Source organism: Phoenix dactylifera, unplaced genomic scaffold (genome assembly GCF_009389715.1).
Source record: "Phoenix dactylifera cultivar Barhee BC4 unplaced genomic scaffold, palm_55x_up_171113_PBpolish2nd_filt_p 000007F, whole genome shotgun sequence".
NCBI lineage: Eukaryota > Viridiplantae > Streptophyta > Magnoliopsida > Arecales > Arecaceae > Phoenix > Phoenix dactylifera.
Genome location: NW_024067666.1, coordinates 1591741 through 1663829, shown reverse-complemented (window position 1 = coordinate 1663829; position 72089 = coordinate 1591741). Strand labels below are relative to the sequence as shown.

General features: G+C 37.5%; 6 protein-coding genes and 1 long non-coding RNA gene across 9 annotated transcripts; 3 read left to right on the top strand and 4 right to left on the bottom strand.

Annotated features, from left to right (window-relative positions):
* The first annotated feature begins 1271 nt into the window (after window positions 1-1271).
* On the top strand, window positions 1272-10717 carry LOC103712287. 3 transcript variants are annotated; one of them, XR_003386648.2, is made up of 5 exons: window positions 1272-1985; window positions 3704-3891; window positions 6621-7305; window positions 10232-10302; window positions 10434-10717. XR_003386648.2 is itself a non-coding variant. In XM_008798767.4 (4 exons), exons 1-4 carry the CDS (start codon window positions 1319-1321, stop codon window positions 7278-7280), a joined length of 1437 nt encoding a protein of 478 aa, XP_008796989.2. In that variant the 5' UTR covers window positions 1272-1318; the 3' UTR covers window positions 7281-7467. The 3 variants fall into 3 exon arrangements, 2 of the variants coding, with proteins under 2 accessions (XP_008796989.2, XP_008796988.2); XM_008798767.4 differs by lacking the exons at window positions 10232-10302; window positions 10434-10717 and having other exon boundaries at window positions 6621-6827; window positions 6906-7467; XM_008798766.4 differs by lacking the exons at window positions 10232-10302; window positions 10434-10717 and having other exon boundaries at window positions 6621-7467.
* A 1100-nt stretch (window positions 10718-11817) lies between these two features.
* LOC103712286 (glycine-rich protein 2-like) lies at window positions 11818-12678 on the bottom strand. Its single transcript, XM_008798765.4, has one exon. The coding sequence runs from the start codon at window positions 12454-12456 to the stop codon at window positions 12001-12003; it is 456 nt and encodes a 151-aa protein (XP_008796987.1). The 5' UTR covers window positions 12457-12678; the 3' UTR covers window positions 11818-12000.
* A 14309-nt stretch (window positions 12679-26987) lies between these two features.
* Window positions 26988-27505, bottom strand: LOC113463054. Its single transcript, XR_003386647.2, has 2 exons — window positions 27374-27505; window positions 26988-27290 (listed from the first exon to the last, which is right to left on the bottom strand). It is a non-coding gene; the product is annotated as an uncharacterized LOC113463054 (long non-coding RNA).
* Window positions 27506-27574: 69 nt separating this feature from the next.
* LOC103712285 (protein PHLOEM PROTEIN 2-LIKE A10-like) lies at window positions 27575-29435 on the top strand. Its single transcript, XM_039115721.1, has one exon. It carries the CDS (start codon window positions 27832-27834, stop codon window positions 29041-29043), a length of 1212 nt encoding a protein of 403 aa, XP_038971649.1. The 5' UTR covers window positions 27575-27831; the 3' UTR covers window positions 29044-29435.
* A 2076-nt stretch (window positions 29436-31511) lies between these two features.
* On the bottom strand, window positions 31512-37790 carry LOC103712284 (thymocyte nuclear protein 1). Its single transcript, XM_008798762.3, has 2 exons — window positions 37146-37790; window positions 31512-35306 (listed from the first exon to the last, which is right to left on the bottom strand). Exon 1 carries the CDS (start codon window positions 37611-37613, stop codon window positions 37152-37154), a length of 462 nt encoding a protein of 153 aa, XP_008796984.1. The 5' UTR covers window positions 37614-37790; the 3' UTR covers window positions 31512-35306; window positions 37146-37151.
* Window positions 37791-46449: 8659 nt separating this feature from the next.
* LOC103712283 (phytosulfokines-like) lies at window positions 46450-47351 on the bottom strand. Its single transcript, XM_008798761.3, has 2 exons — window positions 47048-47351; window positions 46450-46882 (listed from the first exon to the last, which is right to left on the bottom strand). The coding sequence occupies exons 1-2, from the start codon at window positions 47150-47152 to the stop codon at window positions 46757-46759; spliced, it is 231 nt and encodes a 76-aa protein (XP_008796983.1). The 5' UTR covers window positions 47153-47351; the 3' UTR covers window positions 46450-46756.
* Window positions 47352-68072: 20721 nt separating this feature from the next.
* Window positions 68073-68693, top strand: LOC108511488. The gene has a single exon (XM_017844076.3). It carries the CDS (start codon window positions 68146-68148, stop codon window positions 68527-68529), a length of 384 nt encoding a protein of 127 aa, XP_017699565.2. The 5' UTR covers window positions 68073-68145; the 3' UTR covers window positions 68530-68693.
* Window positions 68694-72089: the final 3396 nt, after the last annotated feature.

Below are 72089 nucleotides of genomic sequence, written 5' to 3'. Positions count from 1 at the left end.
CATTTGCGGAACAACACAAGACATCCCAGGCCTTTATGGTGGAATAGGTAGGGATGGCAATCAGATTGCAACATATATAGATCGGGTTGGATACGAGTCAGATCAAAATTTCGTCAACCCGAACCTAACTTATTTATTAAATAAATTAAAAATTCAAATCTTAACCTAACCAATTTATTAAATGGATAATCCGACCCAACTCGCATAAATCCATTTATTAAATAGCGCAAGTTATGTTAAATAGGTTAAACATGTAAAATGGATTTTAAACAGACTAAATAGATTTCAACGGGTCGAACAAGTTAAGCAAGTCATATTAAACATGACAAAAACAGATTAGGTTTTACATGGATTAAACAGGTCTTAAATGAGTTAAATGGGTCGAAGATTTAAACTTGAACCCAATCTATTTAATAAATAAGTTAAGACATGTTGACTCATTCATGATCCAAATCTATTTATGTAAAACCTGAACTTGCTTAAAGTGGATTGCTTACGAATCGGATCATAAATTGTTACCTGAGAAACAGATCGAGAGGCTTGTTTCTATTATCATGAGACAACTTTATACATCACAATATGCTCCAACATATCCTACCATGAATCCGATAGATCATAGATCTATAGTAGGAAGCATCAGGATATTCAAAAAAATTGGTCTTAAAAAATTTGTGGTCTATTAGAAAGACAAGACCGATCATTATCATAGAGAGTCCTGAGACCTTAAGACTGAAACAGTGAAAAGACTACATTGCCGGTAAATATAGGACTAAAAGATTAGATCGAAGATGTAATCATTAATGTTTCGGTCAATGGTAGGCCGAGACTCGAGCCCAGGCTAAGCTTCAACCAAAAAGAGGACCGGATGCAGCCCTGCAGAGTAATCCTTTGCAGGACTGCGTGACCATGTTTTGGACCTGCAACGAATTAGTTAAGGCTCATTTTCTGATACGAAGTCCCATTGATCAGAAGGTCGTGATTTACCGCAGACATAATCGATAAGGAATTTATGATTACCATATCGTTGGTCCGAGCACTAATCCATCGCCGGAGGAACAACACCGTCTTCTACACGGCCGCACGAAAGTTCCAACTCGAGACGATCATAACGTAATCCCGGGGCTGGCGCTGCGATTGACGGCATACCGAGGCAAGTGAACAAACTGGACGGCAGAGATTCTTCCGCATATAAATTTCTATCCATGCCTGCACATATACATCAGGGTCGGCATCCACCGGACCCGCGGTATAAATAACCGCCCACGCTCCCCCATGGAGGTTTCGCCTCTTCGGTATCGAATTGAAAAAGAAAGAGGGAATGTCATGGCTGGCGAGGTCTCTGGTGAGGTCGCTGAGCGCCAATCATGGCGATGGCGACGGCGACGACGAGGAGCGGAGAAAGGAGAAGACCGAATCGCCGTCTAAAGAAGCGGAATCCGACGAGGACCGCCCCATGGAGCCCGGAACCCCGACGAGGGGCGTCAAGGAGGACCTCTCCGAGCTCACCAAAACCCTAACCCGCCAATTCTGGGGCGTCGCCTCCTTCCTCGCCCCGCCGCCGGAGTCCCAGAACCCCGACACTCCGAGTCCCCCTGAAACGGATTTCTCCGCCTCTGATCGCGGCTGGAGGTCCGATTCCTCCGATCCGGCGGCATCCCTGTACGCCGATGAGGCGGCGGCGGCGGCAGAGTCGCCGAGGATCGCCGGAATCCGGAGCGATTTCGCGGAGATCGGTGGGAAGTTCAAGAGCGGGATCTCGATGCTGTCGAATACCATGGCGGTGTCGGAGATCTCCAAGATTGCGTCTACTTTTCTGCCGTTTGGGGCTGAAGAGGAAGAGGAGGACGAGGAGGAGGAGGAAGAGAATTTTGAGGCTGGAACGGTGGGGGTTACCAAGGAGGTCTTGGCGTTTGCGAGGAATATCTCGATGCATCCAGAGACATGGTTGGATTTCCCATTGTTCCATGAAGACGAAGATTCCGACGGTATGCCTTCCTCCCGGCTTTTTCTTTAGAGATTGGAAGGTCTTGATCCTTTTTTTTTAATTTGGTGTTCATTCTTCTTTTTAATTTGAGTTAATTATGTGGCATTTATTCACATTGGCGTGAATCTTGTTAATCCGAATCTTTATTCGGACTCAGATTCCGATGCTATGTTTTGCCCAACTTATATTTTGAAATTGGGAATAATCCAATTTTGATTTTTTTAAGTCCTCTATCAGGACCTTGTGCATATTTAAAATGGGACCTCTATGAGGTTGTTGCCATAGTATTACTTATCTTGATCGCCTATTTCTGTGCTCCGTAATATTTCTTTTTTCCCATTACGGATGTTTAGCTTAGTATTACGAGATTTGACATTAGATAGGTAGGAATCTTAAAAGACCCATCCCTGTTGTTGTCAGTTAGATAAGCATATCTCAGTCAAAGTTAATGTTTCTCTGAAGGGAACTGGCAAATATATGCAAAGTCAAGACTTTTTAATAGCATGGGTGGCTGATCGTATGTCTATATGATTGGTACTGGAACACAAATGAAAATTACAATGTATGATTTTTGGCTGGCTTTGGTCAATAAAGGTTTTGGGCATGAAGTAAGGGCTGGTTTGTAATTATCTTTTGCTGGAAGGGGGTGTATTTGCCTTAAGACTCTTTTAATTTCGCTATAAATACGTGATTGTCCCTCCACGGTTTCATGCAACAATGAAATCAATTTTCTTGTGCGAGTTTCCCTCGTGTGATGCAAAGCAGCTGCGAGGCTCTCCGGTGTAATTATGGGGTCTTAATCTTACTTTGCTCCTCTCCTACTTCTCTATCCCATTTATTTGATGTTTAAGCTGTTTTCACCTCCTTTGCTAGAAAAGCTCGAAACCCTAACCATGAATCTATCAAAAGCCTACAGCTAGGCAATCCACAAACTTTTGTCTATTCCTCTACCCTCTCCTACTGCCTCAGTCCCAAAACCGAGACCCATTAATCCATCTAAAAGCCATCCAAACACTAGAGCTAGGGGCTGTTGATAGTCCTTATAGCTACAGCCATGTTTAAGGATTTATCTATTCTTTGGTTTGCAACTCTTTGATTGCCAAAAACTTCCTATAGTCCTGATAGAGGAACATCTTGGTACTGCACTGCTGATTGGATTCAGATAGATTCTTAAGACTTCGAGGTGACCATCTGTTGACAGATAAACATTGTTCTTGCATTGATTTTCTATCAGAAAATAAGTGTTAATTTACTTAAATATTCTAAATCTGGTTTCAACTTTACATTTCTAAGTCATCATTTTAGCAATAGATTGCATCGCCTACTAGAATCTTTAAGTTGAAAGTTTTAAACATCATTTGCTTTCAGATTTTGCTTAATATTTGTGTATATCTTTCATTTTTGCTTAATATTTGTGTATATCTTTCATTTTTGCTTAATATTTGTGTATATGGTCATCTTAGACAGCATATAAAGTTTAGCACTTTAGATTGTTCTATGTCGTTAGCTCATGTGATTCATGATGAAAACCTAGTTAGCTGCAACTTTTTAGCAACTTTAGTATTGTTTAATAAATTTGAAAAGTATTATTGTGCTGTTATTTTTTTCTAAAAATCAGTTTATGGGGAGAGAGTTATTGATCAGCCATGTGCATGATTTGGCTTATGTTGGCTTCCTGGCAAGAGTTTTCTTACATGCAGTGCTTTATTCTTCTTCTAGATTTTGAAATGTCAAATGCTCAACACGAGCATGCATTGGCCATTGAACGCCTTGCACCCAGATTAGCAGCTCTGAGGATTGAACTTTGCCCGAGTCATATGAGTGAAGGGTGCTTTTGGAAAATCTATTTTGTACTTCTGCATTCTAGACTCAATAAGCTTGATGCTGAACTTTTGTCAACACCTCAGGTAGGTCACCCAGTCTGTTACTGTTTTGTTCATTTATCATGACTCTTTTTTTTTGTAATTACTTCTCACCTTAGTGTTTTCACAAAATTTGCACTCCGGTTTCTATACATATATGATTAAGCGATCACAATATTTGTTTTCTTAGTTTTGAGAATGACCTTAGAAGCATTTGTTGAATTATTTTGTTGACTAATAGCGTTTGCATATCATAGCTTATTTTATTCATTCATGCACAGTGATTGTGTTGAATACTAGGTTACAGAAAGCAAAATGAATATAAACAACATGCCTTATCCTCTCTATTGTGATTGTCTATATTGAAATTGTTTCTGCATCTGTAATCATCTGCGAGGATTAACTCTTTCATTATTGTGCTGATCTTGGCTAGGCATACTATGTTGGATGTCAGTTAGATAGGTTACAACACAGAAATATCTGCAAGATTGCAGAAAGATATGCAGCTACTAGGCCATGCCAAAAAACTGTGTTTTTCTTTTGTATCTCATTTGCATTTTTTTTCTAAAAAACAATAGAAGATAAACATTGGCTAGAATCTAGGTTTTCTAGCTTTAGAATCAAACTCAATGTATACTGGCTAGAATCTAGGTTTTCTAGCTTCTCCTAAAAGTGTTTTTTTTTTTTGACTTTTTCTTCTTATGACAACACTTTTGGATGGCGTTAACAAACACGCATTTTTTTTGGGGAGTACCTTTTTGCTTTAAAAGTTACAAAAGCGTTTTTTAAAGCAATACCAAATATGCCCTACTAATTAGGGGTGCTTTTGAAGGAACTAGTTGTGCATGTAGGAGGTGCTTTGAGTTAGCTGTCAAACCGGAATCTATAGAGTGTGGACATAGGATGTCACAACAATGAGAAAGGCTGACATTTTATTCAACAAAACAAAATTTAACATGTATCTAACCACTGCATATAGAATCATAATGTTGGTTTTTTCCTCTAAGAGCATCAAGTGACCTATCTCCATAACTCTCCTTTTCTGTTACATTAGGAACAAGTCCTACTACGATGGTGGCTCATGTTTCCCTCCTTCCCTCTTTTCACCAATATAGCTTCTTCTTATTTTTGCAATATAGTTGTAAGATCATTGTATCATTTTTTTGATGATGATGATTAAGGTTGGCAATTTACTATTTATTACATGCTTGAACCCATTTTGGAATTAGTTGATGATTTTCTACTTGAACCAATTTGAACCATTTTGGATTTAGATTGGGTCATAAATTTTTTTTTGTGAGAGGAGGGTTTGAATCGATATTTTCGGATACAAATTTTATGTTGAATGGATTCAGCTTAGTACCTTGACCCATTTCAGCATTTGCTATAAGGTTTTGATCTTGTAGCAAGTGAGATCATCCCAACAACCATGCTTGCATGGTTGGCCAAGTTGGTCAATATTAGGTGTGCTATCTAGTCAGGTCAGGTCAGGTTGGGTCTCCTTTTTGTAATACGAGACTGATACTTGTTGGGGTTTCTGATCTAAATCTTGTTCCATATTTGGTTCATTGAAGGATTGGGCTGGGTTTGGTGATGAAGATCCATCGAGTCTTTAGGTCGGGTTTGGAAATGTTTAACCAATGCCTTACCCAGTGTATATTGAGCTTGGACATTTGTGGATCGGGTCCAGGTTCTTGTTGCATACGAAAAAAATATATCTTGAAAAATTACTTGAGTTAAAATTATCCATGTTTGAGAAGCTTAAGAGCGAAACATCTAATTACATGCTCCAAAAATTAAATCAGGAGCAATAAGCATTGATAGTTAATCATATAACATTAAGTCTGATGCAGAAACTCTAGTTGATAGGTGGACAAGTCCATGAGTACTTCAACACCACAAGGGTCCCTACCACTTCCAATATGAGATTATTCCTCGACACCCCTTGTCACCCGTAGAGCTTGAGGGTCGGAACCCGAAGCAAGGGGCGACATGTGGATCAAAGTGAGGGCAAGGCATCTGAAGGTAAGAGGGAATTTGGACTCTGATACCATAAGAAAGTCCAACAACTTTAAGCTAGTAGGCAGATGGGCCTGTGAGTATATAGGTACCACTAGAGTCCTTAACCTGTCCAATGTGAGACTATTCCTCACCAACCTCTCTCACGTGAGCCTAAGGGATGGAACCTGGAGCGGAGCTCAACTCATGGATTAAAGTGAGGGCACGGAGGCATTGGAAGGTACAAGGGATTGTAGGCTCTAATAGCATGATAAAGTCCAAACCAAAATCTTAAGCTAGTAGGTAAATGGGTCCATGAGTATACAGGCACCACTAGAGTCCTTCACTTAACCAATATGGGACTGTTTCTCAATGGCCCCTCTCATGTGTCGATCCCGAGGGGCGAAACCTCGAGTGGTGGTCAACAATTGGATTAAAATGAGTGTATGGAAATATCAATGAGCAAGAGGGATCATGGATTCGGATGCTATGATAAAGTCTGACCCAGAAACTCAAGTTGACAGGTGGGCATGCCCTTGAGTAATTAAACACCACAAGGGTCCCTACCACTTCTGGGATGAGATTTTTCCTCAACAATAACAGTGGTTGATTTAAAATTTAAAAAATACTTAATTTAGAGTCAAGTACAAACTCCCAAACAGGTTGTAGCATGTGATTTTTATGTTGAGTACAGAACTTGGGTTTATCATGCTAACTTGAGCAGCTATTGTGCATAGATAGTGTTAACAAGTTTCAAGGTCTTTGTTTTTGTACAGATTGTAGAAGCCAGAGCAATGTTGTTACAGGATCTACAGAATCGAACCAAGCCTGGATCCGAGAGGCCTGGAAGAGGGACACTCTATAGGAAAGAGGATGCCACTTCAGTTCCAATTGAACACGAAGTCGTGGTGCCATCAAGAACGGCATATGGAACTGGACCATCCAAAACACCCTCATTTGGAGAACCCACTTCTGATCCCCTGGTAGATGTTGAAACTGAAAAGCATCCAGTCCATTTAACTGAGGTAAAAATTATTGACAAATCTGTCATCGACGAACAGCCACCTCTGCAAAGTAAGATCAAGGATTTTCCTAGCGAGACATCTAAAGTCTCCATCGTGGAGGATGAAGAGGATGGTGATGACTGGCTGGAAGAGGATACTGGTGAAATGGGTAGCACAGGAGGTGCTGCTATCCCATTAGGACATGAGGAAGATGTATCATTCAGCGATCTCGAGGATGATGATGATGATGATCGAGGCACACTTTCAAGCTCCAAAAGCCTTGATGCAAATGATTCTCAAACTAAAGACTCTAGAGGCTGGGTTCAGCTTAATAAAGGTTCTGGGGGCTCATCAAAGAGCGGTGACTCCACAAGCCCAGAATCCAAGGAATCCAATGATTGGTTAAATGTTGAACATTTTGATGTGGAATGATGGGCTTTAAAGTATATGTTCTGAGGTATGGGCTTCTTTGGCTTTTAAATCCCTATGTTCTGTTTAGTTTTCTGTGGCATGCTGTTATTATCGATGATGATCTTTAGATTCTGTACATAAAGACCTTTATGGGGCACTGTGCATCTTTCTGCTGCAATTTGCAATATATTTTTCAGTATCTCTTGTGCTTCTTTTGTGATATTGGGTGACCTCATATTCAGTTCCAATTAAATGTAGGCTGATATTGATAAAGCCAGAATGTTCCCTTCCAAGTTAATTTTGCCGCCCTCAGGGAAATTGGTGAGCTGATGACCCCCTTTGGAGGAGGGAGGCAATAAAGCACCAATTTTCAGGTCTAACCCTTTTTATGTATGACAAATTACCAACAGTACCCTGTGATTTTGATCCAAACATGACTATGCCTGGATGGGGGTACAAGTTAAACATGCATATAAATGCAAGCCATATTCCATGCATGCAGAAAAATATTTGCTCGTTATGCAGACTGCCACTTGATTGCGCATGCGAATATGTCATGCTAATGCAACTTTAAGCTGTTTCCATCCACAGACCTGTAGGTATAGGATTCTTTTACAATTAGTTCATTGAAACATAACGGAATGGTGGAGTTTTGAAATGATCATTGTTCCTTTTTTTTTTCCCCTTATCATACAAAAACTATAGATTGGATTAATCATGCCTCTACAGTGTATAATTCTCGTTCTTCTTAGCCTGTTTCATTTAGCCGTTCCCTATTTCGAACTGTCTCCATGTTGATATTAACGCCTCAACTTTAATTTTTTCTTTCTTAAACATGTTCCTGCAAATAGAAATAAGATCTGATTTTACTGTGTATTGATTTCCATATTCAGTTTCACTCTAAATGTACTTAACTGGAATAATAGTTGAAAAAAAAATTGAAGGAAAAACTTAGCAAGGCGCATTGCTTTTATTTATTTATATATTTATTTCGAGAACTAGGGTGGTAATAATTTATTCTTCTTCTGGTATAGTAATGCAGTGGGGATTATTACACAAACCAATTTCATATAGTTCATCTGAGAAGATTAGGACCGTCCCTATTACAGAGGAAGAACCAAAGGGTAGTAGTTATACATGAAAGTTGCTGAATGACTTGGTCTATCCCTATTCCATAAAGGCGTACTATAAACAAGCTAATAATGCTTGGAGAAAAGCCAGGTAAGTCTGAACCGCCAAAAAAGGATGCGAGCGATGTGGTTGCGAGCCACGGTCCTCACCAATTGTTTGATGCCTTCTTCTAGCATCAGCATTGTGGAACTGAGAAGGAGCTGGCGGAGCCGACTCCCAGACAAGAGCCAAAATGGTTTGCCACATATAAGAGGCAGAGTTACTTTTAAAGATAATCTTATAAATTCCCACTCCTGTAAACGAAACCTTTTTGATCAATCCAAAAGAATCTTTTAAATTTTGGGGTCCTCTAACCTGAGGAGAGAAAAAACAATGCGTTGGATTTCTCTTTTCTGTTTTACCTAGTTGATCATGTAATTGGAAAGACCTTATATACATTAGGCCTATGGAAAGTCCATCCCTAGCCCAAAAAATCCTTTTAAGAGTTCAGGTATGGCATTATCTGATGAACTAACTTTTTTAGAGGAGGGGATATTGCAGGGAGAAAAATCCATTTTATTTTAATATTTGCAAAAATGAGCTTTTTTTTCTTTTTGAGTCAAAAGTGATCCATCTTTGATGTAGACTGAATTCTTTCGCATTTCAAGACTGAGACAGCTGCTCGGACACCCTCCCAAGCTCCATTGAGGTCGCTGCAGTGAGCCTTGAAACCAGCCATAACGAATCTTCCTTCATATTCCCTGATGATAAAAACCAGAACCCCCTTTGTATATATTATTCCATGACACATCAAAGTTGATCTCGATAAATCCGAGGGGAGGGAGGGAGCAACCATGGAACAAGGAAAGGAGCCTTCGAAATGGAGCTCTGAGAGCTGCAAGTGTCCCAGTGCCTCTCAGACTGCCAGTAATTGTAGATGTCATATAAAACTGGCATGCTAATTTAAAAGCTCGATCAACAATAACAGCCGCAGTCACAGTAACTTGCTAAAAAACTCCAATTGAGTGAGAAACAATTACTTTCCACACTTTTGAGGACCTCCTTGAGCAACCATGGAACTCATACTTCGAACAAACCAAAGAAGCCCTTAAGGAGTCTGGATTGAGAATGAGCTTTGCCGCTCTAACCTTGTTAGGAGAGCACTTCGTTTTTGCCTAAGGTCATAAAGACCCAAGAAACCAGATGGATAGCTACCTTTCTTGCCGATGTCATGGGACCAGAGAAAAGATTTAAGAAGCTTTTGAATGTTATAGATGATCTTCACAGGAATGACACAGCTCGTCATCAAATATATAGGCACAGAGGAAAGAACCGATTGCAAGTTGCAATAGAACTACACTTCCAGCCTGAGAAAGCAACCTCCACTTCCAACCATCTAACTTGCTATTGATCTTTCCCACTGAGGATCTTTAAGTCTCCTACCAGAAACAGAGGCTCCAAGATACGTGACAGTACCAATCTTTGCATTAACTTGTAGAATAATGCAAATCCTGTCCTGAACCTCTTGTTTGGTTGATGCACTAAAATATATATGAGATTTTCCCACATTCACCTGCTGTCTTGATTGCAAAGCAATGATGGTTATATAATTAATGACCAATTAAAGAAATCTTCATGAATAATAAGTTAATGGTGTTATTTTTGCGATTATTTATCAATTTGACTCCCTCATGCTAGCTCTCATAGTAATAAAAATATAGATATTTGATTTTAAATTTTTTTATTTAAGTTTCTCTCAAAACCCTAATGTATTTTTTCCATATTTTTATAAATTTCGGACCTTTGGCTGCATTATTCTCCAAATATCAAACTACTGATAGCAAACTCTATTTTGTGGTCAGTGCTCTCCAAACATGGATCGAATGCATGCTACATGGCACGAGGAGATTGGCCGATAGTGATGACGTGCCAGGTACGAACTCCAATACCTTCTTAACACGTGGCAATGGAACGCTTGCAGGGTATACTTGTCGGTCCTCGAGGCTTTAATTTTTTTAGAAAATATTCTGAAGTTTTATGACGGGGGTACTTGAATGCTTCCAGCTTAAATGCGAGGAGGACATGGCAGGCCATTAAAAAGCTGCCACAACTACACACTGTCGTAGCTTTCTTGAAAGCCATGGCTTCCGGAGGCCTGAAGCTATTCAGATACGTCTGGTGTTCCTCCTGCTTTAGGTCGTACTTTACCCGCAGGCCACGGCAGTAAGGCCATTTAATAGGTCTTGGTCCGGGGATTGAAGGGCTTCCACTGGCCAAGCGTTTATGAGCTCTGAAATAGATTTTGCAAATTTAATGACATAATTATGGATTTTGCAATAATTTATTTTTCTGGGAATGCTACATTTTTGGAGATCTTAGGATAATCTAAGACAAATTTAAAACACCTGATACATAAAACATCGACCGTTTGGTATAAGTAACACTTGTTTCATATTTAGATCTTGACGTAAAATTATCCAAAAACCCCTAAATATGTTGTTCAGGGAGAAAATTTATGATCTCTTCTTGCAAAATGAGTAATTAGATGAATATTTACTCAAAATTTACAAAAGAAAAAGATAAAACATTAACAAATATGTGCTTGCTCCTTATATTAAAAAAGCATGGAGACTTAGTGATGTATATCTATTATTCAACAACTTAGATTTTTATTGAAAAAAAAGAAAATAGCGCCATTGTTGTCCAAGTATATGGAGCACTGAAATGATCATTTAGGTCTATGGTTGGGCTACAGTATAACTAAATTATACAATTTTTTTTTTTTTTTTTACAAGATCAAACACGAGAGTATGAGTGCGATCAATAAAATCAAAAAAAAAAAAAAATGATACAAATGATAAGGCATAAACACATAATTCTTTCAGATGAAATTTTCAAAATGATAAGTCGCAAAGAAGGCAATTTAATTAGCAGCATCGTTCACCTCATATAGATATGGATAGAAGCCACACTTACTCAAGAATATGCAAATGTCAAGGAGCAGCGGCTTTTCATTATCAACGCATTTCCGATTCTGAATTTACTCGATCATCATGACTGATTTTTTCAATAAAAAAAATACGGTCTCACCAAATACACGCCTCACGTGATGCCTAATAAACTATACAATTCAAAGGCTAACTACATCCCCTATACCATGCTAAACGAAACGAGTGGGATGGATTAAAACAAAAGTAACTACAACCTGCGCTTATTATATTTCTCTCTACGAACAACGTTTAGACTTCAAAGGCGCATTCAAACTCTCCTACTATACAAATCCACTCATTCCCACCCATAGAAAGCCATTATCACCAAAAGATCAACCAAACATTGGTTAGGAGATAAAGAAATCCATACTCATGACCTCAATTTTAAAAGAGAATAACACCAAAAATAAAAAAGAACATAACACCAAGTCAGCATGCATGTATACAAGAAGCCCCTATGCATCAAACTATATAAAGCCAGCCCTCTCTTTATTCAACTATATTCCATACATATCATATCATGCATCCATAACACACCATCACCACAAACCACTTACACAAAAAAGTAAAACTAGTAAAGACGTACGATATAAAACCAAGCGGGCGGCCGCATAGAGGGCGGGGAGGTAAAGTTAGTGGAATCAGCAGTAGGAGACGCACTTCTTGCAGTCCATGGTGCAGCCGCCGCCTCCGCCTCCGCCGCCGTAGCCCTTGCCGGAGCGAGTGTAGGAGGTGAAGCACTTGGCCGGGCACGTCAGCTTCTTCTTATAGCAGGGGCCCTTCTCGGAGCACACCACGGAGGGTCGGACGACGCCGTGCCATCCGGAGCCTCCAGTGGGTCCGCCGGAGCCGTATCCGTAGCCGCCCCCGTAGTTGCCCCACCCGCGGAAGTCGGGGATGCCGAATTTGCCGCCTCCGGGGGCCCCGAAGAAGCTGGGGGGGTCGGGGACGAAACCGGGGACGCCCCGGCCCGGCTGGCCGCCGCGGTGCTTGGACGAGGAGGTGATCTCGGCGTCGAGGTCGCGGGCGGCGGAGGAGAAGGCAGCGCCGGCGGCGAGGAGGAGCAGGAGGAGGAGGAGTGTGGTGGGGGGCTTCATGGTTGGTTCGTCTTGGTGGTGATCTGCTCTCTCTCTCTCTCTCTCTCTTTTTAGTACAAGTAGCCTTCCCTTTCTTTGCTGTGTCTTTTGCGGTTTTATTTCTGGACTTTTGGGTTAGGTTTCGTTTGTCCGGTGGATATTTGGACGGAAGGGAGAAAGTTGGGAGAAAGCATGGAAAGGTTAAATAGTGGGAAGACAGTCGAGGGGTTGAGAGGAGAGTAGGTTAGACGTATTTATAGCGCGACGCGTTGATCTTGGTGCAACGCGCCTTTGCAGAAGGGCTTTTATAGCGCGGCGTGACTGGTCGGCACAAAACAACCATTATTTTACTTATAAGAAGAATATTAAATTTTTAAAGTACCTTTTCGCAAACCTAGAAACATTGGCATCATAGAAATGTAGGACGAATTTTTTATTTTTTTATATTTTTTATACTCATCTTAAAAGAATTCAAAAATTATAGACTCATTGTAAAAAAATCCGGTACATACTACATTGTAAAGTAATACACTAGCAAGCTATTACATAAGTTAGGTAAGTCGTTGCTAAAACATGATATTTATCAGTATACTGTACATGATCAAATTATACATACTTAGTAAATTTATCATCATTAATCCAATATACACCTTAAAGCAAATCGATACGTAATTTTAGGACATTATATAAATCGTTACATACTATATGGCCGATGATATACACTCGTCGACTTTTTGATACATACTATAAGCTTATTTGATATATACGTAATAGTAATCCAATGCACACCTTCAAGTAAATCGAGACATAGTTTTCAGAACATGCTTTTTACCAATACGCACTATATGACTGGGTGATATACACCAGACAAATTAATCATCACGCAAGTCAATACACATTTTTAGATAAATCGATGCATAACTTTTAGAATATAGTGTTCATTAGTATCGATGCATAATTTTCTAGCTTTGTCTAATATAAGAAATTATATACGCATCATTTCTTAGACTTTATGAATACTTAAGTACAAATATCCTGAAAAAGAGAGAGATTTGGAGGAGGAGAAAGAAACTCGGGAGGAGAAGGAAGACCTCATGGATGGAATAAATGACTCGATAAGAAAGAGGATAGATGGAGAGACTAGATGAGGAAGAAAAAGGATGCTGATAGTCTTTTTTCGTGGACGGTCTCTCTTAGTGCGTGTAATTTTCTTTTTTTATTTTTTTTTAAGTTACGGGGTTGATGGATTCCATTAGTAGGAGTCCTATTTCTATTTAATTTTTGAATTTTTTCTTTAAGATAGGTGCTAGAGAAAATATGGCAAAATAGAAGTCCTAGCCCATACGATGTTCTATAGTGCCTGCCCTATATGATTTTTGTTCCAAACCTTGATTCATATTGCAATAAATAGTTGAACAAAATATTTAGAAAGAACCTTTTATTTTTTACTATTGGTTTTCTTCCTCATTGATAATTGTTGGTCAGGCAAGATCAATGTTATATATTTGTTCTACAAAAAGAAATTGCAGTATATAGAGAGGCTGGGAGTGAGACTATTCTTATCTCAAGAAAAGAAGTATAAGCTAATATCAGTCTCAAAATCAATAGTCAAACATCTAATATCGATCACACACACACACACACAATTCTCAAGTTATTAGTGGAAGTTTTATTTTAGGTTTTTCTTAAAAATTTTATAATTATTTAACACAATGGTAAAATTTAAATGCTCTCAATTTAGTAAGTTTAGCCCAATCATTTTAAAATGTTGATAGTATGCTTAATTTCTTGACTTCATTATGTGAGTTGGGCTATTTCTTATTACTAAATAATAATAATTTAGCATTAAATTCTTGAAAAAATAATGCAAGTCGATTCAATGAAGCTAAAACTGAGGAATGACCACCTTTTAGCTGTCCTATTTATATTATGTGTAAAATGTTAAAGATTTCTTAAAATACAATGTAGGTTTAAGGGATTTTTTTTAAGAAAAATGAGGTTTTAGGGGGCAAATGAGATTTCTCCTGCTCCCCTTTCAAGAATCAACTCCCTCCGAGTGTTCCACTGCCTCCAATCATCAGCCTCCAAGTGTCATATCAATAACCAAGACTAAACAAATCTCTGGTCCAAAAACCAGCTACTACTTGACATGTACCCCACATCCACTAGCATGAGTGGCCACCTGTTATTCCACCACAAGCCCACTGAATTGAGCTCCAAACAAATTTAATTTGCTCACCCCGTTTTCTTGGATTCATCTAAATCCTTTCCCATTATGTCTTCCTCCCGGGGATCTAGTCTTAAATGTCACATATCTTGTTCCTGCCTCTAAGTCGTAAGGGCTACAACCTTCTTTTGAGTTCTCTTTTTATCTTTTCCCTTCTTTTCTTCCTATGTAGCCATATTGCCCATTCACACTCTCCCACTAGCTGCCGACAAGGGGAGCTACATATATCTCCATCCCTGTTTCATGCATATGGAGCATTTATTCTTTTTCTCCTTTCCAGCTACCTGATGCATGAGTGAGTGCTAGGAGAGAAGATAACCTGATGCATGCTAGAAATCAAAGAAGTAATCAAGCCAATAAATTACTTTTAATGAGGATTATTATTATTTTGTCCATAACATTGTGTACTATTTGATGCACTGCAGGTCTGGACGTAAGGCAGGGTATTTTATTTGTTTGGATGTCCATAGCTGAATTGTAGTTGTGTGTCTGGCTGCAATTCGCTTATAACTTAAGGCTCTTTTGCCATAGCGTGATCTAGGACCAAATTGGCCATAGGGCGAGCTCAAACTCGAGCCCTCATGTTGTAACCTCCATGATCTTGTACCTCTTGAGTCCTATGTGGCTTCAAGATCACCTCTCTTTCTCCACTCATCTTTATGCTCTTCCCTCCTTTGTTCCAACCCTAGCTCCTATCCTCCTTTCCCTCTCCCCTTCACCACTCCCCCTCATCCTCTCTCCAAAAAAAAAAAAAAAAGAAAAAAAGAAAGAAAAGAAAAAGAGACTAAGCCCCTATAAGTCAGCTACATGCAACTCAAATTATGTTGTAGCTTCAGTTGTAGCATAGCTCCACCTATAGGACTCCAAATAGTTATTTAGATTAACTGACTAAAACTCCTTTGTTTGAAGAGATCACAAACTCAAAATTCGATTAATACTAAGCACATGCAATACTTGTCAAGAACCACATTTTCATGTTGCTTGTTAGATCCTAGATGTTCCATCTCCTCTTTTTTTTCTTTTTCTTTCTTGCTTCATGCGAGCAAGCCCTCTAAATTTAGAATCTCAAGTGAGAGTTCCTATTGGTTTTTACTAAAAACACTCGAGTTTCCTAGGTATTAGAAACGTTTCTTGAAGAGTTTGGTTTTATAAAACAGTAAGATATACTCTAGTTTTCTTTCATGATTAAGAGGGATACATTGGAATAAAAGAATTCATCTACAAAAGGGTTTATGACCCTTGTCAGCTTTATATATATATATATAGCTGAGATAGTTGAGATGTTGTGTTCTTGTTTGTTGCACACTTTTTCGCTGTTTATTTCCACTGTAATAGTACCCCAATCATCTGGTTGAATACTGCATTACCTCAATAAACTCCTTTAGCTCATGAACTTGCTAAATGTGTTCTTGTATATACCCTCCATAATCCAAATTACAAAAACTTTTGCTTCAAAATCTTAAACATCCTTGTAACCATCATTAATTTATTGTATTAAAGGCCCCCCAAACCCTTCTTCTCAAGAGGGAAAAAGGTGGTGGATCTGGTGGAAGGATGGAGATCTGCAACAACTAAAATGTGGTCATCCATTTCCAGTGTCATTTCATCCCCCATTCTTGCCATTTTAAAATGCTTTGAGATTATACACCTCTAAGATACAAACACAACAACTCATATTAATAGTGATTCATACTGTACCATCACTTAAGAACCCTGCCTTTTAAAAGAACAAATTTTCTACTTTTACACCGACTTCAGCCTCAAAATTCGACCACCTTTTCATATGGGTCCATATCATCGCATCATAGCGTTAGCAACGTAATATCAAACAACAAAGGAATATCTTTTACAAGATCCTAAGGATTTGGATGGTTGTCTGACCGACAGTGGAAAGAACAACTCAAAAATTGGGGAAAAAAAAAAAACAGGACTAAGCTATCTGAAAAATGAAACCCAAGCATGTAAGCATACCATGTGGCATTGGAGAATGTCATGACCCAAATAGTTTTAATAAGAAAAAATGCACCATTCTGAGTGGCTCATTTCAGCATGCTTTGAAGCTAATGGAACATTAAGTACTCATCAAATTTGCCATGAAAACCTACTTACCGAAAGCTAGAATTCCAAGTCAAAAGATACCCACAGAAAAGTGGGGGAAATACCAAGAGATGACAAGAGGACTTCTAGACGCCTGTTTCAAAACCATACAACAAAATTAATAGAGAAGCCTACAGTAAAAAAATCAATGATCACGGTGTCACCACCACTACCACCAATGACTTTAGCCAATATTTCTCTCCGTGATTTGCTCATATAGATACGATTTATTGACAGCGGGCAATATCTAACCTTTGCCTTCAATGTCATAATCTCACAAAAGGGATTCAAAGCATCTATCCAAGTCCTGAAACTACATCAAGATCCCATAAATTATCTGGTAACATGAGCCAAATTGAAGAAGAAGAAGATATGTCAATACTGAATAAAACCTTTCTACTGATGATCTCAATATCAAACCCTTAATTCACAAAAGCCACAGCCTGGTGGTCAAAGGAAGCGGTTCACATTTCTTAAGTCCCATAACCACAAACGTGACTTTATGAATCTTGAGCATCTGATGGTGGTGGCACCCTACCAGCACCGACTCCGGTGTACACGGTCCGGGAAGCAGCACACATGGCCAATTTGACGTAAAAATGCTGAAGATGGCAAGATAAGATCCCTTGCCACATTAGAACAAATTAGATGTCAGTGGCTGCATTTCTTGCCACATTCAAACAAATTAGATGTCAGTAACTGCACTTTGTTCTTAGAAACTGGTCCTGGACTGAGTTTCCTACTTTGGTTTAACCTTTGGCTGCTTGCAACATTGAATCCTAATAAAAATTCCATCAAACTTCAGGTCAGATCCTTAGCAAACAATCATAATCCAGGAGTTTAGGGACCCAGTTTCCTTCTGAGTTTCCTATGTATCCTTCATCCACACCTTTTTTTTTTTCTGGAGTTCCCTGCAAGAACACATCAAAATGCTAATTGTTCAGAGTCCATGGATATACCAGGTTGCTTCTCAAGCTTTACTCTGCATTATCCTGCTTTGTTTTCTCCATTAAAAAGATCTATGTTTCATAATATGATTAGCTCGAGGTACAAAACTATAACAGGCCTTACCCAATTAAATTTTACATCGGCAGGTTTGGCTTTTAAAAGGGTAATAGTGGACTTCAATTGCAAAACAGATATTGATGCATTGAGCCATTCTAACACATGCTGCCCATCTACAAAAAACTGGACCACATATTGACTACGACTTTTTCCCTTTGTTGAATGCAGCTGGCTGCTGTCTTTCTGTGTTATGGCATGTCAATAAGGCCATCATTTATGTTATGTTCTTTGATGAGCTAACTTTGAGGACGAAGTGGGGATCTTTTGAGATGGCATGACATGTGTTGTGTAGGGAAGATGAGACCTGAGGAGAAAGGCATGCAGGATGTAAGTCGAATATCTCAAGAAAGAAGAAAGAGATCAAAGAAGACTAGGATGAGATTGAGACCATAAGTTTGATGACCCTCAACCTTCTGAAGGTTGTGGTCTTGGATCTAAATCAAACGTCATGTGAAATCCAAACCCAGCCGTACAGTAAAAGACTGTTTGGTATTGTTGATGCCATGTTCAATAAATTAACTGGTATATTCCCAATCCCTAGGTTGAAAGTAAGATCATTCAAAATAGTAGAGTACCTAACAATATATGACAAATGGGATTGCAAGCTTTCTACAATCTACATATTCTAAAAGCAGGAATACTTCAACTGGTGGTGTGTTCTCCGAAAAATCGGACTACAAGGAAGATTAGGTTGGCACAAGCCATTTTAAGTTTTGATGCAGCCATCTATTCTAAAGTTGGATAGAATAGGTGACAATTTTAATACTAATTCAAAATACAGTAAATGGAGTTTTGATGGGAGTTTGATTTGAAGAAGAAATAACAGGTAAGTTCGAGGTCCTTACTCTGTTTAATGGTATGGGAAAATTGAAGACGATGAACAACTATATTTCTAACAAACCATGGATTAAGATACTTTCGGGGATGTAAGAGAAGCCACTATCACAATATTGGATGTCAACCAGATAATAACTAGATTACTATAGAAAAGACAGGGAAAGACACGAGTCTTATGATTGGATTCTGACAAGGAGGGCTTAATAGATGTGCATACGTATATGAACAGCTTGATTTCCGACGGAGGAAAGTCAGATGAAAAAATTGAATTCTGAGGTTTGTCTCAGCTTGTAGGGTGATCGGTTATCTGGGATATCCTGTCCCACCATGGAGAAAGCACCCTCCAGTCCCAAGACAACCTCACTGCAAAGCCTCCATTGTAGGATGAGCAGAAGTTTAAATTGATGGTTGCAGGAGCAGGCTACACCGTAGGGATAGATGATGGATAGATAATGAAGGCAGGACAGGGATTTCACAGATACTAGTAAATTACAGTAGTTCATGAAAGCAAGAGATGCATGAGAGGACATTCAAATGTCTTCTGACCTGGGGTATCCAATGTTTGGATTGAATGAGAGATCAGCTGTACCATTGTAGTCTAAGACCGTGCAAGATGAAAAAATCATTTGGAGATATCAGCCCAAAGATATTAGATAACTTCAAAGACCAGTTTTCTGTAGGCCCTGGTATCTTGTATTTATCATAAAATGGATCAAGCTACAGATTGGTTTTCAAGATAAGGAAAGATAGAAGCGATTTTGAACTGAATGTCCTTGTAGGTTCAATAAATATACCATGGGGCTACAGGTGTGCACTTTCACTGAAAAATAAAACTACTGGTTGAATAAACAGTTGAGCTAGCCCTTGGTGTACATATACTCGCATATTAGGTTTAAATAAAGCATACAAAAATATGTTGGTGATCAAGTTTCTAAGCAAATGGCAGAGATCAATACTATGTAGTATATCAACTCTGTCTATTTGTTGGTTACTAAACTTAGTTTTTAATATTTAGTAACTTATGGTTTTATTTCAATAATTGCATATTAGTATGGTGAGGAGTTACATGTCTTTTGGTTTTTTGGTCATGTGGGAGTTACATGGAGTTATAAGAAATTTATTTAGAGAGAGTTATTTGAGATTTATTTGGGGTTATGAATGGTGTAATGACTAATTCAATTAGGGAGGTTAAAAGACCATCTAAAGTCCCTATAAATATCCATGTACTCTAATTGTGTTTGGATGTGAGTTAAATGAAAATTATTTTTCTTCCAAACTTTCTTCTTGAGTGTTCTTCCTCATATTTTTTTTTTATCTAACAAAGTGGTATCAGAGCTAGATTGATCCAATGGCCAACAATACGATGGCATTTTCGGTTCCTCAACTCACCAAAGACAACTACGAAAATTGGTGCATCAAAATGAAGGCACTTCTTGGCTCGCAAGATGCATGGGAGATGGTTGAAAAAGGCTATGTGGAGCCTGAAGATGAGGCGACTTTGACGGAGAATCAAAGGCAATCGCTAAGGGAGTCAAGGAAGAAGGACAAGAAAGCTCTTTTCTTGATTTATCAAGGATTAGATGAAGCCACCTTTGAGATTGTTGGAGCTGCTACAACATCAAGACAAGCTTGGAAATTTCTTCAAAAAGCATACAAGGGTATTGATAAGGTAAAGAAGATTCGTCTTCAAAGCCTTAGAAGTGATTTTGAGTCTTTACAAATGAAAGATTCAGAATCTATTGCTGATTATTTTACAAGAGTTATGGTGATTGTTAATCAATTAAGGAGGAATGGTGAAACTCTAACCAATGTTCGAGTGGTGGAAAAGGTGTTGCGGTCTTTGGACCCGAAATTTGATTTTGTTGTTGCAGCCATAGAAGAATCCAAAGATTTGGAGGAAGTGACAATTGAAGAAATTATGGGCTCTTTGCAAGTTCATGAGAAAAAGCTTAACAAAAGAAAGGAAGAAAAGCCATTGGAGCAAGTTCTACAAACGAAGCTTACTACAAAAGAAGATTATGGGAGAACTCAAGAAAGAGCCCGAGGACGAGGTCGTGGCCGTGGCCGAGGACGAGGAAGAGGAAGAATCAATCGTGGCTCATCAAGCAATGAAGAGAAGGAGCAAGGTTCAAATCCTATAAGAGGAAGAGGACGTGGTAGAGGAAGGCCATATGAAAGAAGGTGGTATGATAAATCTAATATTCAATGTTATAATTGCAAGAAGTTTGGGCATTACTCTTCAAATTGTTGGAGTGCTACTAATCAAGTTGATGAGAATGTTAATTATGGTGAAAAGAGAAATGAAGAAAAAGAGCCATTTCTATTATTAGCATATAAAGGAGAAGAAAGCAACAAAGAGGAAGCATGATATCTTGATACTGGAGCGAGCAATCACATGTGTGGCAAAAGAAGCTTATTTGCGGAGCTTGATGAATCAGTCGGTGGTCAAGTTACTTTTGGAGATTCTTCTAAAATTCTGGTAAGGGGCAAAGGCACTATTTTGATTCGTTTGAAGAATGGCACTCATACATTTATTTCTAATGTTTTCTATGTGCCAAATATGAAGAATAATATTTTGAGTCTGGGGCAACTTTTGGAAAAAGGTTACAATATTCAAATGAAAAATCGTACTCTTTCTATAAGAGATTCAAGAAATAGATTGATTGCAAATATTGAAATGACAAAGAATAGAATGTTTCTTCTAAACATTCAAAGTGAAGTTGCTATGTCTTTGAAGGCATGTTTTAAAGATTCATCATGGCTTTGGCATTTGAGATATGGTCATCTTAACTTTGGTGCTTTAAAGCTTTTATCTAAGCATGATTTGGTGAAGGGATTGCCATTCATAGAAGATCCAAAGCAGCTTTGTGAAGGTTGTCTTCTCGGCAAGCATCATAGAAGGAGCTTTCCAAATGAAGCAATATATCGAGCACGGGAGCCACTAGAACTTGTGCACACAGATGTTTGTGGGCCAATTGTTCCTACCTCTTTTGGTGAGCACAAATATTTTCTCACTTTTACTGATGATTTCAGTAGAAAAATATGGATTTATTTCTTGAAAAACAAATCTGAAGCTTTTAGTACTTTCAAAAGATTCAAGATATATGTTGAAAAAGAAAGTGGTTATACTATTAAATCCTTGAGATCCGATAGAGGTGGAGAATTTACTTCTAAAGAATTTGAAGCTTATTGTGAAGAGAATGGAATTCGTAGACCTTTGACGGTTCCATACTCTCCACAACAAAATGGAGTTGCAGAAAGAAGAAATAGAACTATTCTTGATATGGTGAGATGCATGTTGAAAAGCAAAGGTATGCCAAAGCAATTTTGGGCCGAAGCAGCAAATTGTGCCATTTACATCTTGAATAGATGCCCCACAAAAGGCTTGCGGAATATCACACCACAAGAAGCATGGTCCGGTAAGAAGCCTATTGTTTCTCATTTAAAAGTTTTTGGAAGTATTGCTTATGCTCATATACCGGCAGAAAAGAGAACTAAACTTGATGATAGAAGTACTAAATATGTTTTCATTGGTTATGATGCTCGCTCAAAGGGGTATAAATTATATAATCCATGTAATGAAAAAGTTGTTGTTAGTAGAGATGTTGAATTTGATGAAGAAGGCATATGGGATTGGAGTTCTCAAGAAGAAAAAAGGCAATTCGGCACATTTATTGAAGAAGAGCAACCAAGAAATGAAGAGTTACAAGCACCTACACCATCTTCATCTTCATTCCCAGCAGAACCAAGTTCAAGGCCAAGCAAAATGAGAAGACTAAGTGAAATATATGAGGTAACAGAGAATGAAAATAATCTAACTCTTGTTTGTCTTCTTGCCAATTGTGAGCCTATAGATTTTGAAGAAGCCATTAAAGATCACAAATGGAAGAAGGCTATGGATGAAGAAATCAAGGTTATTGAGAAAAATGACACATGGAAGTTAGCTACTTTACCAGATGGGCACAAGGCAATTGGAGTAAAATGGGTATACAAGATGAAGAAGAATGCACAAGGTGATGTAGAAAAGTACAAAGCAAGGTTGGTGGCCAAAGGATATAGTCAAAGGTATGGTATTGATTATGAAGAGGTATTTGCTCCCGTTGCTCGTATGGAAACAATTAGATTGATAATTTCTTTGGCGGCTCAATTTAAATGGCAAATATTTCAAATGGATGTAAAATCGGCATTTTTGAATGGTTTTCTTGATGAAGAAATATATGTTGAACAACCACAAGGTTATATCAAAAAAGGAGAAGAGGAGAAAGTTCTCAAGCTAAATAAGGCTTTATATGGCTTAAAGCAAGCTCCAAGGGCGTGGAACCGAAGAATTGATTCTTACTTTCTTGAAAATAATTTTATCAAGTGTCCTTATGAGCATGCACTCTATAGTAAGGTGAATGAAAATGGAGATATATTTCTTGTTTGCTTGTATGTTGATGACTTGATCTTCACAGGAAGCAATCCAAACATGTTTATGCAATTCAAGAAATCTATGATTCGGGAGTTTGAAATGACAGACATTGGCCTTATGTCCTACTTTTTGGGCATAGAAGTGAAGCAAACTGAAAATGGCATTTTCATTTTACAAGAAGGATATGCAAAGGCAATATTAAAGAAGTTCAAGATGGAAGATTGTAATCCAGCAAACACTCCGGTGGAATGTGGCACAAAATTAACGAAGTATGGTGATACAGAAAAGATTGATCCTACTATGTTCAAGAGCCTAGTTGGAAGTCTTCGTTACTTGACATGCACAAGGCCGGATATATTATATGGAGTTGGACTTGTGAGTCGTTATATGGAGGAGCCAAAATCATATCACTTGAAGGCCGCTAAAAGAATCCTTCGGTACATCAAAGGTACTATTGGACAAGGCTTATTTTATTCTTCTTCCAAAGATTTTTGTCTTGTAGGTTACTCGGATAGCGATTGGGGAGGCGACTTGGATGATAGAAAAAGTACTTCCGGCTATGTATTTTACTTGGGAGACACTGCATTCACATGGTGTTCGAAGAAGCAGCCAATTGTTACTCTTTCCACATGTGAAGCCGAATATGTAGCTGCCTCCTCCGGTGTTTGTCATGCAATTTGGCTAAGGAAGCTACTAAAGGAGATACAATGTCCACAAAAACAACCTACAAGATTGTTCATTGACAACAAATCTGCCATATCACTAGCCAAGAATCCCATCTATCATGAAAGAAGCAAGCACATTGATACTCGATATCATTTTATAAGAGAGCACGTGAAGGACAAGGAGATCGAGCTTGTACATGTCAAATCTCAAGATCAAGTAGCGGATATATTCACTAAGCCCCTCAAGAGTGAAACTTTTTGCAAGTTAAGGAGTTTGCTTGGAGTTGCAAAACCAAGTTTAAGGGGGGGTGTTGGTTACTAAACTTAGTTTTTAATATTTAGTAACTTATGGTTTTATTTCAATAATTGCATATTAGTATGGTGAGGAGTTACATGTCTTTTGGTTTTTTGGTCATGTGGGAGTTACATGGAGTTATAAGAAATTTATTTAGAGAGAGTTATTTGAGATTTATTTGGGGTTATGAATGGTGTAATGACTAATTCAATTAGGGAGGTTAAAAGACTATCTAAAGTCCCTATAAATATCCATGTACTCTAATTGTGTTTGGATGTGAGTTAAATGAAAATTATTTTTCTTCCAAACTTTCTTCTTGAGTGTTCTTCCTCATATTTTTTTTTTATCTAACACTATTGTGGACTATGAGAAAAGAACATTTGAAGGTAAATAAGCTCTCCTTGGCCAAAACTCTACTAATTTATCCTGAAGGAGTTTCTCCAGTTCTCCTTATCAACAAGTTCAGAGAAGCTGACAGTAGTCAACCTTTAATTGTTATACTCGCATTTTAGGTTTAAATAAAGCATACAAAAATATGCTGGTGATCAAGTTTCTAAGCAAATGGCAGAGATCAATACTATGTAGTATATCAACTCTGTCTATTGTGGACTATGAGAAAAGAACATTTGAAGGTAAATAAGCCCTCCTTGGCCAAAACTCTACTAATTTATCCTGAAGGAGTTTCTCCAGTTCTCCTTATCAACAAGTTCAGAGAAGCTGACAGTAGTCAACCTTTAATTGTTATACTCGCATATTAGGTTTAAATAAAGCATACAAAAATATGCTGGTGATCAAGTTTCTAAGCAAATGGCAGAGATCAATACTATGTAGTATATCAACTCTGTCTATTGTGGACTATGAGAAAAGAACATTTGAAGGTAAATAAGCCCTCCTTGGCCAAAACTCTACTAATTTATCCTGAAGGAGTTTCTCCAGTTCTCCTTATCAACAAGTTCAGAGGAGCTGACAGTAGTCAACCTTCAATTGTTATACTCGCATTTTAGGTTTAAATAAAGCATACAAAAATATGCTGGTGATCAAGTTTCTAAGCAAATGGCAGAGATCAATACTATGTAGTATATCAACTCTGTCGATTGTGGACTATGAGAAAAGAACATTTGAAGGTAAATAAGCCCTCCTTGGCCAAAACTCTACTAATTTATCCTGAAGGAGTTTCTCCAGTTCTCCTTATCAACAAGTTCAGAGAAGCTGACAGTAGTCAACCTTTAATTGTCTGGCCATTCCAGTTCCTTTTATTTAGTATAGATTGCATCCGAGCTTTGTTGACACTCTTTTGTGGTTACATTACACAACCTTGTGCAAATATCCTATTAAAAGTCAAGGACTGCAAAGGGTGCTACAAAGAAGTGCGCAATAAACCCTTAAACAAAATACAAAACTACTAACATTCGCTAGGAAAAATGGCATTGTTATATTATTGAGCAAAGAATAACTCCCATAATACAGTGCATGAAAGCACTGTCCGGTTGATGTTGATGTTAATTTACTCTAACTATTAAACAATTATTTGCTTGTTGCATGACATAATACTTACTTCTGAAACAGTAGGTTTTAAAACCATAATTTCTGAAGAAGAAACCTAATTTCGATAGAAATCAGTAGGTCCAGGTACTGTTTGAGAGAGCATGTAGATGTACCATGTTTCTTCAGCTAATCAAAAGAAAGTATTACCGGCTTTTGAATTTGAGCAAGCTGTTTGCTTTGCCAGTATGGCAAAACAATGCGTGCTTCTATTGTAGAAAAAACAAAAAGGACAACCAAAGCCCAACACAACCAAACGTATTATGCTGTAGGGCCAGAAATGGGCCTAGCAAACCGAGCAAATTCAAAATGTTCTACAGGCTCAACCAAAGCCCAAAATGGATCAATGTAGGCCTATGGGTGTCCCTTTTGTGTGCAATCTTTTCATTACCTGATAAGAAGAGAGGTTCAGCTTTGAGTCTGAGGCACACAATTAGGAGGGGGGAGATGTTTAAAGATTATGCTGGTTCCTTTTAATATGGGTATTATGTGGGCTTCATTTTAACAGATATAGTAATCCATGAGAAAGTCATATGCCATAATAAATGACCTAATGAATCTTATCTATGAACATTTAAGTAATAATTATCTTGTTGAATTCAATTGTCTATAAACATTCCTGATGTATCATTCTTTGTAATTTGAAGTGCATGACAACAATTTGTCTAAAAGTTTTTACACGACATTACAAGCAATTTCTGGTTATTCTTCCTTTAATATCTACTACGTTAATTCATAAGCAAGGCAAGTATGGAATTCAAGAATCAGGAATAAACTCTTATAAAATAAAATACGAAATTGAAGGCAAGGACATTCCAATCAATTTTTGGGGGCAATATAGATATATGAATATGAAATATAAGGAACCATTAGTTTTTCGGTTTATATCTTTCAAATTATTTGGTATCGAATTGCATGATGGTAAAGTTCTCCTTTTGATACTCTGCTCCCACATTTACCAATCAAATTGTTGTTTTGAAGTTGTGACTATAACTGTTGGTTACCCCACTACAAGGATTATATATAATTTTGACACTGTCGCTATTAACTACAACTATACAAACTTTTCCATGTATTCTACAATAAACATAAGCTATAATGCCCTTAATATGTTTTAGTTCAAAAGATCCATTCAACCATATATAATGGCATCATTCTCAATGAATTTGCATTTTCACTGGTGAGGTTTCTCCTCTTATGCAGAAACTTCTTTTTCTCACACAAAATTCATCAGAGAAGAGATCCTGGAGGGAAATTTGATGACATTTAGGAAACTATTAATTAATAAGCCTCAACATGCATCAAGAATATCTGAAATATCTACTCCATCATCACTCTCCTTAGTTTTAAGGCATCAAGCCTTTTTCGATGGTTTCCAATATATAAAAACTATGTTCTGAAAAAGATAAAAAATAGTAAGCAAAGACCTTCTACTCAGATGCATTTATACTCGCATTACTATGTGCATGTTGTGCCTTGGCTGTGGTGAGCACCAAGGAAGGAGGAGAAGAACCTTATGAAAGAGCAACCAATATGTTGAAAAATATAGAAGATAAGCAGAACTCTTGGAATTCACCGCAATAAACTCAACAATATCAGAGCTCAAGAAAGTGTCAGCAGTGCTAAATCCTAATCTCCAACCTAATTACATTTCCGAACTGTAGAAAAGTACTTCATACCATTCTTAATCCCAAGCTCAAAATCCTAGTCTCCAACCTAATTATCACAAAAGACAATAAGGAATTGAAAGCATAAAGGAAATAAGAGAGCTGGAAAATGGAAGGGGACGGAAAAATTACCAAATGCTCGTCGCTTCCTTCGCTCTTCTCCTTCCGTACTGAAGCCGGCCCAATACAGCGAATGCAGCCCGAGCCCTAGGCCTTCTTTTATCCCGGTCCGCTGCGGTCCGTCCAAACCGGTTTAAATCACGCTTCCGTCCGGTTCGGTCGTTTAAGACGTCAGCCTCTGGCCGCTATTCCTCTCCTCCGCCCGGATGTTTTCGAGTCCACAACCAAAACAGCCCGTCAGCCCGACTTCTCCTACCCCCTTCCGTTACACTTTACATCGCATGCTCCGCCGAATACAACGTAACGATGGAAGCTTCTTTTCCACTCGCGCTCTATCGACCAACTCCTTACCCGCACCCTGGGTGAGCAGACCCCGCCCTCCCGTCTCCCCCACGCCCCCTTCGCGGCCCAGAACCCTAGGCCCCTAACTTAATCTCTCCCTCTCGAATCTCGATCCTTGTGCGCTTACCATGGATATCCTCGAGTTCTCCCGCCGCCGCCGACGGTGGCTCCTCCTCGCCGCGACCGCCGGAATCTCCGGCTACGGGGCCTACAAACTCTACCACCTCCCCTCCGTGGCCCGGAAGCGCAGGAAGCTTGCGAGGCTCTTCGGAACCCTGGTTGCCGTCGCTGACGCCGCCTCTTCCTCCGCCGAGACCGTTGCCCTCGTCTCCTCCGACCTCAGCCGCTTCCTCCGCTCCGACTCCGACGAGATCCCCACTAGCTTGAAACAAATCTCCAAGATCGCCCGCTCGGAGGAGTTCTCCGGCTCGCTCTCCAGGGTTTCTGAGGTGCTGACCATCGGAATCTTGCGCGGGTTCCAATCTAGCTCGGTTCCCACCGAGCCGGAATCGGTTTCGGTTTCGAGCTCCAGCTTTTCGGATCGCTTTCTTGATAAGCTCTTCTCCACCGCTGGATCCGGCTTTGCCTCCGTGGTGGCCGGCAGCTTTGCGAGGAGCCTGGTGATGGCCTTCTCCTCGACGGGATCCGATGGTAGAGAGGTCGGCAGCTCGCAATCCGACTCGCCGGCGGTGCCGCGGTGGGTTCATTTGATCTGCAGTGATAAGTGTCGGGAATTGATCGGCGATTGCATCCAGTTATTTGTTAGCACTGCCGTCGCTGTGTACCTCGATAAGACGATGGATATCAATCCTTATGATGAGATCTTCTCTGGCCTCACCAATCCCAAGCACGAGGCGAAGGCAAAGGACATGCTAACTTCAGTCTGTAATGGTGCCGTGGAAACTCTGATCAAGACTTCGCATCAGGTGCTTATCAGATCCAATTCGAGCTCCTCAGTTAACAGAATACCAGGCATTGAGCAAGAAGAGGACTTGACCACGGAGAACGATAGGAAAACTTCATTTCATCATAAGAGCAAGGATGCTAGTGTGTGGTTTCATGAGGTTTCATCCACATTGGCAGTGCCGAGCAACCGGAGGTTTGTGCTTGACGTTATGGGGAGGATAACGTTTGAAACGGTGAGATCTTCGCTTGATTTTGTGCTGTGGAGGATGCGCAATGATGCGAGGATAGGTGTTAATGCTGTTTGTGATGAGGTGGCTGATAGAGGATCGGAAGTGTTGAGATATATCAGTGCCAAGTCTTTGGTTATTGTTACGATATGCCTGGCCTTGTGCCTGCATGTGCTGGCCAGTACAAGGGATTTGATGCCGGCTTAAGTTGGCTGTGGAATCCTCCAACCTGTGTAGCAACCTTCAAATTATGTAAGAAATCTTGCTCTTATGCTTCAAAGAGGCCTTTTCTTTTCAGAGCGTAGAGATGGAGGAGAAAAAACTGATATTAATTCTTGTTCTCAAGACTGCCAATTCAAGAAACAAAAAGAACAAAAAGGAGTTACTATATATTTTTATATGTATTTGAGTAACAACCCTGACCTTTTATTGCAATGGTTTCTCTGTTCATATAGCTGAAACTTAGTTTGAGGCATCGATAGAAGGAAAATGATGATTTCATCATAAAAGATGAAAATTTGTAAAATGAATGATATGTAATGATGCTCTATACTTGAAGTTTCAGTAACATAACTTTCTGGGAGCAGATATTCTATGCAGGGGATTGTCCAGTGCTATTGATAAAAGAATATGCATGAGCACTGCACTAAAAATTGTTTGGTAAACTCTTTACCCATTCTTGTCGCATTTCTTGTTCAGTTTCTGCTCTATAGAGAAATGTTCTCTGAGTTTATTTTCTGTAAGATTGATATTAACTGTCATATATTCTATTTGACCTCTTTCTCCCAGTGGTTACCTATATCTCAAACTGATTTATTTATTAAATGCACTAGTATGCTGCATTGACCTCTGTGTTGTTTTAACTATGAAGAATTACCAAGCTCTTGAATGGAATGAAGTCTGTTATTTGCTTTCTGGTGAAAGTAAGAGCACAATTAATTATGTTAAGAAAATGTATAGAAATTAAATTTCTATTTTTGTAATAATTAACCTCTGTAGTCATTATGCTAGTTAGATAATCACTAATTATCAGTGGATTTTAACAGTAGACACTAGTGAATACTCCTTTTCTGGTAAATTCTTCTTAGTCGAGCATTTCTAAACATATATGCTACATGTGCTTCAATTTCTTCTAATGTGCAAAGATGGGATATGTCTGTTTTTGCTTCTAAGCTCCATGTATCCTTTATAAAGTAATTCATATGATTGTCCTTGCTGTAAATGTCCTCTTTTGGCATGTTTGTGCCAGAGCATTGTGTTTGAAGATGTGAAATGCATTGTTAATAGAAAATGTATTTTTCCATTTGGTTTGCAGGCACATCTTTAAAAACAAGTGAAAAGATAGCATGAATGTCTAATTTGTGGTTACTCTCATTTTCTAGCTATTGTTCTAATTACATGTTTACTGTATCACTATGCAACAGACTGTTCCTATGATTATTTGACTACCTATATACAAAAAGAGAATAAAGGGCTCTTCTTACAGTCTAAAATGCTAAACCCATGACATAGTGACATGTCCATAAAATCTCGTCTCTTTCTGATATGGTCTTCTGCTCTGTAATTCTGTTCAGTTATCTCTTTAATGGATGGAAACAATCTCATTCTATACTTGACCAATCTCTTGTTGCACATTTGACTTATTAGCTAATCTTGATGTGGGAGTTTTTTCATTCCAACTTTTGAAGGCCACACCCATATATTTATAGATAATGGATGCTTGGTTTCAAGGCCTCTTCCCTGCATTAATCGGCCAATGCATTATGGCTTGCCAGATTGGATTCAGTCCATAGTCTTGTCATCTCCATTTCCTGTACCATGTCAAGTCTTGATCATACCTTCAACTCTAAGAAGCAGATATTTCTACTTTCACAGCCTAGCACGCTAGCCTTCAAGTAACCTTGTAAGGTTCTCTTAAATTTCATGTCAATGCCTGCTTGAAAGTTGGTTCAGGCAGTCTATTTTTGAAGGTAAGATGATCCAAAGGTCCATTTCTTAAGTGTATAAATGCATGCATGTATGTATTTTTTGACATGTAAGTCAGATGAAGTTGGTAGGTAACATCATATGGAGTATACTGAATACTCTTATAATATGAAATTTATTGAAATATGCTTTTTTTTACATTTCTGACAGCTTGAAAATGTAAAAATTTGTATCCTATGTATGGGCCTATACGCTGTTAGGTTTAGCCCCTCTTCTGATTATTTCAATCCAACATATTAGTTGTCAAATCAAATCAAGTGCCTCTGTAGTTGTATGGAGACTGGTTAATCCTGGAAAGATCTTTCAATTATTAAGTAGTGATTAACATATTATCACTTGGCATAGACCAGCGCTGTTTTAAGCATCACAGTTGTCTGACCGTATATTATCCTTCTTTTCCTTCCACAACAGCTGCTAAAGAAGTCCTGATGATGAATTCACCAGGCCAAGAGAAACTGTCATTAATAGTTTCGTTTTGATATGGCACAAGATTTAGAACTTTCTCATATGACCCAATTTACCATCATCACCTTCCACTACATTGAAGGAAAGATGTGTTTGACATGTTTCTCCCTTGAATGATAAAATACACACATGAAGCAATTTCCGTGCCTCAATTATGATTTATGAAGGTCATCAGACCTTTGGTCAGTTACGTATACCTCTTTCCAGTCATTGGCACTGGCATGGCTCTTTTATTTATCTTTAGAGTTGGCAGACCATATTAGATGGAGATTAGGGCTAGGCTAAATCCAGCAGTCATCTAGAGAACAGGTCACTTAAATATTCTCTCTTCATCTTGAATCAAGCCGTCCCATGAATTGTGAAAACTTGATTGAGGTGCTAATCAAATCCATACCTGGTTATAAGTCCTATTAAATGTAACCTTGTTTGTCAGCCTAGCCACATTTTGTTTCTCCTACATCATGACATATTAGAAGGTCATCTAAAGGGATCAGTCTGTCAGTCACTAGCTTTTACCCCAACAAAGCCATGAAGAGTCCAAGGACTGTATGATCTACAATTTCTAAAGCACAGGAGCCATGTTTCAACATTTTAGTCAATAAACCCTAAACCCCTGCCAATATTAACCTGTAAAACTCGTTCCAAGACACTGCATTTTGCTCATCTTTCCACATCCGCCTGCAGCGGCCTATAGATAGCCTGAGGGGCTCCCTTTGGTTTGGATGGAAAGGACAAGTCTATCATAAAAATGTCCGCAGAGAATTTTGCTGTTATGTTTTTTTCTCCAGATCTCAAGATTACATTATATCTCAGTCAGTGCACTTCTGATGAAGGCCGAGACAGGGGATGATGAATATAATAGCCTTTAGGAGTTAATGAAACAAGTCTGATTCATCAATATTGTAAATATTTTTTTTTTCTTTTCTTTAATGTAAGACTTATTAAGTGATGGAGAAAAGATTACAATGATTATACATTACATCTTTGTAGTCCGAATGTTCTACCTCAGATGCAACTATTGTTGCAGAATATCTGCAGAGTGTAGATTGTTTTTCCCAGACCCACTTTCTAGGTGCTTCTTTAAATTCTTTTCTCAATCTCACAGTCTCACACCTACTTTATTGTCATTTTGTTTTTTCTTTTTAATTTTTGGGTGCTTCCTTACCCATTACTGCACCTGTACCTTATTATAGTAAGTAACTTTTAAATTTATGTCCTGGTGAACAGGTAACCAATATTAGCGCTCTGTTATGAAAAATATGTTTGTAGACATAGTGATACTGCAAGTATATGCCAGTCACTAGAGCGATGATCTATACAAATGTCCAGTATGCTTGCTAGCTATCACGTTTTGCAGTACCTTTGAAGCTTCAATGTGTCTCTTCCATAATATACATGTCTATGTTAAGTATGACATGATTTAAACGCTTTTCTAGCAACAGACATGATATGTTAGGGTAACTGTTGATATACTGTTTCTTAAGGTATTTAGCACTTTGTAATCAAAGTTGCCTATATTGGGTTAGTGGTGTTCACTAGCTTGCCACTGAAGCACCATCAAGTTATATTTTTAAGTTCTATCTACTGTACACGTATCGCCATGGCTTCACTGGTTAATTGTACCTATTTTGTCTCTGTTTGAATTTGAATTATTGGCTATCATCATTCTTTCAGAAGTGACATTTACTCAAACTAAAATAGGGTGAAGTAATATGTTAATCCTCTTATGTTCTTCATTCTACATTTAGATCATCTGATTGTTCCAAATGCTAGACAAAATTGTGCTTTTTGATAGCATGTGGTGGTTATGTCACAACGATTTAAAATATATAAAAGAGTTGGTATGTCACAGGAGGCGTATGATGCCTCACCAAATACTTGCACTTAATTTGAAAGGTTGGAAAATATCAAAACAATTTTCCTTTTTAAAGATATCAATTCTGCAAGTTGCTGGCCTGACATTATTACGCATCCAAGTCATGAATGTGACAGAAATGATAAGTCATGCAATATATTCGTAGTAAATTATGAATGTTGAATCCATGGTAAACTATGGAAGATGATTTAGATTAGGATGATAATTTTTGCTGAACACAAATTTGATGAGAGAAGGCTTAAGTTGAGAAGACTCCAACGACTGTATATACTTTTATGACTGGTTATTGACCTGGTGTTTTACCTTACAGTGAATTATAGTTGAAGCATTACATATCATGAATTTAAATTTCCTCAGATATGCAGCACTTCATTAGTTGTCTAAATGTGAAGGCAGTGCATTGGTATGTCACTGCTAGGATTTCAGAGAATCAAAATATTCCAGTATTTATATGAATTTATTTCATGAAATAGAACAAGTTAGTTCAATTCAAATTCTCCATTTTCAGAACATGGATTTTGCCCAACTTATGGTTGGTTGTTTTCATGTTTGTGTTCCTCTTAGTATAAGCATTATTTTATCTTTTCTGAAGCTGAATATTGTTTTCCTGAGCTGGATATACAAATTTTATGATGGCATAGAGATAACTACATTTAATAAAACCTGATTCCTTGTGGCTGTAATGGATCATTCAATTTTATCTAACTTTGGAGGGGTTTTTACGTCCTTACATATAATACATTGCTCTACAGTATTGCAGCTCTTTGAAACATTTCTCGAGTCAAACCTAGCGTTTATCTGAGAAATAACAGCAGTAATGTCAGTAATTTATTTTTTAATTATAAATGTCTATCATGCTATGGAATTTGGCCTAATTTCATCAGCCAAAACAATTGTCCCTCGAATTTGGAATCAAACGGGGCCTATGTGTTAATATCTGTAAAACAATTTAGCACTATAAATGCCAAATAAAACTCCTTTTCCCCTCAGCTTCCGTTAAACTATTTTTTTTTAAAAAAAATACAGGGACACACCATTACACCCCCTCTATTTTGAAAAACACCTAACTAACCTTTCAAATTTTTAAAATCTTCTAAATTGGTTCTACCATTAATCTTCATTAACAAAATAGTGTCCCATGACCGTCACGGGTAGCATAAAATTATTTAATGACCAAACCTATCTTTAGCATTAGTTACTAGTAGGGTGTAAGTTCTGATGCCAAAATGCTCTGAAACATGTGAGATATCATGTGATCTCCGATGATTCCTTTCCAATAACCGTTGTTCCTGCATTCCAGAAACCCTAAATCAAATAAGAAGCAGAGGCGTGGGAAGAGAGAGAGAGAGAGAGAGAGACCATCCGATTTTTATCTTGTGAAATAAGATGGCCTTTGAGGACCTCGTGGATTCTCAATGGATGAGATGTATTGCTATTTCCATTGAATCCGTTACCACTTTGAAATCTTTCAAAAACTTTGACCAAACATCGGGGGGAATGTTACTGCAATTTTCCGAACATTTTGGTTAGAGCCTGCAGCAAGTGCTGTAATGAATATCGTACCGTTAAATCAAACCGCTAGATTTTGAGCAATCTAGCAGCCACCAATCAGCTGCACATGAAGACAGCTAGAACCAAGGCAGAAAAAAGGAAAACTAATATAAAAGGCTGGATAACCTTCTCATAAATTTGCCTTTTGTTGTCCAAAAATATCAAGTATTTTAGGCATCACACTGAATATTCTATAACGACCGGAACTAGATTCAATGCCATGGCAGGCTCAAATAACAGGCTAGCAACAAGCCACTCCTTGAAATTACCATCCCCACAAAAGAGAATTAGATTAGAGCTTCATCTTATGCACAAGGCAAATATGTGGCAGAATATATATTGATGCACGAAAAAGAACCGCTAGCTGCATCATCCATCATCTGTACCACGCAAAATTAGATATTTCAAACATGCAAAAATACCAGCATAGCCCTTTTCTTCCCCTATACAATACAGGACATCAAAATCTTCTTCAGGTTGCTGCTAACTGGTCTCTGCTTTCCCTTGCTTTGCTGCCTCTACCTGCTGCTTCTTTGTCCAGTACTCCTCAAGAGGAGGTCCGAATATAAACTTCCCAGAAACCACTCCAATACTGCACAAATTACTAATTTATTTAGAGGCCATGAAACCCGACGATTCCAACATAACAAAAAGGGTATATTCAAACAGACATCAGGAGTCATTGATGCTATATCGTAACCAGGGGAAAAAAAACCATGCAAACAGGGCCATTGACTAGTTAGCTAACCAATCTTTCATCAGGAATTTCCATGTCCCAAACTCCAGAGGGGTTTTCCGGAGTGTTCAATATATGTATTTTTCCATCATTTCAGTGAAATGAGAAGTGGCAGTCTCACCGTTTTTCTTAGTGGAAAAATAGAATAACAACAATGCTGACAAAAACAAGAACGACAACTACTCGGAATTTTATGATTGAAAGTAACTTTAGTTTCATGCATATTTGCAACCACATCAAAAATGAACAGCTCCACATCATTCAGAAGGTAAAAAATAAATCAAGAACCAGATACTTGGCTCTGTTATCTAGTAACTTCAATGCAAAACCAGGATATGTTTTAGTTTCCTAGAACAATCTTTTTATGCAACATCAATCACATAAATGTCTACAAAAAAATCAAACTATGCTCCAGATTCCTGGCTGTCATATATCAAAAGGACCTGTACAACATGAAAAAATGATCGATTCTGCCATTCTCTTTTTGCTGACTGGTTACAAATTTCTAAGAAGAAAAAATGATTGATAAAAGTGATTTACTTCACACAGAAAATGCTATCAGTCAGGACGTGACTTGATCTAGCAAGGATGGATCCACAAGTCGATATCATTTGCAGGAAAGGGCTTTTCAGAGGCCTCAATGCATGGACAGAAATTGTGAATTTCTTCCTCTTAAGTGTCCGGTGGAGGTTTCCTTTCATGTGCCAACCCTCATCAAGTAGGGATGACAGCAAACTGAACTCACAAGGGAGAGTGATTGATAACACACTAGTAAGTCTCAAAGACCGCTTCCCTAGAGCTACAGTAATCTACATCAAGGGTTTTAAGTACAAGCACCAACAACTTATCCACATAGTATGGTAGCGCAATGCAAGGTTTTAAAAGTTTCAGTTTTAGTCCTCCGTATAGGGTCGGTTTCAGCAATTTTGGTAGTTTTAATCAAGATAAGCCGTACTGGTACCAGCAGACATACCAGTCGCCTATCGGACCGGTACAGTACCGATTTGGACCGGTACCAAACCGGCCAATAGCACGTCGTGTGCAAATGCCACAGCGGGATGTGGCATCCCCCTGTGGCATTTAATGCCACAGGACTCGATGCCGGTTTGCACGGGTCGAACCAGCAGAACCAGTTGGAATCGGACTGGTTCCATCCCGTGCGCTCTTGTACCGGCCGATTCAAGCGGTACGAGCCCTATACTGCTCGGTTCCGGCCCCAATGGGGCTCAAATCGTTTTTCACTGCAGAATCGGATCAGTCCGGTACGAGCTGAATAGCCGGTATAGGCCAGTTCAGCGTATCATAGTTTTGATAGTCTTGCTTCGCGTTTCAGAGATTCAGTTAAAAAAAAAAAAAAAAAAAAAGGCAAGACAACATAAAAAAACGAATATAAAAAATAATTAAAATCAAGATAAGTTATTTCATATTATTTTATTATGTTTTAAGCTTTTCTAGGATCATAGTTTTTGTAGCAAGCCTAGTTCCAGTCCGAAATTATTAGAGATCAATGCTTCGTATTCTGTTTTACTACACTTTTCCGTAGCTATTGTAATCTACCTACAATTTTATTAATCACAACAACAAAAAAAACAAAGGGGCTGCCCTAGATCACAGATCTGACCCCGCATAGAAAACCCTATGCGTGCCTTCCGGAACTCCTTAGGTTAGCCTAGAAAGAAGCGGCATACGGCGTACCTCCCGTCAATCTTCTTCTTCCTCCGCCGGCGGCGGCGTCGCCTCCTCGTCGTCAGCGAAACCTCCGCCCATCTCGCAGAGTTGCTCCCAGATGTCCTCCGGAACGGGGACGACGGAGAGGCGGGGCTGCCTCAGGAGGGCGAAGCCCTTCATCGCCGCCTCCGCCTTGATGTCCTTGAGATGGACGGGGCGCCTCATCTCCCCCACCTCCCGGAGGTCCACCGCACCCTCTTCGCCGGCGATGGCGTACCAGGGGCGCGTGACCTCGACGACGCCGACGATCCGGCGGTCGGAGGGGCCGGAGTGGTAGAAGAAGCAGCGGTCGCCCTTGCTCATGGCCTTCATGTGTTTCAGGGCCTGCCGGTTCTTGACGCCGTCCCACTGCGACATGCCGCCGTTGGATCGCTGGTCCTCCCACGACCACTCCTTGGGCTCCGTCTTCAGTAGCCAATACCTCCGTTTCCCCATCGGCTCCCACCACCACTCGGCTCCCTTTCCTCTCTTTTTTCCCGTCGGAGTCTCTCCCTGCCTTCGACCCTTCTAGAACTAGAAACGGGAGCTGAGAGTGGAGGTAGGGGGATTATGGCGGGAAACTTTTTTGCCTCTGCTCCAATTAGGTTACGATGCCACGTGTCACTCGCATTCCATACTCCGGACGGGAACATCTAGGGCACCGTTTCCCGATTTGATGGGCTGCGTCCTCCTAACAGGCAACTCTATACGAATATAGTTAATTTATTCCACACATAATTATTGTTATATTATAGTTTATTTATATAATTAATTTATATAGTTAATTTATAATAATAATATTGTTAGATTATTATTATTATTATATACTCTTAAATTAATTTATAGGTAACTATATTCTTATGTGTATAATTTATTCAGGCTTCTACACATCTTATCAAAATTAATGAATGCAATGGTGATGCCAATAATAGCAAATATAAGGCGCCCAATGGACCAAGCAACAATAGCAGCCCATCTACTGGAACACAAAAGTGCACCACTTCTCCAGGTGGCAGCTCATCAACAAAGAGACCCAGCCCACAAAGAGAGCCAGATCGATGGAAATATGAAAATCTCAATAAATTATTTGGAAATACACAAATAGCGGAGGAGAGGAAGGTGAAAATAGATTTGCAACTTTTACCTACGGTCCCTCTATTTTAAAAAATTTTAACATAGATTTCTGAACTAACGTTTGGAAGCCAGGGAATTAATTTCGTTGCATGACCATCGGTGTGATAACTTAAAATTACTTTTAGAATTAGAATCCTCTTGTTTTGTGGGTATAAGGTGGCTCAGGGTATTCCTACCCTGTTCTCTTCCTCGCCATTCCCCTGCCACTGCTACTCCGAGAATGCCACCCCCTATCATTGCTGTCGTCCCCGTCAGCGATCCAGCAACTTTGTTCCGGAGGGCTCGTCTCAGTGAAGGCTGAAGAGGAAAGAGACAAAAATTTTGGAATTGTGAGTAGAATTGGGATCAAAATACGTTGTTCCTTCCGGAAGTGTGCCTGATGGTAGGAATGGCGTTCGCCTGCCGCCATTCTTCCAGTTTCAACCTCCCATGGATTCTGTTTACTTGGATGATATCAGGGTTGCATGGTGGTTGTAGAGAGCTGGCCAGAGACGAAGGATCGATCATCCAGAAGGGAGGTAATGGGCACTAACCCTGCTTTTTTCTTCCCAAAAATTAACCAAGTCATATAAGGCCTGTACGTAACCCAAATATGTATTCCCTCCACAGGATCTGATCAAAGAGTCTACTTCTCAGTGGGCTTTCGAGCAACATTTATCTGCTACTTCTCAGTGGGCTTACGAGCAGCAACACTAATCTGCTGATCCGTGGCATGCAGGTTCTAGGGTTCAACGTGGTGCAAGAAGCAGGGGCGAGCCCACAATTGCTCGGGAGATTCATTACGTTAGATGGTTTCTGGTAATGGAATCTACACTATTCGGTTCAGTATGGTTTGAATGAAGGAGTTCGGAGTGCATTGAGAGTTGTGCGGGTGCGATCCAATATCAATCATTCTTTTGCACGAATGATACAACCTAAACCTTTGTTAAATGGACAGGGTTGTATCTTTAGGCGGCGAAAGGAGGGTTCACCTTCCTTCAAATGAATCCATCGTTGGATTGTGGAAAAGTCGCTTTGAAAGCTTTGTAGAAGGATGAATGAAGATTTGTGCAGGATTCGATCTCATGGCCCACATCGTGAAAAAAAAGATCAATCATTCTTTCGAGTGATCTAGATACAACCCTAACAGTTGTTAAATGGATACGTGTAAGGATTTACCTTCTGATGCACGAATCCATCATTAGATCATGAAATGGTCGCTTCAAGATTTGTATGGATGGATGAATAAAGAAGTTCGGAGAGATTTGTGCAGGTTCTATTTCAAGATTAGAAAGCTCAGCTCAGCTGATCATGGTAGTCAGGGTTCTATTGTATTTAATTATACAATGAACTAAGCTCATGGTTGTGCATCGGTATACCTTACCTAGAACCCCTGTTATTGAGGTCTAAGGCTCAAAGTCACTTTGACTTTATTCGATTAGTCTCCAGAGAGATGAATCAGAATGAATCGACTTGCTGTTCACAGCTCACTAGCTCATTTAAATTGCTTAGGAGTTCAACTCATCTTCATGACGGGGGACTGATTCTCCAAGCTTTCATCTTCTCTTCCTTGCTCTAAGAAAGTTTGTGCAGTGGATGTTGCTTACAACTTCTTTAGGTGTGTAAGATTTCATGAGATTCCATCTACCCTTGTTTTGGAGGAGATTAATTTTGTAAACCATTTTGGTTAGACTTGTGGAAGAAGATGGGCAGTAAACTGCATTCCTATGACTTATAATCCCCAGATGGAAGGGCAGATTGAAGTCACTTGCAAGTTCAAGGAACTTGTTTCAGTGGATCATAGAAAATTGTGTGGAAGCATGAGATATGACCTTACTACATGTGAGATTTGCATTGATCAGAGTAATCAAGTTTTGGAAGTGGCATTTAGCAAAAGACTCAAGCCTGAGAAGGATGTGGACTTGGGCAACAAGAGAAAGGTCAATAATTTTATTTCCTTTATCTCCTAATGATAACCATATATGAATATACTACAAGAAATTTATTTAGGCTTGCAGACATACCAGAAAATTAACATGGTGAAATGATATGGTCAATAATATCAATGATTAATATGAAAATGGAGCAACAGTACTATAGCTACAGCTAAGATACTGTCTCGGGTTGATATCTAGGAGCATGGAAATATGAAAAATTTAAGTATTTTTTCAGAAATACTCGAAAGGCAGAGGAGAGGAAGGTAAAAATAGATTTGCATCTTTCTGATGTGCAGGAAGTGACATCCAAGTCTACCATGTCACTTTCTTGCTTCATGTAACTCTTTTATCTTTTTCTCTTTTGTTGTCAAAGTCTTTGCTTAATTAGCACTGATATTTCTTGAAAGCATACAGCAGAACAATCTATATGGGCCAGAACCAGGTTAGCTTAAGGTTAGTTCTCAGCCAAATGATAGGGTTGCCAACTTTGGATAGCCAATTAACAATTTAGTTGACTTGTTTGAACATATGTATGATCCGAACATGAAGAATTCAGATAAGTCACTCTCCTATTTTCTATCTCCTAGGCTATATATTATCTAAAGATAAAGCTTAGGAAAAGGCATCACCTTGGGGTCTATTTGGATAGTTCTGTAGGATCGGACTGAAAGTACTGTAGGATTCGTGAATTGAGCTGTCTATTCATGCATAGCTCAGCACCTTCTAGCTCAAAACCTAAAGAAAGAGAAAAAAATTCTATAGCTTGTTTTTTTTTTTTTTAATGTAGTCCAAAGGCTAGGATATGGGCATGTTCTTATAATTACGAGCTAGGCGGGCCAACAGATCTGATTCTTGTAGGATTTTCTGTTCAATCCCATAGAAATATTCAAATAGGCTTTTATTTTGTAAATGTAGCAAAGAAACATTAAAATGCAATGCTAGCCCTTTATTTTTCTTTTTTTTAAAGGAAAAAAGAGTGTAACTTGAGGACATTTTGAAAGCTCACCCATCCTAATACTACTCCAGTCAAAGCATGTTTAACTGCAGAGTTTTGTTAGAATCCGAGACTCGAATGATGGTGTGGTTGCAACACCCTCCCCTTCTCTCCCAATAACACTCTCTCTATCATTTGATATATTCCTTCCTTTCTGCCAAACTAACCAATTTGAACGTCAGCTTCAGAAAGTACTGCTTGCTATCAAAGCTCTTGCAAAGATAACAAGTAGCATGTTCGAAGGGACAGGCGCTATAAATTTTTTGCACATCGCATCCACTTTCAACGTATCTAGCAGGACATTGAGAATCTATTATAGCAATCATGTCGTCACATGAAAAATGCTTAAAGCAAGCGGCTACATTAGAGCAATCAATATTGCCATGTGAACATCTTATGGAGATCTTTTGAGAGATTATTCCTTTTGACTTTTAGAACACAGGACAAAGAACAGTAAGTTAAGAATCATGATTGATAGCTAATGAAAAGAAAACATTAAGTGTTCACGTATTAATAATTGGCACTCTTTGTCCGGCTTTACCATCTCATTGAGAAACACAAAATTGACTAATGCTCTCAATAATTTCTGAGTAAAAGGAGGCCAGTGGGCAATGAGCCACATTAGTCATCAAATTTTATTCGAGAAGAAAGAAACAAGATTAATTACAATCCAAGAACAGAGAAAACTGAATGGAGAAGACAAGCTGATACTGGTGAAAAAATAGAATCAGACGCACTTGCAACAATAGAGGAGCAAAAGCAGGAGCATCAAAATTGATGTCACTCGCAAAATTTAGTTTGCAGCAGCAGGAGATCTTGTGGGTGATCACACATCTCCATCAGCAGGATCCGAATCACCAAACGTTAACCAAATGAGGTTGCAGGGCTGCTCCTTAAGAGAGTAAATAATGCGCTGGAACCAAAATTCCATGACAATGTATAAGCTAATAGAACATCAAAACCGACGGGGTGAAAAAGAGCTATGCTGTTAATTTTTGAAGGAGATTCTGTGACGGTTGTTAGATAGTTATCTAGTTCATACCCGTTGAGATTGGTTCACATCGGCTTCGACAATATTGCTAGAAATAAGGGTAGCTCTACAATCTTTTGGAGAAGCAAACAACACTGTAGATTGGGTGGCGTTATGTATAACTAATTACATTGGATCCATGTTATGGACGACTTTGTCAAATATTTCCACTGAATTTTTTAGTATTTTATTTGGTGATTTCCACGAATGTTTTTATTTTAGATTGGCTTAACAAATTCGATTTACCATAATAAAAAGAAAGAAAACTATGTTGTTTTAGAGTGCGGCATTTGAGGCGGATGCATATTTCAAACTTGCTCCTGCTCTCGCATTCAAATGATTCCATATAATACTATTTACATCATTGGCTGGTTGACTAGATTATATACCATCCTAATGTCATGGTAGCAAATAAATCTACCATACCTAGCCATCAAAGGTGAAAAGCAACCAAAGCTTAATTGTAGAACTCGTCTAGAAGCCAATTAATTTATTGTCAATATATTTTACACCATTTACATCATTAGCTGGTTGACGAGAGTATACGCAGCTCTCAATGTCATAGCTTAAAATCTAGCTTGCTTAGATTTATCTAGAGAACAATCATATTAAGCACCTTATGCTTATCTGGAAACAGATACATAATCTCAACTTTTATTGATTGCACCTATAAATTAAAGGTCAAAATCTCTCCGCCGCTCATGCAGTCAAACTAACTGCTTGCAAAGCTGAACTTCAAACTCTTCAGCTCTTGACCCTTTTATTATTCTAATGGTCTTCATCGGCCTTCCCGACTCATTTGGATAACTATTAAGCCTGCGAGGGCGACACCTAGACCATGCACCCAATCCTATGTGGATGACACTATTTGCTGCCTTTGAGCTCGTCATCTCATCATTGCTGACAAAATGATTAATTGGTCATTTATTAAATAAGTTTTCGCGATTGCTGTGGGTTTCATATCGTTGTCAGAAGCAAAATATTTCAATTTGTGGGGATAAGTTATCCTCTTTTAACATTGATATGAAAATATATCCCAATCCTAAAGAGTTTTAGATGTCTTTCTTTTGAGAGTTCAAATACTCTACGGTACGATTTTTCACCACAGAACACGTAACAGGGATGAAAAAAATCATCAGTTCGAGATAGATGATGTGATGGCTATTCAATACACTTTGCGGTGAAAAAATTCCACTATAAATGATACCTTTTCTTCTTCTATAATCCAATCGGATTCATCGAGTATGTTTCTATTAAATTATGTGATGATAAACAGGCTAGCTCGAGTCCATGGATTGGAATCTGACCTCGTGGAGATTGGTCAACAGTGACATGTATTAAACGGACTGAAAGTAACTCGATGTCCGAACTATGAAATGGTCTAGTGAGACAATTTTGGTCGGCGAGCTAATAATTGGACGGCACGGTCGTGGGGTGTTGCCGACTCCATCCATTCCCTACTTCGAAGAGGCGACCGCCCATTTTGGGCGATTGGGAGTTTTGAGTTCCTTCCGAGGCCGGAAAATGCCACCGAAGGGACTAGCGAGCCAACGAATCGTCTACAAAGAAACATGGAAAGTGAAATGATGAAGATGGCAAAAGCTAACTTCGAAGGTTCTTTCTGGAAGATGTTGCAGCGGCTATCGTTTTTATTGCCTTTATGTATTTATATATGTATTTAATTCTTTGTATGTTCGAATATTTATTTGTATAAGTATATATCTTCAAAATTCATTATTTTTAAAAATAAATTTACGTATTAATTTTTGTATATCAATCTCTCTAATGTCTTTTTTTGTTCTTAAGAAATATCAATTTTTGATATCTCTCGACTAATCCATAGATTCCATTTTGTCGAAAGTTAGTGTTTTTGCTGACCTTAGCACTTGATGGCACCAATGAAATGCAAGAACCATATAATGTTTTATTGCAAGAACCGATCACTAAAAGACACGATGAAGGCCACAGAGAATCAAACACAAAAATATGCACTCTTTGGTTATTAGTAGTTTCATGAAGTAGCTAGCCATCATCAAGCAGGGATTGAGTAGAGGGACAAATGGTTTATTTGCCCTCAGATTAAACCTTGCCAGGTGAAGTTGAGGTGTGTTTAGTGCCTTTACATTTCCTCATTCTTCTTCAATTTCCAGTCCTTTTTCCTTCCTTCCAATAGCTTCTTGAATGTATTCCTCCTCTTCCTGTACCTTTTTTTAAAATGAAAGACAAAATGACTGCGTAAAATGTTTCATTTGAATACTCTCTCTTGGCTGGCTCTCTTATCTTTTTTAGTTGATGTACACCGATGACCGACGGGTGTAATCTTGTAGGTTGTTTCATGGATAACTACACCAATCCAATCTTGAAAGATACAATGCATGGAAGCGGGCTTTCTTTGCATTCCGAGAAGGAAACCAAGCAGCCAATCAGGTAGCTGTGGAGGCGACGAACACAGCGACGAGAAGCGTACGTACGAAATCTTGTTAAGAAAAAATCCATGAGAAAGTTTCAATGTCTGATGGAAATTTTCATCTTTCCAAGGGTCGAAGTGAAAGTTTCGAAGGCAAAGCTCATAATTAGGCTATTAATGTATTTTGTTAAAGTACCACGTGCAAGTCCTGGATTCCGTCCGTTCAACCGCCTTAGAGCCTTACCACACGTATGGAAAAATATTTTTAAAAAAAAAAACGTTCGCCAATACCTTATCACTATGAGGTGGCATTTTATCGAGCAATTTGCGTGCGAAGTGGGGAAGCAAAGGTTCCAGAAAGAAACAGCGCGAATCCACCGTACGCTTTCAAAGGGAGTCATAGGAGACCAAAAAACGCATGGTTACTAATAGAATCATCCAATGAAGAACAACAACGTAGAAAGGACGTGAGAATACCAACCCCGTTCAGTCTCTTACGTTCGCTACGCCGTCTCTTTTAAGTTCCATCAAAAGAAGAAAAAGCATATGAAAAGCTTTCATGGTTTAATTTTTTTGTATTTGATTCTAGATTACATGGGAAAGCATTAGCAATTCAATAAAGTTTCCTTTATATCTTAGAAATCAACAACTTACCGTAAGAAGGTCTGACTACCCTTTCCCCATCCAACCAAATGCATGGACAAATGAACAAAATTTAAAGACTCTTAACTAACTTCAATTTATGCTATGAAAGGTACCTTGCATATTTAGACATATTACTAGGTATGTCTTGAATTTCTTAATCCATCCGACTCCATGATTTAATTCAACAAATTTGGAGAGGGAAAAATGATGGAAATTTTTTTTTCTGATGTTTGTGGTGGAAGCAAGGAGGCTGACCTAATTTCGATATGCATCTTCTTTTATGGAATCTTTGCTCCATCCTTTACTCTTAAAAAATATTTATTTTCTGACCATTCGAGAACGAACGTGTTTCGGCTGGTTTGAATAGAGTTGTTGCGTTAGTAGACCTTGCAAAATCATCAATTACTTTAATATGACTTTAGACTAGTTGACAAGGCATGTAGAAAAATGATGCAATACAACATGACGAAAGCAATATATCTTCCGCACACCCAAAAGCTTGCTCCAATTCACTTTGGTTCTTGTCTAACGATATTAGGCTTATTATAATGAAACAACATTAGCTTATGCAATTACAAATGCAATTTCTTGTTTCGTTTAAATATGAGATATTTTTTTACTTTTAGTAGGTAGGATGGTGGCCAAAAGAAAAAGAAAAAGAAAAGAAAGAAATGAAAGAAAAACACTCCTGCCTTACTTTTCTGAAAAATAATATAGAAAGAAACATCCAACATGCCTTTCCTCCCAAGCCCTTCTCTCCTACTTTTCTCTTACTGGTTGTTTACCTCCCTTCCAACCCACAAATTAATAATAAATGATTGGGAAAGTTCTTCACTTCATTTCCCCCTCAAAAAAAAAAAAAAATGCTCCTATCTGCATAAACCTGATCAACACATCCCTGCTACTAGAGTAATAGAAAAGATTAGATTAACTATTACTTTTTTCAAATTTTTATACTTCAAATTTAAATTATATAAGTATATGAAAAGGTAATTTTTTCACTCTAGTTTGCCTTCCAAGTGGATTGGCATCTGTCAGATAAAGGTTGCCCTTGGAGGAGATCCAGGATTCCAATCCTGGGTAGTGCTAAAACAAAATTTAATGTATCTTAGATATTAAGAAGAGACAATAATCATCCAACTTTGTTAATTGGGAGACCATCTCCAAGACTCCAACTAATATTCAAATATTCATAAACTAATAAAATCCTAAAGTAACCGATGGATTGCAGGAATTGCAGAGCTGAACCACCTCTCTCCACCCTTTTTGACTACCCAAAAAACAGTCAAAAGTTTACAATAACAAACCCAAACAGAGATGCAAAAACCAAAAGCAAATACACACACACACACATACCCACAAAAGAAGCCCATTAAAATAAATTCTACCATCATTTGATAGAAAACATCTACAAGATCCCAGCTTGGGCTACCAAAGACAAGCATCATTCTAGCAACAAAACTAGAGTTCCTTCTAGTTGTGCTTCTCCTGGGTGTAGATGTAGTCAGCATGGGCAACCAGAGTCCTTCTTATCAAGCATTCATCCTCACTAAGCCCCTCACATCCTTCCACTTTCTCAGGTATCTCCTGCTTCACAGCCTATACAGTCACACAAAAAAAAACATTTCAAATCAGACAAATCCAACTACTCCCCACTCCTAAAAACCCAACAAAAACTACAATAAGAAAAAAAAAATGAACAAAAAACTAGAAATCAAAGAATTAGAGACTAACATGTGTCAAGGAAAATAGATTATGAAGTACCTCAAGTGATGTTTGCTTAGGATCCGCTGGGACAGGCCTGGAAGCTTGGGTCAGGGACACACAGACGAGGAGGGCTATGAGCACAAGGGTGATGTTCTTAGACATGATGGAGTTTGGGCTAAGGAAAATTGGAAGAGAGGGATTAGGAAGTGAAGGGAAAGGAAGCTTAGGTGGTGGGGAGGAATGGAGGATATTTGGGGGTTTAAATAGCCGGAGAGATGCTGATGGGGTTTGTGGAAAAGGAATTTAATGTGCAAACTGGCCTTTCCGTTTCTTTTTTTTTTTTGTTTTTTCTGTTTTGCCTGCTTAAAACTAGAGGCGGAAGGCTTTTAAGCCCCCTCGTTGGTAACGCCGGGAAGCTGGTTGGATTTTTGCAGCTTCTGGGGCCGCGGGGATTGGTGAGGTGGGTGGCATCGGTTTTTTTGCGCTCAAAATTGGTGAGATACAACCGGGATGGAGGAGGATTTTAGCGTTTTCCGGAGAAAAAACATGCATTTAGTCCACCTATGGGTAAAAATAAAAAAAAAAAAAAAAAAAAAAAAAAGCTTAGTACCATAAATTTATTGAAAAATTAGATACTTTATTACATATACTATGTGGCTTTGCATGCAGCCAATTATAACTAAATATTTTTATAATTTTACTCAGTCCAATTTGACCATATATATTTATCGAAAAGCAAACTGTATTGCTGAATGGATTGCCTTTTTTACTGCTCATCACTCGAAAAATTTTATTTAGATGGATCACGAGCCTGCACCGATATATTTTTGTAGTCTTTTATTTTTTAATCTTATTAGTCGCATTTATATCCATCGAATATAAGCCGCCATTATATATAAAAAAAACAAGCAAACAAGCGGTCGTAAGTATCGGTGTGCCCGGCCATATGATGCACACCCTATAGGATATAATTTCCCTGCTCCATGCACACGAGTAGGAGCGAAGAGGTGCGAGCGTGTGACAAGGGATGGTTGGTTTGCACATAAATTTATTTACTTTTAAATTAAAATATATAGAAAAGTATTGAAAATTAGTGGGAGAGAGAGTAGAATACATATGTCTTGCACCTTAGTGACTCTTACGATCTACTGGTGCCCTTTCTATTTTATCTTTACTCAATCAAACTTTTTTGTTTCAATAAAACAGTATTTGGAGTATAAGAAGTTTCTAGAATATAAATATAAATATAAATTATTTGTTTTCTTAATATCTAACAATTAATACTTTGGAGTCAAACATGGGTCTCATTCTGTATAGCTTGTGCATGCTAATAACAAAAGAGGAAAATTTGTGTCTATGGATATTTGGTTTGTGAACAAAGCTGGCTAAATTGGAATGAATTTATTTATTATCTGTTTATTTCTGTAATTAGAATGGATAGGAGCTTGGTTGAAGACCAAGATAAAATAGAATTGACTCTATATCTTTTATATCAGCACAAGAGACCTGCCAACTCTACCATTTCTCACCCTCTTTTCTCAGCTTTATTCAATCAAATAACTTTTTTCAAGCACTAGAGTAAAACAACAATTGGATAGAACATCTTTTACAGTTATCTAGAAGAAAAATATAAATTTATTCTACATATGTTGTTAATTATCTGATACTAGTCTTTATTTACACATGGGTCCCACTACATGGATCATGCATGCGGATAAAGAGAGGGTGAAAACTTGTGTGGCGGTGGGCTTGCTCTCTCTTTGAACAGCTTCGATAGGAGTCAAAAGGGATATTTGGTTCGCAGAATATATATATATATATATATATATATAGTAAAAAATAAAAAAATATATTTTATATTTAATTAGAGTTTTAAAAAATAGATGGAAAATATTTTTTTATGGAAATAAAATTTTCATATTTTATGGAATAAAACAATCTATGTGGGATATAGGAAACATGGAGTTTTTTTTTCCAAAAATATCTTTAAACTTTTAGATAAAATAGGGTAAGTTCTTCTTTTTTTTTTACTAAAAGTATAACAGATTTTTTATGCAACTTTTCTAAGAACACAGATGCACCACGAAATATAAGCAATTCTAGAATGTGCCACTTTTCATAATCAACCAAATATACAAAAAAAAACTACTTTCTCAAGCATCATATATCTAGGTATCTACTTTTCAAAAAAAATATTTGAGTTATAAAAAATTCTTCTTATGAACCAAATGAATTCTTATTGTATCAACAAGAGAGACTTTACCAACTACGCTAGTTGACACCTTTTTTTTTATTTGGCTTTATTCAGTTAAAGAACCTTTTCGATACTCCAAAAATGTAACAATAAATAGAGATACTTTTGGAAATTTAAAAAAATAAAAAAACCCATCTTTTAATACTTATTCCTCTTCAACTATGTCAAAACTAATTGAAGGGTGAAATCAAATAATTTTATATGGTTAAACAAGAATATGTGCTTGAGCTTATATGAGCTAAGTTTCACCCTTGTTAAAGTCATGCCTAAAACCAAATATCCCCCAAGTAATGCTCCATGAGGAAAGCCTTCATCAATGCGTATCCTAGTTTACATTGGCCAAAATAACAGGTTGGAAGAATTTGAAAAGATCTGGTGTATGTTGAGAAATGAACTGATATATTTGAATCGAGATACTTTTAGGCATCTATTTTGATATTTACCAATAATAATTGTTTTAAACTAGTCAAAGAAAAGATCGAAATCATGATTAATGTTTTGATATTATTTCCAATGTTTTCTTGGGTTATCTTAGGTTATATTGGCAGATACAACAAACGCCAAGGTCTTATGTCTCAATGTGTGGGAGCAGATTAGATCACCACATATTTCAAGTCATTATATGGCGAATGGTTAGATGGGGTCTGGATCCGGATCTCATGACTCCTACCAATCAAATCTATACCTTGTGTAGTTTACTAAGCTAATCTTCAAACTCTGCTGTATGAGATTAATCTCATTGGAATGAGATTAAATCTTTGAATGTCTATGTGGTATTTATATATTCCTTGTTGGTGAAAGCTCAGTAGTGAACTAGTGATATAAATTTGTATCTCCATCATCAAGGTTTAAATTAGGGTGACAACCTTAAAATGAATCCAATCTTGTTATATCCACACTCAACCACATAGCTAGATTCTGATCTAATTTGCAAGATAAAATGCAAGAGAACATGATTCATGTATACCTTTTCCAAGTATAATTTCACTCGCTTCAGAAACTAAATGCGACAAGTTATCAAGTCTTATTTGGGTTCCAAACTGGATTTGATAGCCAATATGCCTCAATTTTCGCTTCAAACAAAAGATTTCACATTGAATTTAGGTTGGAATATGAAGCTGTGCAAACACATCACTCCTGCGAGGACTACCACTGCATTTGTAAATGGACAAAACAATGCCTGGAAATGAAATAAACAAACGCGTCCTTCTTGATGTGGGTCTTGCATGCACATATGGCTAGTGTTTCGAGGGAGAGAAGGACAGGATATTCACACCAAAAGGAAGTTTTGCTTACACAAGTGGTGACCTGCAACTTGATATATCGATACAAACGATTGCTTAGGTCACCACATATTGAGAAAGCCTTGCTCCCATTTGTGTACCAACTTTTATCTTGTTCTTATTTTTTTGGAATAATGGATCAACAAGGATTTACAAAGCAACTCGTAAGACATCCACTAAAGAGCCTAAGAAAGTAAGGTGCCAACTTAGGTTGCTAGGGAAATACTCCGTTAGTGGTTATGCTAGAGGCTATATTTCCAAATTCGCCTTCATTAGAGGTCGGTTGATTCAAGGGTTTTCAGTGAGAGTTACCACATATCAATACAAACGATTGATTAGGTCACCACATATTGAGAAGGCCTTACTCCCATTTGTATACCAACTTTTATCTTATTCTTACATTTTTTGGAATAATGGATCAACAAGGATTTACAAAGCAACTCTCAAGACATCCACTAAAGAGCCTAAGAAAGGAAGGTGCCAACTTAGGTTGCTAGGAAAATACTCTGTTAGTGGTTATACTAGAGGCTATATTTCCAAATTTGCCTTCATTAGAGGTCGGTTGATTCACGGGTTTTCAGTGACAGTTACCACATATCGATACAAACGATTGATTAGGTCACCACATACTGAGAAGGCCTTGCTCCCATTTGTGTACCAACTTTTATCTTGTTCTTACATTTTTGGAATAATGGATCAACAAGAATTTACAAAACAACTCTCAAGACATCCACCAAAGAGCCTAAGAAAGGAAGGTGCCAACTTAGGTTGCTAGGGAAATACTTGCTGTAGTTATACTAGAGACTATATTTCCAAATTTGCCTTCATTGGAGTTTGGTTGATTCAGGCGTTTTCAGTGAGAGACTCCGAAATTCCTCTCTCCAAATCAGGCACGCCTCTTCCTCCAATTTGTACTCATCTATGTTTAGTGTGAGGTGCCTGTGTACTAAAAAAAAAAAGAGGCATTTTTTTGTTTTTCTATTGTCCATACTTTTTTTTTCTTTTTTCGCAAACGAACCCTAGTGAAAAGATCTTGTCACGGATAAATTGGAGGAAGAGGCGTGCCTGATTTGGAGAGAGAAATTTAGGAGTCCCTTTTTTTAAAGAAAAAAACTGAGCAACTTTACTGTGGCTAAGGCTTCAAAGAAATTTTTTTTTTGGGGAGCCCTTGCATTCATCAAAATTTATGGAGTCACTGATGCAAGACATTGCCTAAACTATTTACTTCACTAATGCACCGATTGCATTTATTCTTTTAGCAATAAATTGGTTGAGGGAACTTCAATTCCCCTACTTCTCGCCAACAACAAAAAAAGGAGAATAAAAGAAGTGGGTGGAGTGCTAACTAATTCCTTTTGTAGAAAAATAAAAGAGATGATGCATCGCGTAGTATGATGAATGTTATGTGAAGATCAATTACACCTGTAACTATTGTAGGCTGGTCAAATAAATAACAAGAGTGTGACGGGTGGGAGAAGCATTAGGTTGAGACCTGTCCTAAGTGATGCATCATGCATGCACTTAATTGCCTGGGTGTCAGTGGTGAGAGGCTCAACAATAATCACAATATCTCGACACACACACATGCTATTCAACTAGTTTCCTCGTAATCTACTTGTATGGTTCTAATTATTATAGTATACGTAGCCCCGTCCTTCTTTTTTTTTGTTGTGAAAAACGGCATCATATAGATCTCACATGAGTATAGCCTGCCAAATCAAAAGAGAAACGATGATACAGAGGGTGAGGTATATCTCTGACCCTAGTCCAGATCAATCCGCCCGAATGTCAGGCTACAAAAGAGGCGACTCAGTCTGCCGCACTGTTCGCCTCCCTATAAACATGTGTTACCTGAAAAAAGCCATCTCCCTGGCCAAACCGCGGATCTCGCAAAGCAACGGGTGCCCGTCTCCATCCGGGTCCAAAACTCGTATCCAGTCAACCACCGTAACAGAGTCCCCCTCTAAGAATATCCTGTCAGCTCCCAGGACTCTCCTCGCATAGGACATACCCTCTTATGCAGCCTATAGCTCCACCTCAAAGACGACCCGGCTTGTGGTATGTCACCCTCCAGCTACAATCAGCCTACCCAGATGATCTCTGATCACAAAGCCCACTCCTCCGTGTGCTCCATCGCCGACCAGCAACCATCAAAGTTCACTTTGAGATGCTCAAGAAGTGGGGGTACCTATGAGAAGAAAGTAAACCTAGACACTGTGACAGCAGAACGGGTATCCCAGATGTCCTTGGTTGTCCCAGAAGTGAGCAACGTGGTAGTCATGATGATCTCCGTCGCATTGCGGGAGGCCCTGCCCGCCACGGTACTGGGCGATGATCCTCTACCCTCAAACATGCAAATATTCCTGTCCAACCAGATGTGATAAGTCAGGTATGCCCTCATGACCCCTGCCTAAATCGTGCCGGGTCGTCTCATGGACTCTCTCAGGTGGTGTAACACTCTAGAGCTTGGTGGAAAGAAGCTGAAGAACTCTCCCAAATCTACAATGCCCTGGGGCCTTGTCCTTGTGACAACTTCGATTCTAGTTTAGTTAGGAGTATTCCTTTCCCGCAATCATCCTTTCCATGTTTGTATGTGAGACTAGCTCTAACATTATATGTAAAATGCTCAAGGGTCAAGAGGTTCAAATTAAAAGACCTAGTTCATAGTAGGAATTCGGAGACTTATTGAACCCGTTGTGGACTAAATTGGCCATCTAGGGAGGTCTGTACGAGTTTGAAAGAAGATCCATCGTATCCAAGACCTGATCCAAAAGCATAACTTCGGGTGATCATAACTTTGTCATATGATATCCGTTTTCTGTTTTCTAACCATCAAAATGAGTAGTGTGACTATCTTTTAGAAGTTGGATGCGCCTACTGCACAAAATGGCTCACTCAAAGTAAAGATTTTCTTTTCAAATAATATTTTGATTGCTCGTATCTTTTAATCTAGGAGAAGTTAAACATTATAGCATGAGATAAAGTCGATGTAAGACTCACAACTTAATTCCTGGATAATTGTTTTCTTAATGTGGATTTCAAGAAATTTTGGAAATATAGTCGTTGTAAATCATGTTATCACCGATTAATAAAAGCAAAAGGGGCTTAAAAGCCTACTTTTGGAATTGTCTTATTTTTACTAGAACAAAGTTGACTTTTAGCAGCAAATTACTTATGGTATTTCTTATTGTACATCATTAAAATTTCTTTTGCTGCATTATAGTATAAACGCCGCTATCTTTCGATATGTATATTTTTATTAGTGGTATTTTTTTATAAATGCTGATATAAATTCCTATTCTACAGTATATAACTTGAAATGCTGAGAACTAGAACAATTATTATAGCATTTAACTAATATGCTTAGCATTACTATATATAGAATACTAGTTCGATTGGGCTTGTATTAAAATATTAAGAATCAACAACTATTTAAGATAAACATATAATATAAAAATATTAATATTTTTGCATCAAAATATATTATTACTTTTTATTATAGCATAAATAAAAATAATCATGAATTATCTATTCCTAGAGAGCTTGTAAAAAAATTATATATAAATATGGTGGCACACGAATGTTAATTTTTAATAATCAAACTTTGAAAATATAATAAAGGATAAAATAAAGTAAGTTCATTTTTTATTTTTGTGAAAAATAAAAATATTTAAAATATTTAAATGTACATCAAATAATTGATTAATGAGATAAAAATATATCCATAAGTTAAATAAACCATTCTTGTGTAATAATAATAATATATATTGCAGTGTGGTGGTTAAGAGCTTACAATTCAAACAAAGGATCACTGTTTTGAATTATCCCCCGATATAAATTATACAGTATATAATTTATTTTTGAGAATTTTTACCAGATATCATAGTTTATTATCGGCATATATAATTATAATAAAATATTTGAATAAAATTTTAGGATTGAAACTTTAAGGGCACATACATATGTTGCTAAAATAAAAATATTGACATTTTTCTGAAAATGCGGACAATTAATTGCCGATACCATCTTAAGATGATAAAGGTATTTGCGGTACTTAAAAATGCTGCCGATGTCTATTTTCGATTATTGTTTTCTGTGAGGTATTCGTGTTAAGTGGATTGAAAGAATTGCTTCATACACTATCAAATCGGATTATAATCATGTATAATTATAGTTAGAATATGCGCCCTTCGACATATACATAGAATGTATAGGATGTATATCCACTGCATAACAACTTGCTAGGTATGGATTTCTCGACTGAATCAGCCTAGCAAATCCAATTTACTACATATACATTGAGCTACACTCAGGATTAAAGATATGTACTCCCAGAAGGTAGGTTAGGGCAAATGCCAACCATGGAACTGTCAACTATTTTATGAAAGAATGCATTGCATTTGAGAGCTGTGAAGCAGAAACAGTCATCTATTCTTGGAAATAATGCACAACAGCACATAATAGCCTGAAAGCAGCAATAGCTAGCATGCATCATGATTTCTGGGATCTTGCTATCTTTGAGTCAATTTGGAAAATTTGGCTTTACATACAATGTTCCAAGTAAATCCAATTTTCCCTTAATCAACGGACGGTCTCACCTACCTTAGAGCTACTTTCATGTGAAAGAAAATTGAAAATTGCATGATGGAAAGACCTTAAAAATTGAAAAAAGATAATGTCGCCATGTTCTTTGATTAGATCCTGAGTTAATTGACTAGATTTCTTCTCCCTTTCAAATAAATCTTGGCGTTATTTTGATTAAGATATTAAAAAAATTTTGCAGTTAATATAATTTAAACGTGGAGGCAGATTTGCTTGCTAGATTTGTGTTTATTTGACTAGTATTAAGTTGACCTCTTGCCTCATCCCTTATGAAGGTTCAGGCATCTAGTGAACAACATCTATAGATGTTGCTATCATTCCTTTTTTTTTTTCTTACCTCAATAAAAATGACATAGGAAGCTTCCATTATTTGTGCCATGCAAGGCTACTTTCGTTGCTGGATTTGAGTGTGAATGTGTGATACCACAAGGTGACAACAATTCACAAAGTTTCCACCATGCATCCAAATGATTCAAAAGAAACGACCCGTCTTAGAATCTTAACAAAATTTTCTTCGGGCTTATATGAAAACTAGACCACATCCTAGATTTAGGATGTTGAATCTTGCACGTATGGGAAAGTTAAGAAACTAGGAGCTTGTCTTTATGGTGGAAACGTTTGACGAGGAGCTCAATTCCTAGAGCTTTGTGTTCAGATGAATCAGATGTTTGTGCCAATGGCCTAATTTATAGAGAGACTATTCTTGGAAAATGAGGTGCCGTCCTGTATCTCTCCTCTATGATTCCAATCCTATGTAAATATTATATAGATTAAAAAAAAATATGTGGTATATATATATTAAGCACTTAGGTGTGAACACCATAAAAAAATTGCCCTTGGTCAACTTGCAGACAACAATGGTTTTCATGGTCAATCTGTAACATAAATCGCTTTCCAGAAGAATTTAAATGGGTGTATGACATTTCATACACTATACACAAACAATGTGAATGGAATCCCAAATAGATCATATATTATTAGTCCAATAACTTAATATAATAGTGAACAAAGGATAACGTCAGCTTGATTTCAGACACCATGGGAACTATTCATTTCACTTTACGTGCAATCCTCTTGTGGTAAAATTAAAGAACGTTAATTTCAAGCTTAGATAATATATCATCCTTCTGCTCAACAAGCATTACATATATAGCAGACATTGTCTCTTTTTCTTCTTCTTCTTCTTCTTCTTCTTGTTTTGATTTGAAGAACATGAACTAAACCAACAATAAATTGATCAAATTGGGAGACTTGGTTTTGTCAGGCCTGGGGTACACTCCATTTGTAATGGTGCCAATATCTGCATGCCAACTTTGTGAACCAATCTGCTGGTCTGTTCTTGTCCCTTCGGATGTACGGGACGAAGAAGCCCTAGATCTTGAGATGTATCTAAGATTTTGTTGCACTGCACATCTGTAATTCTGAAAAGAACATGATTAAGATTGCGATGGATGCGAACTCTCATATCTTGTTAAAAAGCAACAAGTTGCTATTCAATTTAAGTGACTCATCGACCGTGGCACGATCAGTCCTAATAGGAAAACATTCAACAATTTGTGGAGAACCATTATCTAAGCAAAGAAGAAACCTAATGCCGACCATACCATTCAACCTAAGTGACCGGTCGATCACGACTGCCTCATAATGACAGAGGTGTGCAATTTGTCCCTCTTGTTGCCTAATTTATGCTTCATCTGCAGCTCTTTCTATGTGTTTCATTATCTCTTCAGGATTCCTGTTATCACCTTTCACAAAAATATCTAGAATGACTGTGCCCACAAACAAGCCAAACTATTCAAGTCATGAATAATGAATTGCTTGCCCATACCAATTCAGAACTTTGAAATGCTTCGAAAAGGATTTAAATCCAAATTCCACTTTACTAACTGAAGAGTGTTAATTGCTGATCTGAACTTTCACTGTTTTTACTTACAGCATGGCTATGCCATGAGTAACCATTTGTGTGCAGAATCTCACGTTTTGACATGGCCATGCATGCATGATCCCTGGTAAGGCAGTAGTACTCGTGTGATTTATGGGAGTTGTGCGAATCATTCAGCATTTTCTCTGTAATGAGTAGCCATGTCTCCTCGTAAAGATGTTATTGGGTATAACCCTTTACTAAACCACCTTTGTATATATCTTGCCATTGCAATAAAGTACATGTTACTAGTGGTCGCTTATAACCATTTATTTCTATATTTAATTCCAAGCAAGATAATGAAGGATGACTATAAGTCCATGACATGAACTCCTCATCCCTTTCATCATTATCCTTTCATCATTATTCTATCTGCAAATCAGCAACAGGAGGAGAGTTGCCAAAATGGTTGCTGCCTCATTTTTTTTTTGGAGTTGTCGTCATTTGTTTACTAGATACTTTAATGTTTATCAAAATAATGCAGAGAAGTGGACCATGAGCAAGTTGGAATGATGAACGATATCATAGTCATCATCAGGAGATCACCATCACCTTCTTTATCTATATATCTTATCAGAGTCGTTATAAATTAAAGAGTTCAACCTTCAATTTTGCCATTGGAGTTTTGCATGCATTTAGTGCATTTAGGTGGTCAGATAGCTTACTGAATAAGTTCCTTGGTATATGCATGAATCTAATATCCAGGATCTAAAGTACAGGGCTAGACTCTTATGAGAGGAAAGGGGAGGGAGTGTTTAGGTTTTAATAGGCAGGCTCTTTCATTTTGAGCTTGGATAGTGTTAGATTTCATCGGGACCAAGTTTATACAATGAGGATTAAAAAAAAAAAAAAGCTTATCTTGAATTTTTTGGAAAAAATACACTATCACATGCCATAAATAGAGCTAAACAATGTTACAGGTAGCATATTGGTATATCTCTGCATCCGTATCTATTTTTTTTCTAACGGATATGAATACAAATGTAGACATAAAAGGATATTGAAATTTATATCCATACTTATTATAAATAAATATAGGTGTGAATCAGATATAAATATATCCACATTTATTCTAAAAGTATATGAATACAAGCTGGGTAGTAGCTAGTCTAAATAAATATAAGTCTGACATTATTTTAAATATAAATTAAATTTTGAGTAAATTTAATAATAAGAATAACAATAACGAAATAACTATAAAGGATGCGAATGATATCTAATCTTTGATCCAACATCTGGATCAATTGGTCGAACTTGATTTATATTAAAAATATATTCAAAATCAAAATTTAATTAACAATAAAATTATAAATAAATATATAAAATATAATTAAAAACATACTTTAACTCATACGGATTTATATTCCACACTACTCTTTAATTGTAGTATAAATAGAAAATAATCAAAAATTGTTTATGTTTTCAGAAAACTTGTAAAACAATATATAATGTAGGAATATGCAGAAACTTTTGATATTTAAATTATTTTAAATAGTAAAATTTTGAAAATACCTAAAGAATAAAATGAAGTATTTTCATTTTTTACCAAAAAAAGATTGATTTTTTTATAAAATTAATTATTTAAATATCACAATATACAGATTTTCAATAAATATAATAAATTATTACTTTAAATCTGTTTTTGAGTATTAGCTTGGTGGTGAAGTATATCAATTCAATTCGAACTAGAAATTGGCGTTTCCACCTATGTATGTTTGGTGTCATAGAGAATTTATATATCTTTTGATAGTTGCTACATGATTCGATCACGGTGGAGTCGCCATATGGTCTGCCGGTATTTAGGTGGTGCTGGTGTGACGTACTTATACGTAAAAAGGGCTGCCATATTGATAGGGCTCCCCCGCGGATGGGGAGGGTATGAGTAAACTTGTCTGCCCGTATCAAACATTCTCCAGTGAGAAGGGAGCCCAGTGAAGGTTGCTACGCGGGTGAGGTCTTCCTCACCCTTCTATAAAAAGAATTAATGAACTGTTAAATGTTCAAAGATGATGCATCATGAATGGCATGCAATTGATGTTGCAGCTATCTATTTTTATGATTGGATGACATGATGGGGAAAAAAAAAAATTTGCTCCATGCAAAACTTTTTCTAGGATAGGGCTAATCATTTATGACCATTTAAGTCACGGGATGGCTGTTGAGTGTTGAGAAATAGAACGACTCATGGTTCATATTTCATGCACGTAGATGCATACGTAGGGGGCGAAAGAAATATAAGGGCAAAAAAAAAAAAAAAAAATTTCCTGCCTACGTAGGCAGGTGACTGTGAAGTGTGAACGGTCCACGGTGTCCCTGCCCCTGAGGCAATACAGGTCAATCCGCTGGTCCAATCAGGATCCATCAGCAACTACGGACCACACGAACTCAACGAATTGTTGCAATCAGCACCGTCCAATCATGTAGGAGGTACAACTTGGTTGTGGTAGGCCATTCATGACATGGTTGGCACGACCCCTTCACGTGGTTGGACCCCATCACGCCGCCCCCACTGGTTGAATGCGTCCTGCGATTGAACCCAATTCTACCATCGTGCAGGATTACATGCACGCAACGGCACTGTCTTAAATTCTCCAACTCCACAGGCCAAGTGCAGCAGGTTCCTTGCTGGCACATGAGAAAGCCGATTGCTTTTAAATCTGGATTTGAGTTTTATTCTAAAGAGAAATTGTAGTTCTACATCACATTTCGCATTAAAATGCCGAGAACTTAGACTCCATTTGGAGGAGCTTTTGGAGGGCCAAAAAGCACCTTCTCACCCTCCAAAAGCACCTTTAGATTAAAAAAAAAGGTGTTTGGTAAAATTTTGGAAAGTTATTTTTGTTTTTTCCAAAAAGCTAAAAAACAGTTTTTAGGAGAAGCTCTATTTTGGAGCTTTCCAGGAAAGCACTTTTAGGTCCCGTCGAAAAGCTATTTTTTTGACCAAAATATTCGTGATAAAATATAACAATTACACAAAATGTCCCTTTATACTTTTAAAAATATGCAGAAGGGTGAAAAATTAATTTACACTAATAATTATAATATTTTATACCTTTATTATTGTATTATATTATAAATATAATATTATATTATATTATATCATAATACATTGATATGTTATGTTAAATAACTTTATATTATATTAAATTATTATGCTATAGTATACAATATTATATTACTATATTATATTAATATTATATTACATTATAGTAATATTATACTATATCATATATTTATGTTAATACATATTATATTTTATTATGCTTCGTTGTATAATACTATGCAATGTTCTTTATAGTCATTTTATCGTACCAAAAGTACATTTTCAGTTTGTTTACCAAACACATGTTAAAGTGTCACACCACTTTAGAAATATAATTACCAAACAACAAACAACTTCTTATAAAAGCTCTACTTCCAAAAATTCTACTAGTCAACAGCTCCCTCAAATGGGGCCTTAGAATCTAACTTCAAGTAAACTACATACAGAGAGAGAGAGAGCCTATAGTTTTCATGAGACACTTAAACCACAGCCTATGTAGATGATCACCAAAAATTGTCAGAATTTCTAAATTATACAATCATCTAGTTACTAAACATATGTCAAAGTTTCAATTGCTTGGTGATTTATCGGTAATTATTTGTTAATGAAGCATTTTTGAACCCCAAAGAATTATTCCTTCAAAAACTGAATTTCATACACTCTTGCTCTATTTATGTGAAGGTGTTTCATGTTATCATGTGCAACGTTATATGGATGAAGCTATTTTATTATACAGTACAATAGCTGGGCCTAATTTAAGGTTCGTTGCTTTTGATTTAACCTTTTTTTCATTTGTATTTTCGTTTTATTTTGGTTCGACCTATGTTGGTTTTTCGTTCTTCCATTTAGTGAAAGTGATTAGACTATGTTTAATCTTCCCATGAAAAAATAATTTTCTCAGTCTATTTATTTAATTTCATTTTTATTTGAAATGAAGCAACTTTTTGGTTATCAAATGTCAAGAAAAATTCTTGGAGATAGGGAAGAAGAAGAAGAAAAAAACATTTTTCTCAAAGTCGAGCTATTCTTTTTCTCTCTCCGTTTTGAGATAGCCAGGACAGGACAGTAGATATTCTGGCTGAAATCTGGATGAGGGTGGGTTTTTTGGTCCTTAGCATAAAACCCTAAAGGAATAAAAACATCTAATTTGCATTTCTATTTGGATTTGGATATGTATTACTTTGAGGCAGGATCCAATTAAGGCATAACTATTTAACTCGTTCAGCAAATGTCAGTAAGCTTCTTCGTGTTGGGCGCATTAGACATTAGCTGGGTCATTTCATTCTTCCAGCATATTCTCTCACGCTGGGCCCTTTCAGCCCACAACGCCAATTGGGCCTGTTGGTGTGTTATGGGCTTCTCAAGGGCATGTATACCTCCTTAAGTCAGATATTGGTTGATTAAGGTTTATTTTTCTAAATTTTGATAGTTTATAAGATTAGCATTGAGCAGGTTAGATGCACAAAGGATAGATGGTTGTGATCCAATCTATCAATGTCAACATATATTTTAATTTTGAAAAATGTTCCGGGTGCACATTTCATGCACACTTGCCCTATGTCATGAGGAGAATGATTCAACTCACAAGGAAGTTTTGAACATTGGAAATTGGGCATTTACTAGTAGGCAAGGTTCGCAATTTCGGTATCGACCCCGTACCAGTCTCACATTAGTACAGTATTCATACAATATGGCGTGAAATATTTTTGGTACCCACTCATATCGAGTATCGGTACCGAACTGTTATGGTACAATACGTTTCATACTATCCGATTCGATTCGGTATGGCATGCTATACTCCAATTTTTTTTTTTAATTTTTTTAATAAAAAAAGGGGAAGAATTAAAACAAATGGGCAATATTCTCTCATTCTCAAAATCCATGGAGGACAAAAGATTCCATTGCAGGGAGGTCCATTCTCTCCCTGCACTTTTGGCAGTCAAAGAGCAACTTGGCAAAGAGGACCAGGGCAAAAGTGAACAAGGGTCCTTAAGAACCAGATGAATTAATCATCCCCAAGAAAACAAGAGTACGTGGATTTCTGTCCTCTGGAATCAGAGAGAGCCAAGTCCTCCCTTGATGTCGTTCTCTGAGCCTCGGCATCAGGCAGTGTCAAGCCGACAAGGTAACCCATCTTAGGAGAGCATATGGTCAAAGGAGGTAGATAGAATCGATTGAGAGAGAGAGGCCCTTAAGGATTCAAAGAACTAAGCATTGGCCATTGATTGATGCAAGGCCACATTCTTGAACTGTTGTTGAGATGAGCCATGAAAGCAGCCCAACTTACAGTCAGAAGTATGAGTCAAGTTTAACAGCCGTATCGACCCATGAAATTGGCATTGCTTTTCGACCTTGGACTTTAAGAAAAAAAATGCAACTCAAAAAATCACTCAGCCGTGTGTTGTATTCGCATTGCTCCCTTTGTACTTACATTGTGAATTTTGAATGATTTTTTAAGTTACCATAGCATTACTCTGAGCTAAATTATTCACTGATTTTGCCGTTGGAAAGTTCGCAATCACCATAGGCATAAAAGCAAGAAGCATTGAACATTTAAGCTAGCCCTTTTCATCTTCTAGAGTGCATGCATGTTCAAGTGTCGACATATGGTGCATGCAAGAACTAGTTGATGGATAAAATAGGCATCCACAATCTAAGGCATCATGGGGATTTCTATTGTTGTCTTTTATTAGTATACATCTTGCAATGAAAAACCATACATTTCAAGGTAGATTATATGCAGTTTACGATCAATGAAAATGAATTCTTCTCAGTGGTCAATAGAGCCAATTATATTCCAGTGCAAACACAACCAATCAAAAGATTCTAATAATCAAAGCCAAAAATGTCGAGCTATCTTTTTCTCAAAAAAAAAAAGTTGAGCTATGACCACAATCTTACTCTCTTTTTTTGAGAGAGAGAGGGAGAAGATTTGCTTGCAATATAATTAACCAAGTTCAAATTTTTGAAGATGCACCGTCCAAGAATTCAACCCAAAATCTCGTCGCTAACTAGAGAAATGTAGCCCAAACAATTATTGTAGATTTGTTTGAATGCTTACGATTATCAATTTCTTCAGTTTTTGGTAAGTCAACATGCATAGTATCTAATGACATCAAATGCCATGTTTAGTTATTCAATTTTAATTGATAAAAATCACTTTGGCTTCGTATACTGACCTAGGTTTGAAACCTTAACTATAATTGATGGTCTCAATAAATTTCAATAAGCCTTTAAAATCTTCAGTTCAGAATTTTTTTTTTATTCTTTGCCCTCTAATATTTTTTTGGGTGTATTTGCTCTTCAATATATTGTAGGCCAATACATTATACATAGATGGTAAAGTCTAGCGAGCTTCAAAGTGAAGGGCATATCCCTCATTGTTCTAGCGGTTGCACCTCTTCTCTGGTGGGAGAAGAGCTCATTTTTCAACTTTTGGATAACATTTTCTCAAGGGTTTTTGACATGGTAGTAATTCTATCAATCTATAAAATAATCGATGACACCTTCCCTCCTTACTTAGATGTATATATTTCTTATGCAACTATTGTAAATTAAAAACAACAAAGAAGCTTTTCACCCGATGATATATTGTAAGGTTTTGACAGCCACATACTTTTTTGGAAGAAAAAAAGAAGAACGAATGATTAGCAATGCTTGTTATTTGGACAAAACTCTCTAATATAAAACTCTTATATAACAACATACTTTGTTTCCTTATTTTCATTGAAAAGAAAAAAATCGAAGCAACCAATCTCTCTTACATACTATGTTGCCATTGAATGCACTGCATCCAATCGGCTAGCTTAGGTACGAAGTTGAAAAGAAATGTTCATCATTTTAATGTCATTATGATGACAACTCCCTGTCTATTCTGGTGGAGAGAAGTTCTGCTATCTAATTATACTCTTGTGGACACACAAAATTTGAGACGGCCAATAGCAACTAGGGGTCCCGACCTTTGATTACCAATCCATTTTCCGTCTTGTCAAAGCACAGATAATGTTCTCTCTTGCTTTATTTTTTCCTTGTGACTGTTGCCTAAGTTCATTGATGGGATTGCAAATGATGACTCCAATTCATATAACGTCCTTAATGATCAAGGAGTGGATGAGTGGGGAAAACCAGTGGCCTTTTTAGGCTTAACCATGCGACGACCCTTATATGCTTGTAAAATATAAGCCAAAGCGAGCCAATATGAACATGGTTGCAAACGTAGGCAGAAGGGCCAAATCCTTGGTTATTAAGCAATGCTATCCAAATTCAGCTGAACAATATCTATCATATGCCTTTAGTGCTAATGATTAGTGTATGGTTTGCATGACAATTCAGAATCTCACCAATAAAAAAGGTAACCAGTAGGTTGGACTTTTTAATCCTGTATACGTGCCCAAGATCTATTTAGGATATAGCTGATAAGGGACTATATAAATATCCGTACAGGTCCTCACATACTCTTTTTGTTTAAGTCCTACGATCAGTCTATAACAACCAAATGAGCCCATGCTGCAGTACTTTTGGCAAGTATGTATGGTCCATGAATGGGGCTCCCCTCTGATATCATTTCTAATTACTCAAAATCTCACTCAAAAAGAATAACTAGATCTCAGTCTTGTATAAGTATCTAAGAACTTAGATTTCATAGTCTTATATAAATATCCAAGATCTATCCTGAGTATAGCTGATGTGAGACTAAATGCACATACGGCTACACAGCACCTCATAGTTTGAGCACAAAAAATGTAATATAAAAGAGAATTTAATTTATATTTGAACTATGATCGCTTTCAAGTGCCCCTAGAAATCCTAAAATGCACTTGTAAATAGTATCAGTATTATAATATCACTTCAACAATATAAACTTTTAGGGGCAAAGAATTAACCATTAAAAATAATAAAATTATTTTTAAAATTTTCATCGAAATAGATTAGCGGTAAAAAAGAGAATTTTTTTTATAGCCACCCGGTAAAAGTTTAGTGATATATTTTGATACTAGAAAAGTTATATACAAAAATAAATTTGTTAAGAAATAATTTTTACCCTTGGAGGTATACTATTTTCTATATATAATTTTTTTTCATCCCTATATATTCAAACTGTTTTTAAAGACAAATATTATTTACGATTATAAACTTGTTGCTAAAATTTTAATTTTGTAGTGAATATTCCTAACATCATTCTCAAAACCAATCAAATTATGCATATAGCCTCTGAACATCGCACCCTTCCTCTGCCTCGAGGAAGCTTTTAGATCGAATCTAGAATATCTTTAGTTGAACTCAGGCACTTTTAGTTCAATCTAGAATGGTACGCATATGGATGTTTGGATTAGAATATTGTAGTTTGAATGCAAGTTCCTTTCTCTCCATCTAGCAAAATTACTAAATAAATAAATATTTTTTAAACTCATGATGCATATAAATTGCATTCCTTGTCATATACATATACTTTCGTGCATGCAGAACTAATTAAACCGACAAGCGACCACGTAATCCCAACACGTGGGAAAACTCAGCTCGAAACCTCCTACACTTAACCAAACTGAGGCTGCGTAGACGGGAGCGTTTTTTTGATTTTTTTTTAGCTGAATAATTTATACAATATATACGGATACATCCAATAAAGTCGAAAAACAGAATATCATGAAGCTTCTGAGGCAGCTCCCCATCCTCCACTCGCACGGTGCTACTGGCGTGGTTGGCCACGTAGGTAGCCACTGACTCTGTAGCTCCATTCACCTCTCTAAACATATGCTTAGCTTGGACAATCCCTCCATCTCTCATCATCAACTAAATGTCTTAAAGCAATAGATGGTTGTTGGCAACGACCCTCGATCTTCCCTAGATTCAGTTAATGATCATAGCCGAGTCACCCTTAATGATGGTGGAACTAGCTAGTAGCACACGCCGAAAATATTGAAGGCCTATCCAAGCAGCCCTCAACTCCGCACCGAAAATTGTGCAATCAAATAACTAATAGCCATCTGCTGCTGCAATTCTAAAATTTGGATTCTTAATAATAAAATTTGCTTTATTTGTTGTGCCTTCATTTAGTATTAATCTACCGTAGTTGACTTTGAGAAAGCCGGAAGGTGAACCCTTGGTGAAGAACAACGTTCATTCCGCGGTGCAGGTCTAAAGGAACCGAGCAACAAGCATGCGAGCATGAGAAGGAAAAGCTAGCGTCTAAAAAGCTGGATTCTTTTTAGAGACGACAGCACCCTTACCAACGTGAGAAGTTGGTCCAACCAATGATGACGAAGACCTTTGCCTTTGGGTCTCATCATGTCAGTGCGTTTTATCCAAAGAATAATAACGATGGCAACAAAAACAAAAAAAAAGAAAAAGAATTATTGTATCCGAGAATTTGATACATTAATAACTCATTTGGCCCGATAGAAAAAGAGAAGGCCGAGAAAATATAACTAACAAAAAATAAAAAATATCACATATTTGATTTTTTTTAAAAAAGATTGAAATAAGTTTTTATATTTTATAAAAAAGAAGATTCTCACGTGAAATACGGAAAAAAGTGCGCACTAACTGAAAATTAAATATTTTTTAAAAAATATATATTTAAGCTTTTAGATAAAAAATCAGATTAATTTTTTTTCAGATATTATATATTTGATTTGTAGAAAAAATGTTTTAGTTCAAAAAAAAAAAAAAATCAGCCAACCAAACACTTTGCTTTATTATATTCTCCTTTTGCAGCTGAAGTTGGTCCGGATCGAAAGAAAGAGTGTTTTAGCGCCAAGGGCTGTGTTTATATATCTTTAAAGATGAAAAAATTCTTGGCTATATAGTTGCATTATAGTGCAAAGATTACCCTTTTCACATAATTACGAGACACTCCATCATTCTTTTTGATCAGTTCTTATTTAATTGAAACGTTAGGTAGGGCCTTAGTTGAATGGTTGGGCTTCATCTGATTGGCCCATTGGACTCTTGTCTCTCAAACAATAACAATTCTGGCAAATTTCTTCATCCCATTATGTGCAGAGTCATTTAACATAGGAGAAGCATTCAGAGATCTTTCTTCAAAAAATAAAAGGATAATTTTTCAAGGAAAAATATGAAGATGAACACTTTAATTACTTTTCATCACTATAAGATAATTATATTGAGTTTAATGGAGAACAAAACCTAGTGTCATATTAATTCTTGATGATCCACGATATGATATCGTAGTGATTATTTAGGGGAGTTGCTTTTACACCCTAGGTTGTTCGAAATAGACCTCGCCCATTTGCTTCCCATCCAAATATGGTCTTAAGTCTGGGATGAGGTTAATATATAGGTTGCATGGTTCACAAGATCCATATTTACAAAGCTATGGATGACAAATATGCAAATTTCGAAGGAAGCTAATTTTATACAAAAAGGAGTTGTATCTTTCGCACGAAAGAAGAATTCACCTTTTTTTCATGCAAATCTATTGTTGGATCATGCAATGGTCTCTTTGAGATCTATGCAGATGGATGAATGAAAGAGTAGAAGAAGTGTTTTGAGATTTATGCAGCAGCCGAATGCAATCCAATTGTCAAAATCATAAAAAAAGTTCAATTTTTCTTTCGAAATATACAACCCAAACCCAATCCTATCTATGCAAAAGAAAGCGGATCCTCATGCCATATTTGTAAGAAGTTTTTACAAACAAGGAACATGAAAAGTTTCTACTTGTAAGAATCCAAATATCCTCTCTACTTTACGCTACAACAAAAATCCTAATTGCTAACTCTATATTGCCGACACTAGATAGTAGTGTCGGCAATTTTTTTTCTATGACAAAGAATGCTGATGCTTTTAAAAAATTTCGGAAAAAAATAGGTTCGGCCGACAAAGAATACCCTCCCTGCTTCAGTAGGGACTCTTTAGCATTCAGTTAAGAAACCCTGCCCGTAAATCATTTTAGGCCCAAGGGGCAACCCTGGAAACGAGAAACTTTTCCAACTATATGTGATGGGAATTGCATGAGGGCTTTTTAATAAACCAAAGGCAGGTTCTCTTTGGCAATCCCCTCTCCAAGCTTTTCTTTTGGATCCTGTGCTCATGCCTACCACCACCGCCTCCTCGCAAAGCCCAAGGTGCGTCAGCTTCTTCAGCCTAAGGGGCTGCTCGGCCGGGCCCCGGGTGCGGCGATCTCCGCCGGGCCATGGGCAGCCTGCAGGCTGTGGGAGGATCGACCGCGTGGCCACATGGGTCGGGAACGGCGTCGCCGCCGCCTTCTTCGCATCGTTGGAGCGGTGCTCCTGCATCAACATCGACACGGACGACGACCGCGACGAGGCCAAGGACGTGCCGCTGATGTACGACGATGGGAACGCCCGGCGTGAGGCCGGCGGGCTTGGAAGACGCCAGAGGGGGAGGAGGAAGGGGAAGGGGAAGAAGAGCGGAGGTGGGTGTTTTAATGACTTCATGTATGATGATAAGTAGAAGCTTCGCTTAAACTAGGGGAAAGTATTTGTGATATGCTGTATTCTGTCTATTATTCTTCCATGGATATTGTGGATGTTTGTATGCTTCCGTCAATTATTTTTCTGAGATTCGCCATGTTCTGGATCACTGAATTTTCGGTCATAATTATTAAATTTTGTTCATGCTAAAGTTTTTGAGAAAATATTGATGTTAAAAGTTAAAGATATTGGAAATATATATATATATATATATATATATATATATATATATATATATATATATATATATTAAATTGGAGGTAACTGAGATAATATTTTTGAAAGAATAGTTTTGCAGATTGGACTAGTTCATACTTATTGGTATTGCTAGTTCAGTGCCATTCACTAAGTTGATGGGCAAATTACGCCATTATGGGTTGGATGACAACAAGATGGTTGATCCAATCCAGACCTTGGCATGTAGCTCCACCAAGGAAATGATGAAATTTATGGCTTCAATTTTGTCACTTTGGCTATTTTTATCCATCAACCAAACACCAAAAAAAACATGAGCAAACAGTAAACCCGGTGATCAGAGAATTACATGGTTTGAGTTGGCGTGAATCTCGAAGTTTCGCTTGCATCCTTACTCCATTCCATGGGCCCTCCCATTGCCCTCATGTGAAGGTCAGAATACTTCCCAAGATCAATCCGCCATTTGTTCATCGAAGATAAATTTTCTTAACCAGAGTTATATGCATACTTGGTAGCAATATTTTGTCATGAGTTCGTAAGCTCTCCAATTCAAGCCAACTTCAATCACTAGTCATTCTGTGCATTGTGGAACCATTGATGATTGAATGGCACCTTTCTTAATTGAGGGTGAAATAGCACTTAATTACTAACTAGCATGAAATGCATATCATTTAACATAAGCCATAATTATGGGCACAGACCATAGTTACAAGTGAAACTAGTAACACAATATTCTTTTATTATTATTATTATTATTATTATATTTTTATTTTTATTTTTTTGGAGCCGCATGATGCAACACTTTGCTCCATATCATCTAAACCAGTTCCATCATGAAGGGCCAACTTGATGTTGATCTACCAACCACTTTTGGAACCTTATATTTATTTAACTAATGGCACATAAAAATATTGCAAACAGTTTCCATCTAGCTTAAGTGTGCCATAAATTGATCCATATTTCACATTCAGACTCAAACGGTCCACACTTATGCATGGCTCATGTCAGGCCTAAATTGTGAACTTTTTCTTTCTTCCTTCCTTTCTTTCTTTTTTCATTTTTTTTTCCCTTTCGAACTAATCTATACTTGTCTGGCTTTAACCCCGTGTCCATCATGACTTCAACTGTGACCATGCCCATGCGCGGGAGTCCCATGACCCATCGTTCCAGACTAGCCAATCATTTTATGGTTCTTCACGTGCAATTCACACGTGATAGCCAACGGAAGCTTTGTACGGTTGGAATCCGCGCACCACCTACCGTTCACCGTTCACGCAACATAGAATGGAACAAACCGCAAAGGAAGGAATCTCCACGACATAATGCAAAAGTCACGTTCATCTCATGGCATCTCAAAATTTCTTTTGAACTTTTAATAGTCTGTTCTTAGGGAAAAAAAAGCTTTGGAATCCGAAATCAAACCCAGCGGCAAGGGATCACCAAATGCATGCGTTGAAGATGGAAGACAAAAGATCACCTCTTATCTTGATTTTTTTTTTCCAAATATATGCGCATGTAAAATGTCAGTAGTTTTTCGTTTATTTCTCCACGTTAGGAGAACATCTCTACTGTTCCTTGTTTCTGCCTTCTTGTGTATACTCGGAAGCAGTAGCAGGTTAGGACATCTCACATAAGAGCAAGCTGCAGCTTTGCTTTGCTCGAGACCGACTCTTTCGATAAAAATCAAAACATTGCTATTGCTTGAGCTCTAGCTTGAGCGTGAGTTTCACAGTAAAGCTAAAGCCCTGAGTAAAGTATGAGTTTTAGCTTGAGCTTATATTTTTTTTCTTTCAGAGCAAAATTACACCAAAATGGAAGAGACAAAATAGCTTTTTGGAGCACTTGATGTAGGTTATTGTTTTTTTTTCCTACTTTTTTTCTTTTTGTGTGTGTGTGTGTTTAATTTGTTGGGGGGATAGATGCTGCCATGGAGCGATTGCCAACCTTTTCGAGTGATGGAAATGTAGGAACTGTTCCACTTTCTATGTAAGCAAATTGCTTTAAAAGCCTAGCTTCCATGTATCAGAAGAGTTTATCTTAGTAGGGATATTTATCAGTTACATCAACTGTACATAATCTGTCAGCTTAAAGCTTATCATATCTTGGATGGTGGATACTAATGGAATGACTTTTTGATGGAGGATAGGTGATGAGTTATGCTTTTGCATGGCCAACTTTGAAGCCCAGTGATTAATTGATCGCGAACAATTTAAATTTTGTCCCTTGCTTGAGTATTAGCTAGAGCTAATCATAGACCGAGCCTCGGGTCTAAACTCCATTTATTTTTAGTTGGGCTTCAGGCCGAGCTTATTTAAAATTTGACATTCATGATTAGCTCTAGTGTTGGTCGACTTCTATGGATACCATCTTCCAGTGCTTGCAAGCGAGTCTCACCGTGAGGAACATTAGCAAGCTGCAAATGGTTAAAAGGCCAATATTATTACCAAAGCTCCACGGTTGATACAAGAAGATGGCCAAGATTTTTTTTGGTTGCTTACAAAGTGCAAGGATCTATCAAACAATTTGTTTGAGGTCTTTCTACACAACATGAGAGCATTTAGGTATTGATGGATTGGCAATACAACTAGAACAACAAAAGCAGAAAAAATCATAATAGAAACGGTTGTACCATGAAAGAGACAATCATACTACAAAAGATTTCGAGATTTATGGGGTTCGACCAAACTATGGGCTTGCATCATGTGAAAACAATACAAAGGTAGTCTCTTTCACTATGTAGAGAAAAAAATTAAAGATATGAGGGGAGATTTCACATCAAACCTGAACATGAGGATGAATATACAAGCTCCTTGTGGCTCCCAAACAATGGGAAAGTTAGGACATGAGCAGCCCTCAAGGATGAGAACACCTCGTTCTTGAATAAGCTCCCAAATGCGATCAGGAGCTTGATTTTTCTAAACTAAAGCATGGCATTCTTAGTCTCTCGTCCCATATACTCTCTACTTGATTTTAATTACTCTTTGTCCAACTAATCATTTCAAACTGTTTTCTTTTTTTCCAAATTTTTAGTCTAACTTATTTTAGACTGTTATTTGCTGATCTTGCATCTTGACATGGTTGCTAGAGGTTTTCATATCTGCATATGGATAGGTTTTCTGAAAAGGAAAAAAGACTCAATCCTTCATGTCTTGCCATGGATGAATGATCCTGGGCGATGCTTTTGCTTGTTTTGATTGAGGCACGCATTTATTTTTCCACTTTCCTCACAAACTTCTTTGAAACTTTGCACATTTTTCTTTCAACCACAAATTCTTTTTGAATTATCTCTAATGTGGAGCCAATGTTGATGTTATCACTTCAAAATTCTGCACCATAAATCTATAG

Coding starts and splice junctions, on each gene's coding strand:
- LOC108511488 (XM_017844076.3), top strand. CDS start 68,146: ATGCCTACCACCACCGCCTCCTCGCAAAGCCCAAGGTGCGTCAGCTTC.
- LOC103712286 (XM_008798765.4), bottom strand. CDS start 12,456: ATGAAGCCCCCCACCACACTCCTCCTCCTCCTGCTCCTCCTCGCCGCC.
- LOC103712284 (XM_008798762.3), bottom strand. CDS start 37,613: ATGGGGAAACGGAGGTATTGGCTACTGAAGACGGAGCCCAAGGAGTGG.
- LOC103712285 (XM_039115721.1), top strand. CDS start 27,832: ATGGATATCCTCGAGTTCTCCCGCCGCCGCCGACGGTGGCTCCTCCTC.
- LOC103712283 (XM_008798761.3), bottom strand. CDS start 47,152: ATGTCTAAGAACATCACCCTTGTGCTCATAGCCCTCCTCGTCTGTGTG. Junction 46,883..47,047: donor CTAAGCAAACATCACTTGAG/GTACTTCATAAT, acceptor GTGACTGTATAG/GCTGTGAAGCAGGAGATACC.
- LOC103712287 (XM_008798766.4), top strand. CDS start 1,319: ATGTCATGGCTGGCGAGGTCTCTGGTGAGGTCGCTGAGCGCCAATCAT. Junction 1,986..3,703: donor TGAAGACGAAGATTCCGACG/GTATGCCTTCCT, acceptor TTCTTCTTCTAG/ATTTTGAAATGTCAAATGCT. Junction 3,892..6,620: donor AACTTTTGTCAACACCTCAG/GTAGGTCACCCA, acceptor GTTTTTGTACAG/ATTGTAGAAGCCAGAGCAAT.